Source organism: Euphorbia lathyris, chromosome 10 (assembly GCF_963576675.1).
Source record: "Euphorbia lathyris chromosome 10, ddEupLath1.1, whole genome shotgun sequence".
NCBI classification, from domain to species: domain Eukaryota; kingdom Viridiplantae; phylum Streptophyta; class Magnoliopsida; order Malpighiales; family Euphorbiaceae; genus Euphorbia; species Euphorbia lathyris.
The window spans coordinates 32,462,490-32,534,578 of NC_088919.1; the positions used below are offsets into that span (position 1 = coordinate 32,462,490).

General features: G+C 35.5%; 4 protein-coding genes across 21 annotated transcripts; 2 read left to right on the top strand and 2 right to left on the bottom strand.

Annotated features, from left to right (window-relative positions):
* Nucleotides 1–4,910: 4,910 nt before the first annotated feature.
* On the top strand, nucleotides 4,911–6,622 carry LOC136209711 (large ribosomal subunit protein eL21z/eL21y). Its single transcript, XM_066001282.1, has 2 exons — nucleotides 4,911–5,209; nucleotides 6,173–6,622. Exons 1-2 carry the CDS (start codon nucleotides 4,973–4,975, stop codon nucleotides 6,428–6,430), a joined length of 495 nt encoding a protein of 164 aa, XP_065857354.1. The 5' UTR covers nucleotides 4,911–4,972; the 3' UTR covers nucleotides 6,431–6,622.
* An 18,108-nt stretch (nucleotides 6,623–24,730) lies between these two features.
* On the bottom strand, nucleotides 24,731–29,692 carry LOC136209652 (uncharacterized). 18 transcript variants are annotated; one of them, XM_066001206.1, is made up of 12 exons: nucleotides 29,473–29,692; nucleotides 29,354–29,378; nucleotides 29,022–29,112; nucleotides 28,098–28,232; nucleotides 27,921–27,991; nucleotides 27,790–27,835; nucleotides 27,105–27,190; nucleotides 26,460–26,976; nucleotides 26,168–26,307; nucleotides 25,636–25,680; nucleotides 25,178–25,302; nucleotides 24,731–25,091 (listed from the first exon to the last, which is right to left on the bottom strand). In XM_066001206.1, the coding sequence occupies exons 4-7, from the start codon at nucleotides 28,193–28,195 to the stop codon at nucleotides 27,178–27,180; spliced, it is 228 nt and encodes a 75-aa protein (XP_065857278.1). In that variant the 5' UTR covers nucleotides 28,196–28,232; nucleotides 29,022–29,112; nucleotides 29,354–29,378; nucleotides 29,473–29,692; the 3' UTR covers nucleotides 24,731–25,091; nucleotides 25,178–25,302; nucleotides 25,636–25,680; nucleotides 26,168–26,307; nucleotides 26,460–26,976; nucleotides 27,105–27,177. The 18 variants fall into 18 exon arrangements, 15 of the variants coding, with proteins under 15 accessions (XP_065857278.1, XP_065857275.1, XP_065857274.1 ...); XM_066001203.1 differs by having other exon boundaries at nucleotides 26,460–26,919; nucleotides 27,790–27,847; XM_066001202.1 differs by having other exon boundaries at nucleotides 27,790–27,847.
* Nucleotides 29,693–41,885: 12,193 nt separating this feature from the next.
* LOC136208050 (cysteine proteinase inhibitor 5) lies at nucleotides 41,886–42,493 on the bottom strand. The gene has a single exon (XM_065998889.1). It carries the CDS (start codon nucleotides 42,440–42,442, stop codon nucleotides 42,092–42,094), a length of 351 nt encoding a protein of 116 aa, XP_065854961.1. The 5' UTR covers nucleotides 42,443–42,493; the 3' UTR covers nucleotides 41,886–42,091.
* A 12,945-nt stretch (nucleotides 42,494–55,438) lies between these two features.
* LOC136210019 (mediator of RNA polymerase II transcription subunit 7a-like) lies at nucleotides 55,439–58,401 on the top strand. The gene is made up of 5 exons (XM_066001679.1): nucleotides 55,439–55,732; nucleotides 55,859–55,928; nucleotides 56,245–56,411; nucleotides 56,500–56,573; nucleotides 58,143–58,401. The coding sequence occupies exons 1-5, from the start codon at nucleotides 55,598–55,600 to the stop codon at nucleotides 58,201–58,203; spliced, it is 507 nt and encodes a 168-aa protein (XP_065857751.1). The 5' UTR covers nucleotides 55,439–55,597; the 3' UTR covers nucleotides 58,204–58,401.
* The last annotated feature ends 13,688 nt before the right edge of the window (nucleotides 58,402–72,089 follow it).

Below are 72,089 nucleotides of genomic sequence, written 5' to 3' on the forward strand. Positions count from 1 at the left end.
CAAAATCATCCATGATTAAGAGGCAATTAAATTTAAATGCTTTGATTTAATTGTACTAATGTGTTTGTTCAATATTGAGTGCAAAAATATATATAAGGTAAAGACAGGACAAAAGTCAGTACAAGCTGAGTAGAACGGAACTCAGCATGACAGAATGTAAGCGGAGTGGAGTAGAACTTAGAAGCAAAACGAAGCTGACTAAAGTTAAAGATTTCTTCAGAAGCGGTTACACAGAGCGGAGCTGACCAAGAATGAACTCAACTTAGAAGTTGAACATCCGAAGATTACGAAGAAAACTGAATGACTGTCAGGACAGCATGAAGGATCCGTTCACTAAAGGACAAAGTCTGCAAATCTTCTGCACCAATAATTAGAACCTCGAAGACACATAAAAGACTAATTCCAAGAGTCATGGGTCATTGGATTATTGGTAAAAGACAACTGGCACAAACAGACAAGCCAGACGCAAGAAGACAAATCTGACGCCTGAAGAAAACAGAGAAAGGGAATGGCGGAGCAGTCTGAAGCTGGCCAGAAATTGTTCCCCAAAAGAGCCGTTTTGGTGTAAACGGTAACAACAACTCAAAGGATCCAAATCTGCGATTTCCTTCTATAAAAGGACAATGAAGAACCTTGGATAACAAGACACTGAAGTATCAAGAGAAAATTACAAAGAAAGAAAATCTTGAAAGCACTCAAATACAAACAGATCTTACACCCACTTTTCTATTCTCTGTGTAAATGCTAGATTGATTGTTGTATAATCATCTAAAGTGTTCTTTAGCATAAAAAGAACAAGTCTGTGATCAATAGGAATATTGAGAGTGTTAAGCTGAGTGTTTGGTTATAAGCATTCAGTGGTAGAGAAATCTAGGTGCTGGGTTGTAGCACTTAGTAGGAGTTGAGTAGACGAATAGAGGAAGGTACTCATGCATATTCAACTGCCTTGTAATTGGTTTGTGCTCTACCGTTAAAGAGCTCAGTATTGGATTCAAAAAGCCCAGAGGACTCTGGGGACTGGACGTAGGCAGAGAGGCCGAACCAGGATAAGTGATACTGAGTAATCTCTGAACTCTCTCTTATATTGTATGTGTTGTTTGCTATATTTACTCAGCATATAAATTATCTAAGCTGACCTTGAGTAAATAAGTGGTGCTGAGTTAGAAGCTGACCTCCAAGAGTGTCAATTCTTAACTCAAGAGAAAACAACTTTAGTCAACATCTGACTAAAGCTGTCTTGAAACATATCTCACCAAGCTGACCAAAAGCTGAGTTAATAAACTCTCAAAATAACTTCCAGTCAGCCAAATTAAAACACGAAAAATTTATATTAGTTCCTAACCCCCCCTTGGAACTAATTACCAGGGACCAACAAATACAAATTCAATCTAGCTTTTACACAGAAATAGAAATTTGGTGTAAGATCTTCTTTTCTTGTTTGAATGTGTTTTGTATGTATGCTGTTTTCTTTTTGTCCTTCGGCAAAGGATCCAAGTGAAGCACTTGTCCTTTTATAATGAATTCCTGATGCGGCAATCATTTGAATCTGGAAGTATCCGTTGAATTCAAACGGCTCCTTGCATCATTCACTGGTCAGCATACAGATATAGCAGGCCAATCCTATCGTCTGAAATTAGCAGGCGTCAGGCTTGTCTTCTTCCACCAGGTTCATCTTCTAGCGCCAGTTTCATCTTTTAGCCAATGGCCAGTTGACCCATCTGTCTCGAAACTGTCTCCGTGCATAATTCCAAAGCTTCTGTATTGGTGCAAACAGTTGTCGGATCTTGTCTTTCTGTAAACGGATCATTCGCGCTATCCTGACGAGCACTCAGCATGACTTTATTGACGTTGCCTTTGTTCTTTGTCTCTGGCGAGACTGAGTCATATTCTACTCAGCTTCCATAGTCAGCTTCGTCTGCAAGCTTTAGTTTAGAGGAAGACTTCTCTTCTTTGAAGCTGAGTTGTGTTCCACTCAGCTTCTTTGGTCAGCTTCATCTTCAAGCGTTTGTTCTGAAGGTGACTTTTCTTCTATTAAGCTGAGTTCTTTTCTACTCAACTTCTGTGCCTCATGCTGACTTCATTCTGTCGTACTTTTTATTTCTGTTCACTTATAATTATACTCAACATTGAGCAAACACATTAGTACAATTAAATCAAAGCACTTAAATTTAATTGCCTCTTAATCATGGATTAACTTAAGTAATCTTGTCAAATCAAAATCATATGGAAAGGTGTTTCAACAGATAGTACTTCAAAAGGTATTTCCTTCTATCCCTCTTTATATGAAATAACGATTAACGGATGTTGGTTTAAAGGAAATAGGTTAAAAAAATTATATTTCCACTGCCAAACGTTTCCCTATTTTCCTTCACGTTGCTCCCTCCATATCCCACTGACTGGTTCTCCTTACCTACACCACTTCTGTCCATAATACTAAACCCCTCTCCAGTAATCCGACCTCCTATAGCCATACCTCATACCTTCCCCCTGGCTCACACAACCACTCCATGTTAATCCCCTCCCCTAATCTCATCACCGGAGCCTTCAACCAATCACCCCATCCCCTTTTAATTTCCTCAGGTTTAAAAGTGAAGTGTTCTTCACAGTACTTATCGGTATGCCTAAGTAAGCCGCATATGTAATAGAAGTTTCCCAACCGCCCATATTTAAAGGAAATATAAGCCGGGTTCTCCTTCCCCTTTCTAATCTTCTTTACCCTCTTCAACGGTTTCCTCACATTAATTGAAACCCCCAATCTCATAAAGGATCTTCTCATTCCCACATTATTATTAATGTCATAATCAACATATCTACCAATGAAATCCCCAATCTGCCTTCCCACCCCTTCAGACATAGAACTTATGGGGAGATCATAAAATTGGACCCAAAAATCTACTTCATCCAATTGGACCATTTCCGGTGAAGGTTCATCCTTCCAATGAGCTAGGACTAACAAATGGTTATCAAAGGACCACGGGCCTTCAGCCACCACACGGGCTCTATCAATCTCATGGAAGAATTAAAAAACATACATGTTAGCTGTTAAGTCAGAAATTGCCACACCTCTGCTCGACATCCACAAAGAAGCCATCCTAGCCTTCATAGCACCACCATTAACACTTGGGCTGTTAGGAATCGGCCGATCAACGAGAGCCTAACGTTCTTGGAAATAGGATTGGAGGACGGTCCGTTGAGATGGTTGGAAAAAGTTGTTGAAAGAAGTCACTAAATTTTGTCAAACACGAAATATACAGGTACCTATTATGGAACATATCATTCCAAGTCGTGCTAGACAACTTATTGATGGAATGCAAAAGACTTATCTCCACCGTTTTTGTATAGATATCTTTCTCGAGGTATTTGATTTTTTATGCTATCTAATTATATATTAATTAAATGACATTAATCTTCATTTGGGTCTTCCATACATGGATAGTGGGGTATGAGAGGAGTTATCCAATGTTGTGGAAAAGGAGTACCAATGATTCACTATAAAAAAAATAAGGAGTGTGGAAAGGTATTTGATAACCTACCATTCCATCGAACACTCTCTTATCTAGGAAACATTGGATAAGAACCTCCTAAGATTCCCTAGTAGAAGCTTTTACAACATCATCACGAGGAGTAATGTGATATATGATTTCATTGCATTTTCTACTGTGACAATCTTGTTTATGATGCTAGGTGTCACTGGTGGCACTGTAAACATGAGTTTTTAGACTTATCTTTTATTCCCATTTTATCATGCTCTGAAGGAGGTCGTATATATTTGATTAAATAATCCCATAACTATTGACTTTCCTATTGTAATTGTAGCTGAGTTTTAACCATTTTAGCTTGAGTCTATTGCAACTTCTATAACGTGGCAAGAAGCACCACATTAACATCTAAGGTGAAATTTCAAGTTGCATCTGTTTGCCAGTTGCATTGTTCTCAAGGTTTCAGGCTTTGACTTCGTGCTCGTCATGATGTGGGATTCTCTATTCCCTTCCTATATGGGAATTAGGATTTTCTTTCGAGTCCTCTATGTCCTTTTCAACTTTAGACATTTTCCATTCATGTTGCGGAAAAAAATATTTTGACCTAGAAATCCAAAATCTAAAGGTTGTAGAGTAGGATCCATGCTCACCACACCAAAGGTTTAATATGATTCGAACTGTCTATTGACCTGTGATGAAGTGGGCCATTACAGGTACACTCCGTTGATAAAGTTTGTATCTAATCCGAGTGAGAGAATAATGATATGTCATAATGAAGAGAGAGAAAGTAAAACTTACCTACTTAGAAACTCATGCTTGTGTGAAAATACCCCTTTACCCCTAGCTTTGATGGTGGGGCGGTTTAATTACAGTTTAAATAAATTTTTTAAATATTAATTGCATTTATTGTAAACTTTTATAATGGAATTGTAGATAGCCTTTAAACTTAAACACTGGTGTAGATTTCATAAAAATAAAATAGGATCAAATACATGAATATCATAATTAAGTATAACATTACAATTAAGTCGTATTACCAAACTTAATTCTTAATATGTCATTATTCTCTATATATTATAATTTTATACCATAATTTAAAAAATCTAGACTTCAATTCATTAATTATAAACTTTAGAAAATATATTATAGATTTCCATTTATAAATTCTAATCCTTATAATATATTAAAAGTACTGATTTTATTAGTTTGATATAATCTAAAATTATAACCTGATATAATTGTAAATGGTTTTTAAAATATGAATTTCTGTGTAATTTTCCCAATAAAATAAAGTTGGCGTATATTTCCCAATTTAATTGTATAAAAAGCCCAAAAATCATTGGATTGGAAGAAGGGCCAACGGCCCAAATTAAACATAGTACTACAACAACCCTAATTTCAATATCACAAAGCCTTATAAGGGTTAGGGTTTTGCATTCCTCCCGTCTTCATCTTCTTGTTAGCCACAGAGAGTAAGCAGAGAGTAATTGAAAATGCCGGCAGGACACGGTCTGCGCTCTCGTACCAGAGATCTCTTCGCTAGAGCTTTCAGGAAGAAGGGTTATATCCCTTTGACCACCTATCTCAGAACATACAAGATCGGCGACTATGTTGATGTCAAAGTTAACGGCGCCATCCACAAGGGTATGCCTCATAAGTTCTACCATGGCCGCACTGGTCGTGTCTGGAATGTCACCAAGCGAGCCGTCGGTGTCGAAATTAACAAAGCGGTAAAAAATAATATGAACATTCTTCATTTTGTTTTATGCTTATGTTGCTTTTCTTTTTCCCTGATGAGGACTTGAAACTGATTGTTTTGTGTTTCTTGATATCTGGAATTGATGACGTGTATTGATAAGTCCTTGTATTGTCTATGCTTATGAATCTATTTGATTTGTTTTGGATTGAAGTATCCTTATTGGTTATTTTCTTATTGTTTGTTGTTTGTTTGATGATTGTCGGTGAGGTTATTATCCGGTTTGATTTAATATGGTTGAAATAATAGTAGAAAACATGTTATGGCAATGATTTGGGGTGTTAAACTGTGTTGAGGCGTGTCTTGCAGTTTTGTTATGTGATTTATCTACATTGAATATATACAATATTTGTGTCTAAAGTCGAATTGTCCCTATGAATCTGTAAATTGTGTTGTCGTGGAAGAAATTCACAGCCCTTGCAATGACCCTGAAGTTTCTCTTATTTTCTAATTTTTGAGGCAGTTTATGTATTTGATGGGAAACCCGGTTTTCATTGAAGCACTTTGTTATAGCTTGTGATATTTCGTTGTTGAATTAATTAGCCACTGATCTGATTTCCTGTTCCACATGTCTGATGTATTTCTTTTGTTTTGCTATGTTGCCTTGCCTGGATACTCCTCTTTAGCAGCGTTTGTGTTTGTATCCATTTCCATTTGAAGGCTATGTTGTAGAAGTTACGTTTCCCAATGATCGTTTCCTTACATACGTGTTTTGTCATTGGCTTGCATAGCCAACAGCACTAAGTTAATTGCCATTGTTAATATTTGTTGTTACAGATCAAGTCAATTGATTTACATGTGGAATTGTAGCATCCATCTTAATCATATGAATTGTATTAGTTACTCTTTGTTGCTTAAGAGATGCTCTGTTTTACCTTAATTATTATGTATGCTAGTTGTTGCTTATCTGTAATTAGCCATGTATTTCCATTTACAGGTTCGTAATAAGGTGCTTAAGAAGAGGATTCATGTGCGGATAGAGCATTTGCAGCCTTCTAGGTGCTCGGAGGAATTCCGTTTGAGGAAGAAGAAGAATGATGAGCTGAAGGCCGAGGCAAAAGCCAAGGGTGAAGTGATCAGCACCAAGAGGAAGCCAGAAGGTCCTAAACCCGGTTTCATGGTGGAGGGTGCGACTTTGGAAACTGTTACTCCCATTCCATATGATGTTGTTAATGATCTCAAAGGCGGTTATTAGGCTTATAGAATTTAGATATGTTCATGTTCTATTTGTGTTTCAAACTTTTTGTCACATTTGTTAGCTTATTCATATGTTACACTCTCGTTGAGAACTTTGAAGTTTTGAAGAGCTAATTTTGAGAATTCTGGATGTTAGGATGTTTCTCTATTAAGATATTTATATTTGTAGGGAATTTCAAGTTTTCTATTACATGAATGACTTGGTTTAAGTGAATCTATGATTTGTTATCATAGAGTGTGGCTCGTATCAGTGTATCCTCAGGCTGTCGGAACCACCTCTCACTCCACCGGGTGGTTGAGAGGTAGTTCTGTTTCTATTCACTCCACTGGGTGGTTAAGAGGTAGTTCTGTCTCTATTCACTTCTCTATCGAAATCACTTCTTATAGGAACAGCGTCTCCATCTATTTATGTTTAGCGAAAATCACTTGTTAATGGTTAAGAGGTAGTTCTGTCCTTGACATCTCACCATCTACATCTGAGAGTGCATGCTTAGAGGTGTCAATCTTAGTTTGTTAATTTGAATAATGCCTGAAGCTTTTGGAGGTGGCAAATCTTGGATAGCAGTCTAACGGACAACCATGTAGCAGTGGTTAAATTTGTGTTTAGATGAAAACCAACACGACAAAGGAAAAAATTCCGAAAGAAAGAAAAGAATATATGCTCAACAGAAGCGACTTGAGGATCAAAGGTACAATTTATTCTTTTGTTCATGCATGCAGGTTGAAGATGAAGACACCCGTCTCTGCTCTCTTCTCCTTGTTTCAGGTTCTCTTCTCTCTCTCCATAGCTACTATATTATGAAGCACGGACACTTTCCCGGGGTCGCCGTGGCCGAGTCGGACTCGCTGGACTTGGCGACACGGTTGGGACACGGCGAATTTTTACTTACTGCTAATACGCGATCTGCGATGCGATTTAGGTCTTCTTCTCTCCTGCGATTGTCGATTTGCTTTGTCTTCATCATCTGCAATTGCGATTCCTTTTGAAATCGATTCCTTCTCCCTCCAGTTTCTTTTGAAATCGATTCCTTCTACTCCTCCAGTTTCTTTTGATTCTGATTTCTTCTCTTGTTTCTTTTGCTTCCGACAGCTTCATAGAGAAAGGAGTCTCAATTTGGATCATCTACAGTGGCCGCATCTGCTCTAAGAGATTGAAGCTTCCCTAAGCCAAGCCCTACAGTTCCTTTCTTTTCTTTTGTTTTCTTTCAATGCAATGGTTGAAATGTCGGCTCTCTTGCTTTCTCTTCACCTGGTATGAACCTAATTAGTAGCCCTACCGATAACAAGGGATTCGGTAGCTGCGGTTATTGAAAAGAAAAGAGCTCCAGTATAAAGATCCTCATTAGTACGTAACCCAATTGTATTCTTCTCTTTCAATTTCTTTTTTAGGATACCGATTTCTTTTTTTTATGGATTAGAGAATGACTTATTTGTGATTTAGTAAGTTTTATATATATATATATATATATATATATATATATATATATATATATATATATATAAAATTTGTCGTGTCTCCGCCGCACCCGTGTCTCATATTTTCTAAAAATGTCGTTTGTCGTATCCGCACCCGTGTCCATGCTTCATAGCTACTATATGACTTGTTTGGTAATAATGTTGCCTATATTTAATACGTAAGGTGGTAGAGATAAATACTTGTGTGAGTTAATGAAATGAAGAATGTGGTAAAAAGCAGAAACACTATGTGTTATGTTTCTACACAACCTCCACAATAATGGATGAGATAATTAAAACTCTATGAAGCACCGACTCTTCCGGGCAGTTGGAGTGGCAGTGTCGGACTCGCCGGACATGGTGACACGCTGGGGACATGAATGGATTCGCACCTGACATGGCAAAACCGTGTCCCCAGAGTTTCACGCAAGGACACAGCTGGACACTGCATGAGCACAAACCTAATTTCCTCTTTGTCTGAATCGCGAATCCTCTTCTTCCTCTGTGCGGTTCCTTCATCTTCTTGCTCTGTGCGCAGTCTCTTCCTCCTGGTTTGATTTCTTCTCTTCTCTTCCTCTGTGCAATTCGCAGTCTCTTCCTCCTGCTCTTCATATCTGGTGCGATTCCTCCTAGTTGCAATCCGTAGTAATCTCTCTCCTATTTTCTTCCCAATTATCCTCTAGTGCAATTCTTCCTTGGGCCATGCTTAGTGGGTTTTGAAGAAATAATTGGGTTATGTAGAAATAATTGCGTAATTATGTAGATTATACTTATGTAGAAATAATTGTAATATAAATTTAAATGTTATATATATATATATATATAGAAATTTGTTGTCCCGCGGTATCTCATATTTTTTTGAAAATGTCGTTTGTTGTATCCATATCCGTGTCTGCATCCGAACGGGTGTTTCATAGTTAAAACTACTCTCACCAAGTATACAAAACATGATTATGTCTTGTCCTATTGCTTCATATTATTGGCCATGCAATCTATTGAAAATGCATTCTTTTTATTGCTTTTGCCACTAATAAATTGCGTGTAGATTCTGAGAAATTCTACAATTGATGTCACTTAGCACATATTTAATTTTCGACTCCAATCATCTGTTATAGTAATACGCATTTTATGGCTGGGTGAATGTATTACTGTATAAGGTCCCGTTTGTTTGGGGGAAAATATTGTGTTCTGGAAAATTTTATGCAAAGAAAATATTGTGCAGGAAAATAAAATATTTTCCTATGTTTGGCAACAACACTAGAAAATATTTTTCAACCACTAAAAACGTGAAACAACACAAAAAAACGTGAAAATTTGTTAAAAACACAAAAAGTGAAAAAATGCGAAAATCACGAAAAGTAAAAAAATATTAAAAACATGTAAACATGGAAAAACACGAAAATGTGAAAAAAATTAATGTTAAAAATACGAAAAACGTTTTTTTTTCACATTTTTGGCATTTTTTGTATGTTTTCTCGTGTTATTAACGTTATTGTGTTTTTTTTTTTTGCATTTTTTCACGTTTGGTTTTTCGGTTTTTCCATTTTTCACGTTTTTTTTTGCGTTTTGTTACTTTTTCGTGTTATTTACGTTTTTTTCATGTTTTTCGTATTTTTCACGTTTTCGTGTTTTGTTTGCATTTTTTCTCTTTTCATATTTATTGTGTTTTTCACTTATTGTCACGTTTTTGTGTTCTAGCATTTTTTTCGTTTTCGCATTTTTCGTATTTTTTCATATTTTTGTATAATATGTGTTTTCTCACTTTTTCGTGTTGTTCATGTTTTGTGCTTTTTCAAGTGTTTACTTTTTTTTCGTTTTTGTGTTTTTCACGTTTGTTCACTTTTTCATATTTTTTGTGTTTCATATTTTTGTATTTTTATATTTTTTAACGTTTTCTCCATTTTTCTCTAAACGCGTATGTTTTGGGGAAAATGTTTTACCCTTTTGAAAATGGTAAAACATTTTCCCTTGTTTCTTCCTTCATTTTCCATTGACTTACCACTTATTTTCTTTTGACTTATTTTTCTACCCAAACAAATACCGGAAAATTAGAAAAATATTTTTCTGCTGAATATTTTCTCCCAAACAAACAGGAAGTATGTAGAAAATTTTCCTAGATTTTGGCTGACATTTTCCTCATGCATTCGACATCCATCAAGCCAATAAAAAAGTGATTGGAAGAAGGTATAAATGATTCAAACGAATTCTAGGAAAAAGATCGTTTAGATCTCTTTCCTCCTCTTTTATTTTACTACTCCTTTATATTGTTATAAACCCTTTTTCTATTTATGTGTATATTAGTATATTATCTTGAACAAGATATAGAATCCCTTAGACTAAGATGAAAAAGGCTATTTCAAAACAAAATTAGTTAATGATGCCTCTCCATGGATTCATCTATATAGCAACTAAAGTTGCAAAATAAGAGTTTGAATACCACTTGTAAATAATCCAAGGAACATAACAGGTATAGGAACAACAACTACTAATTCATCCACTAATATTTCTGAAAAGTCGAAAGTAAGTGATAAAGGTTTTGTAAAATCTTCCAAAATGTTAATGGGTAAAAGAATTGGACTTGGTTGAATGTATTCACTGAAATAACCTAATCATTTTTTGGAAAAGGCCTGCATAAAAATAGGCTATTGACGTAAGTAAAGTTAAAGCAATAATAGTATTTATATTATTCATAGGTGCAACTAGCTCCCCATCAGGTAACTTTGTGATCTTCCAAGGTAAAAACAAAAATAAATAGAAACATAGTTCTAATAAACGGGACTTACGGGCCATATTCCTTTCCAATGAGTTCGGCTCACATCTCGAATGAATTCAAAACATATTCGAAGAAATTATGATCACCAGTTCGAATGGTTCTACGGTTCTAATGGCTGAACCTAATAAGATAGCAATTACAATCCAAAAAATACAGTAAAACATCTATAAATGAATATCCTTCAGACTTGAAAAAATATTATCTTATATGTGGTTATTAATTTATTGATAAATGAATATTTATTAATTTATAGATTAATTTTTATTTTGTACTTTATATTTTTTCGGTAACTAAAAAAAAAGAAAATAAATAAACAATTAATTAATGATGGTGCATTGTATCTAAGTTTATTGATCTTGGGTTTGCGTGATTCAAAATAGAATACATGTCCATGTACACTAGAATATGAAGTGTTGTGAATTGTTTCAAGTACACAACATAGAGTTCAGGGTTAATTACATATAGATGTCATGTGGTTTCGCCGATTTGAAGATGGGTACTTGTGATATTTTTTTTACAAACACAACCATGTTGTTTGCAAAATTTTACATTTGGGTTCACTTTGTCAAAATTTGACCAATAACGACCTCGAAATGAAAATTTTCAGGAGTTAAATAATATTTTAAGAACTTTTAATTCTTCAACTTTTTAGGTTTGAGCTTATTTAGGTGTTGTTTTTTTATAAGAAAGAAAGTTAATGTTTAGAGAGAGAAAACTCCAAAAATGATGATTTTGAAAAATTTAAAATATGGTTCCATAATAAATATAATACTAAACAATTTTAATTCTTGAAAATTTTCATTTTGAGATCGTTATTGGCCAAATTTGGCAAAGTTAAAAACATGCAAAATTTTGCAACCATAAGGTTGTATTTGCAAAAAACAATACCACATGTACCTATCTACAAATCGGCGATACCACATGATATGTATATGTAATTAACCCTAGAGTTTATGAATAGACATATGTACTTTAACTTCATATACCAAAAAGTTAAAGATGAAATTAGATGAGTTCGCATGAAAATGAGAAACAATTGACTATAGATACATAGAAAAATATAAAATTTGAAATAAAAATTATTTAGGAAATGTTTTATTTTATGAATTATATATGTAATTACATACGTATTTAATGAATTATTATTTTATATTTTCAGTAGGTCTATAGGATTTTTATTTTTAAATTATTATCTTATACATTTAGCGAAGTTGTTATTTTATCATATTGACTCAAGTTAGTACTATAAAAAATTATTATTTAATTGAGGTTTCACTGTAACAAGTATAAGATTGATTATTAATATTCGCAGCATCTAGAAAAAAATTTACATCTTCTATAAGTTTTACTTCGCTCCATTTTCATATCTTCCTAGAAATGCTGCAAAATGGAGGGCTGGCAATTTAGTAATCAAAGTGGATACATGATTAATGTAAAACAAATACTAATGTACAATGTAAACAATAAAACAAAAAATAAGAGAATTCAAGGTCAGTACTTTATCCCACTTGGACCTTTAAGGGCACCTTTGACATCCTTTGATATTAGTGTAATGCATCATGCAAACTTGGTATAGGAAACTCATTTCATAATGCAAATAAAGAGCATTTATATTTATTTAAGCTTTCATGCACAACAAAATACCACTAGATTTCATTAATAGTCATTTTGCTATGTGTTTCTACAATTAGTTCACCAAATTCTTTTGGGCAGTGTCATAAATCAATTGTGTGAATCTAATAAGCAATTACTATCCATGGACTAGTTATCAATCCAAGAACTATTGCACTGGGAAACTTTTCTAAGAGCTAAACCAACAGATTGAAACAACAACAACACTGAAATTACTAACCATATAGATAGAAGTAAAAAACTCAAAGCAATAAACAATTAAAGACATCACCACTGACACCTATTTCTTCGTTTTACGCCGTTCTAGAGAAGAAATTATTGTCGCTCTTCGTTGTTCCTCACCCTTGCTCAACATGATCCCTAGTGTAGTGAATTTTAATAAGAAAAAGGGAAAGAAATTGGTTGGAATCTGAGATGTGTTCTAATTTTAGGGTTTTTTTTCATTTTATATTCCTATGCCATGTGTTATAATTTTTATTAGGGTTTAAAATTAATTTTAATGATGTGTAATTTGTTAATTGGTGTTGTATTACTTATGTGATGACTAGACTAATGATGTTATGTCAAATAAGCATATCGTTTAGATTAGAGTATTTTTGCTGTAAATTGAAACGTTTTAGGATACATTTGTATGTTTATTTGATATAGGAGCAAATTTATTTCAATGTGAAAACACATGGGCAAATATTGTTGGAGTTTAGTGTCCTAAAGACAATTGTTTTAGGATATTAATATTAATGAATAAATTGTTTATTTGATCATTTGATTAATCAGATATATAGCATTAAAATGAGACTATATATAAAGGCAAGAATTTTTCATAAAGAAAGTAACCCTAAGTTTATTTAAGTAGTTATAAAGTGTTCATACAAGCATGAAGTGAGACTGTACTTTATAATAGACCAATAAACTTAAAGTAAACCCAAGTCAAGTGATATGTTATAGGGGTTGGCATATTACTGTTGAGACTTGCATGTAACAGTGTTTTCTGTCGAGACAGAAAGCTGATCTCACAAGCTTTAGATATTCGGATATCTAGACAGTTACATGGATTCGGTGAAGGAGTTCATTAGGATTGGGACCCGACTTGAGATAACAGAATGGATTGATTTATCTAATGTGTCAACTGTTCATCTCATTGGTATTAGTAGGTATAACTAATCCTCAGACTCAAACATTCGTTAATTAGTGATTCTGGATTATGGAGTTTGATACTTTGATTCTGTGCGAGCACGATCCAATAGGTGAGAGCCTAGGGTATGTGAGAGCAGGGTTGGGTATCACACAAAGTAATTGTAGAACAGTTAATGTCAGATTGAGCATTCGTCAATCCGGGTTAGGGATGGCAACGGGTAGTGTACCCGCGGGTACCCAGCACTATCCGACCCTAATGGGACTACCCGTACCCTGTATAAAAGGGTATGGGACGGGTATAAGATCAAAATCATTACCCGTTAGGGTAATGGGACGGGTATGGGAATACCCCCTAGGGTACCCGGTACCCGTCATAAAAAAAATTTTTATTAATAAATATCATTGTTTTTTTAGATATAAGACATGAAATTTAAACCCCAACCATTTATTTTTCAACAATTGAGTGATACCACTAAACTCTTTTATTCTTATTAAGTAAGGTTCAATTTATTCAATTTTTAGATTGATGATTTATTAAATTTATAGTTTGTTAAATTTGTAATATTTATTTTTTTTATTGATTCTTAACGGGTAAGGGTACCCGCGGGTACCCGCGAATTAAATGGGAAGGGTATGAGATGCAAAAAGTATACCCGTTAGGGTAATGGGACGGGTACAGGTAATTAAAAAATAAAAGGGTAAGGGTTTGGGAATGGCATTACCCGCGGGTACCCTACCCGTTGCCATCCCTAATCCGGGTAAGTGGGAGATATATCCAAATGGCCGCTTGTGGTGAATTGACTGAAATCCTTGCAAGGTGATACAGTTAAGAGTAGAAATGAACATTTCACTTAACTTATCTTTTCAGAGTGAATTCAACATGTACAAATGAAACCGGACTCTTCGTTATATGTAACCTTGACACATTCCATGGTTATAAAGAATTGACCGACAGGATATAGTTGATGAAGGATCGTATTATATCTGTACCTAATACAGAAAGGTTAACGTCAGTTATCAACCTGACTTCTTAATTGCTCTGGGGGAATATCATAGGTTCTGCTAGTAACAGCTCGCGACGGTATTCCGTTATATATATGTTGGAATTAATCGTGATGAATAATTTCAAAGGAAATATACGGCTAGTGGAAATAAAGAACCTAATGGGTCGCATATGGGACTTGGAATCGGAGGACGAAAACGTAATTAGCGGGACATAGACACATGGGCCGAAATTTACATATTAGTTAGGGATATTAATTTAGTTTAATAATTATAATTAGATTATGATTATGAATTAAACTAAAGAATTATCTGATAATATTAATTGGATGTTTTATGCAATTAAAACTCTAATTAATTATCCCTAATATTAATTAATTATTAATTTGATTAATAATAATTATCTAAATATAATTAGTTATTGTTTAGATAATATTAAAGTGTTTATTTAATTATCTAATTAGGAATCCTATTTAGAATAAGATTCCAATTAATTAAATTCCTAGCACAACTGGGATTAGGGTTTCGGAAGTCTATAAATAGACCCCTAGCCTCAGTATTTCGGCCAACATAAGAAACAAGAGGAGAAGGAATTGTTCCGTTGTCGTCTCGGCTAATTTACTTTATTTCTTACTTTCTCTTTGATCTCGTATCGATTTCTGTTAGAGGCAATCATTGCGATTGCTATTTATTAAAGGTTAATTACTGATTAGTTTAGTTTTTGTGTTGAATCAAACGTTCGTGGTTCACGAGTTGATAATAACAAGTTGTGGGCACTTCGTTTGCAACAGTAGATAGTTCTTCGATAAAGGTATTACTTTCTATCCCTCTTTATATGAAATAACAATTAACAGATCTTGGAAAAGGGAAATAGATAAAATAGATAAAATTTTATTATTCCGCTATGCCTAGCCTTGTCTATTTTGCTACATTGGTATCAGAGCCTATGTTAATCTGTTATTTCATATATGTAAATAAAAGGGTTATTCAATCAGATTGAATAGATTTATTGTTAGGACAAATTAATTAATCGGTTAGTTCAATTAATCTAACGATAAATAAGTTTTGATTACTTGTTAATTAAAACTGATTATGCATAGTTCCTGATTATTTCGGTTGATAATCGTTTAAACAAAACCTAAAGGTTTTATAGTTAGATAATTAAAACGTTATGTTTTATTAAATCTAAAAGATAAAACTGTTTTAATATTCTGAAAATTATTTTGAAACTGTTTTAGAACAATTATATATATATATATATATATATATATATATATAATAATAATAATAATAAATATCAATAGCTGTTCGGGGTCGCTGCCGCGAGGCGGCGACCCCGACTGCTATTGCGACTGGTTGCTGCCTTGCGGCAGCAACCAGTAACGGCGGACGCTGCTGCCGCTGAGGCAGCAGCGCATGGCTGCTAGCTGCTGCCCTACGGCAGCAGCTATACCATAGGGTCAGGCCGATTAAATCGGTCTGGCCCAATCGATGGTACCGTTTTTTAAAAAGGTGTTTTAAAAGACCGGTTTTAAATATATATACATATATGTTTCAGAATATAATAATTTGTTTTGATTATCAAAATCAATTTATTTAAAAGTTTGTTTTACCTAAATATTTGATATAAGCAATTCAAAGCATTAAATGAATTATACGAATTAATTAGGATATGCATAATTAAAATTGGATGAAAATTAATTTAAGTTGTTAATTTGATTAACTCAAATATTACATAAATAGTTTATGTAATCAACCAATTAAATTTAGTTTAATTGAGTCTGTGCATGTTTGGCGTTATGGACATATTAGACCCTCTATAATTGTTATTTAGTCTTTTGGTATTTAAATAGGACCTGCGTGTCCTGCCTTCTCTTACTCTCTATTGTATTTCTCCTCTCATCCAAACCCCTTCAACTAAATTGAAGTTTCTTAGAAATAAAATATTGTTGTAATTCAAGGCGCCAAGGAGAAGACGGAGGACCCAAAGAGAAATATGTAATAGTTAGTATTTCCCTAGGGTGACCCTTTATTCCGTTTCTGGCTCAACGGAATAAACTTAGAGATATGTCCATAATTGTCAATGTTGAATGTATGAATGTTTGATATGTGCTAAAGCAAATCAAGACTAGGTTAGATTATGAGACTTAAATAAAATTCCTTACTAATCAAAAGTTAAGTCAATAAGCAAGTTATTAAAATTGGTTGCCCCTCCCTAATATTATAATTCAGCCGGCAGTACTGGGGGCCTTTGGGTTGTTGAGTAAACTCAAGCTCGCGGTCTTATGGTAACACCTGAATTATCGAAAAATTATTTTTCACGAATATGGGGTAATGCTTAAATTAGGATAGAATAATTGGATGAGTAAACTCATGTTGTTCTAACCTAATGGGCAATATGGTTGGGATTTATAGACGACACATATCAGTTACTAATGTGGTTAGTAACCCAACAACCTAGAAATCACATGTTTTGATGTGATTGATTACATGAATCTACCTAATGAATGAAACTAGCTTGTTGAGTAAACTCAAGGTGAAATTTCAGGAGTTAGGATTCTAGCTAACTAAAGGAATTGTGAATATCCTTCGAATTAATGTAGAGGGTTATTAATTTGGTAAAATAGTGGGAGCAATTTAAAACATAAAAGTCCAACGTATTTAAATTGTAAGTGAATTAAACAAATGAATAACATATGTCACCTTTTCTCACTCTCAGGTTAATTTTATCAAATCGTACTCTAAAATAATCATGTCTAAAACCAATCTGCAAAACATTTTTACCGATAACAAGTTGAATGGTTCAAACTTCACTGACTGGTATCGCAACCTCAAAATCGTTTTGAAGTTCGATAAGATAGGGTATTTACTTGATACACCGATACCCTCTACCCCGACTTTTAATGCACCCATCGAAAAGATCAAAGCTTACTTGAAGCATAAGGCTGATGATGATCACGCGGGATGCATCATACTTACATCTATGCCACTGGAATTGAAAAGGCAACATGAGGAGATGGATGCCTATTCCATGGTCGCGCACCTGAAAGAATTGTTTGGGAATCAAATTCGGTGCGAGCGCTACGAGATAACGAAGCAGCTATATAGATGCAGGAGGGCAAGTCTGTTATGACACACTATGTCAAGATGATTGGCCTTATTACCAAGTTTTCTAGTATTGGAGATGTGATGGATCATGAACTAAGTGTAGACTTACTTCTTCAATCCCTCCCCGAGAATTATTCACAGTTCATCATGAACTACCTATTGAAACACCTTTCCACAAGATTTGGATTTGACAAAATCATTTAAGTTTAATCCATGATTAAGAGACAATTAAATTTAAGTGCCTTGATTTAATTGTACTAATCCGTTTGTTCAATATTGAGTATAAACATAAATGCAAGAGGAAATAAAAATTAAGACAAGACAAAGTCAGCATGAGAACACAACACAAGCTGAGTGAAGAGCAACTCAGCACAAAAGAAGATAAGTCATCTTCAAAACAACAGCTTAAGAATGAAGCTGATCAAAGAAGCTGAGTGGAACGAAACTCAGAATAAAAGAAGTATGCTTCAGAACTAGATCCTGCAGAACGAAGCTGACCATGGAAGCTGAGTGAAAAAGAACTCAGTATGAGAATTGGTGACAATCAAAGACAATGACTAGCGAAGTGAAGCTGAGTGATATTCAGGACAGCATGAATGATCCATTAGCTAAAAGACAAATCCGACAACTGTCTACACCAATAATTGAAGCCTTGGAATTACGCAAAAGCCAAATTCCGAGATGCATGGGTCAACTGTTCGTTGCTATAAGACAAACTGCCACAAGAAGACAAAGCCTATAGGAAGAAGACAAGCCTGACATCTGAAGAAATCAGAAAATAAGATTGGCCTGCACATCTGAAGCTGACCAGAAGGTTGTCCCCCAAAAGAGCCGTTTTGGATTCAACGGACAAATCAAATTCAAATCATTTGATCCTTAAAATGCAGCTATAAAAGGACAAGCAATCCTCTTGGATCATCGCGGGATTACAGAATATACAAGAGAGAAAAATACAAGCTCAAAGCACTCAAAAACAAGAAAGAAATCTTACACCAACTTTCTATTCCTGTGTAAATACTAGATTGATTGTTTTGTAATCATCTAAAGTGTTCTTTATCTGAAAAAGAGCAAATTGTATCAATCGTGAATTGAGAGTGTTGTGCTGAGTATTTGGTTGTAAATACTCAGTGGTAGAGAAATCTAGGTGCTGGGTTGTAGCACTTAGTAGGAGTTGAGTAGACGAATAGAGGAAGGTACTCTTGCATATTCAACTGCCTTGTAACCGGTTTGTGCTCTACCCTTAAAGAGCTCAGTATTGGATTCTAAAATCCCAGAGGAGTCTGGGGACTGGACGTAGGCGAAGAGGCCGAACCAGGATAAGTCATGCTGAGTAACTTCTAACTCTCTCAATATATATATATATATATGCATGTGTTGTTTGTTACATTTACTCTGCACATAAACTGTTTAAAGCTGACACTGAGTAAATTAGAGTGCTGAGTTGGAAGCTGACCACAAAAGTGTCAATTCCCAACTCGCAAGTGAAACAGTCTTAGTCAACATCTGACTAAAGTTGTCTTACACTAAGATCAGCCAAGCTGACCAAAGCTGAGTTAATAAACTCACTAAAATTATTAAGTCAGCAAGATTAATTAGCGAAAAAGTTACATTATTTCCTAACCCCCCCCCCCCCTTGGAACTAATCACACGGGACCAACACTAGCAAGTGAATGGCTTGCAAACCTCTCTTGAAGAGCTTGCGAATATGCTCGAGACGGTCGAGCCCAATATAAAAGAAAACAAGGAAATACTGGCCCTTGCTACTGAGTTATCAAAGAAGAGGAAAGGGAATCCTCCCAATCCTAACTATCTTAAAAATGGCAAGGGGGCCACGCCCACCGAAACGAAGGGGATGCAAGTCAAGAAGCCCAAAGGGGAATGCCACTTATGTGGTAAAGATGGGCATAGGAGGAGAAATTGCAAGGAGTACCTAGCTTCTCTCAAGAAGGGAAAGGACGGTGCTTCAACTTCTAGTATGTTCTATATTGAAATTAACTCAATTTCGTAGTCTGAATCTTGGGTATTAGATACCGGGTGTGGATCTCATATTTGTATGAATATGCAGGAACTAAAGCAGACTAGGGAATTAAAGAAAGGAGACATAAACTTGCGAGTAGGAAATGGAGCAAGAGTTGCTGCCCTCGCAATTGGAGATTATGTTTTGAGTTTGCCCTCTGGGCTTGTAATAGAATTAAGGAATTGTTTGTATGTTCCAGAGATGTCTCGTAACATTATTTCTATTAGCTGTCTAGTTGATGGTGGCTTTCATGTTTCAATTAAGAACAATGGTTGTGAATTTTATAGAAATAATATTTTCTATTTTTCAGGAATATCATTAAATGGGATTTATATTTTGAATGATAAAGTTTCTTCCTTCACAATTGATACCAAAAGACTTAGATTAGATAATTCAACTTACTTGTGGCATTATCGTTTAGGCCATATAAACCAGAGATGCATGCTTAAGCTACATCAAGATGGGCTTATAGACTCAATTGATTTTGAATCAATGGGTGTTGGGGTTTAGTGTCCTATAGACAATTATTCTAGGATACAAACTTAATGTAAATGAAGTGTTCTTTATATCATTTGTTTTAATGAGATATATGTTTTCATAACTATATAAAGGCAATCCCTTTTAAGAACTAAATAAAGTCTAATAAAAGAAAATCCATAAGTTTGTTTAAAGTGATTATAAAGTGTTCATACAAGCATGAAGTGAGACGAAACTTTATAATAAACTAATAAACTAAAACCACCCCAACTCAAGTAATATGTTTAGGATTGACATATCACTGCTGAGACTTGCATGTAACAATGTCTTCTATCGAGACAGAAAGCTGATCTCACAAGCTTCATATATACAGATATCTGGACAGTTACATGGATCCAATTAGGATTGGGGACCCGACTTAGATAACATGATGGGTAGATTCATCCTTGTCACCTGTTCATCTCATTGGTATTAATAGGTATAAGTAATCCTCAGACTCAAAGGAATGTTAATTAGTAATTCTGGATTACGGAATGTGACGCTTTGATCCTGTTGTAACACGATCCATAACAGAGATGACTCTGGGGTGTGAACGGCAGACGTTGGGTATCACAGGAAGTAATTGCAGGATAGTTATACATTGGATTGAGCATTTATCACTCCAGATAAATGGGAGATACATCCATGGATCACTTGTGGAAGACTTGACTCTAAATCCTTGCAAGGTGATAGCTTAAGACTTGAAATACAGATTTCACTTAACCTATCTAATTGGAGTTGACTCGGCCTGTACAAGTAAAACGAACGTCTCGCTATATGTGACTTGACATTATCCATAGTCATAAGATTCAGTTCAAGGATGTACTTGATAAAGGATCGAATTATACTGTAAGTAATACGGAAAGGTCAACAACAGAATCAACCTGTCTTCTTATAGCTCTGGGGGAATGTTTCGGATTTGCCAATCACATTTTGCGTACTCATTCCGTTATGCAAAGATTAAATATAATTCTGTGAAAATTAATTTAATAGTTGCATACGGCTAGAAGCAATAAGAACCTAATGGGTCACACATAAGACTTGGAACCCAAAAGAGAAACGGATGTTAATTAATTGATGGAAGCCCAACTGAGCCTGCTAAGGCCCAGTACATGGGGTGGGGCGATTTTCATGTATGAAAATACATGAATAATTTTTTTTTTGGTAGAAACAGGAAAGGAAAACAAACAAACAAAAACAACTATCCTGGGATCAGCCTAGGAAAGCTAACCCCAATCCTATCCTCTAAAAGAAGAGAAGAGAGAAAGATAGGGGGATCAGAAAGGGTAGTAACACCTAACATCCCCTCATGGCCAGCCGCAGCCAAGCGATCCGCAACACGGTTCTGCTCTCTGAAAATGTGACTGAACTTTAAGAAATCAAAAGAAGAGCAAAGCCTTTTAATAGCTTTAATAAGGTTGCGGCTATTAAGACAAAAAGCATGATTATCAGAAATCATTTCGATGGCCTCCCTGTTATCAGACTCCACAGATAACCTCTTCACACCCAGGCTTTTAGCAAGCTTGATACCGGAGAGAATACCCCAAAGCTCTGCAGAAAAGGAAGAGCCCAACCCCAGATTCTGGGTGAACCCAGAAAGCCAGGCGCCCCCCGCATCCCTAAGAACACCTCCGACAACAATCTTACCATTGATAAGGCAGGAGCCATCCGTATTCAATTTCACAACCCCATCTCTCGGCCTGCTCCATCCCACGAGATGGACCTCTCTTTTCTGGGTAGACCTGGCAAGGGAATCCCCTTTGAAGCTCTCAATAATAATAGAGAGCTTTTTTTAGAAGAACTCAGCTAAGTTAGGAATAAAAACGGTTTTATTACCAAAAATCTCCTCGTTTCTCCACTTCCAAATTTGGTGACAAATGATAGCAAAGAAAATGTCACCATGCTCCATGTTAGTCAGTAATTTCCCACTAATACCATCAGAGAACCAGTCATTCTCAGAGTGGGCCAGGAAGGAAGAGAGAATGTGGTGTGGGATAATTTTCTTCCAAACCTCTTTACTCTTAGAGCAATCCCTAAGAGCATGGCACAAAGTTTCATCATGGCCTCTGCATCTACTGCAAGCTCCTGAGTTCGCCAAATGCCGTCTGTGCCTATCTGAATTAGTAAGCAACCTGTCCTTAACTCCCAGCCACACGAAACTCCTAATATGGTAAGGGATTTGGAGGGCCCAAATGGATTTCCAAGTATCCGAGGGAGGAACGGACTTGTCGAGGGTAAAAGCTTCAAAGGCAGTTTTGCACGAATAAACTCCATTATTAGTCAGGGCCCAGCAATGCCTATCCATGTCTTCCTCTTGATTACTAACCTTCACTCCCCGAATTCTAAGGAGAGTCTCCAGGCTAAAGAAGGTATCAAACTTAGACCAAATCCAGTCCCCCTCAGAGTCCACCACATCGGCAATCCTCCAGTTAAGGATATCACAAGGTGGGGGGGAGCTACACACATCTAATAACGGTTTATCACCGATCCAGGTATCATACCAGAAACTGATGGATTTACCATTACCCACCTCCAGACCAACCCCCAAGCAGAACTCTGCAAACACGGCGCTAAGCCCTTTCCAGATGAAGGAACAATTGACAACTCTCTCCTTAGGGCCCCCAAAGATTTTGTCTTTCCGATACTTACCACAGAGAAGACGCACCCAAAGAGAGGAGGGGCATTGCCACATTCTCCAGAGAAGCTTCATTAATAAGACTTTGTTATTGTCCTTCGCTTGTCTTATGCCAAGGCCCCCCTGCTTTTCGGCTGGCAGACCTCCTTCCACGGGACAAGGTGAATCTTCTTCCCCTCTCCAGACTCTCCCCAAAGGAAGCGCCGGTTAATTTTGTCAAGCTCATTGAGAACTGGCTCAGGCAGCCTGTAGGCTTGCATGATATGATTAGGAGCTGCGCAATTGACAAACTGGATTAAAGTTAGGCGGCCTGCCAGGGAAAGAGAATTGGATTTCCACTTACTAGTCCAGAATCTAAAGCATGGCTTGAAGCCATGAATTCTGAAATGGACTCCATGTATACTAACCAAGTGTGGACTTTGGTTGATCCACCCGAAGGGATAAAACCCATTGGGTGCAGGTGAGATTTGGCAAATGGATGTGAAAACAGCTTTTCTAAATGGAAACCTACTTGAGGATGTATACATGATGCAACCTGAAGGTTTCACATCGAAGAATGCAACCAAGGTTTGCAAACTTCAAAGGTCCATTTATGGACGTAAGCAAGCATCTAGAAGCTGGAACAAATGTTTTGATGAAACCATAAAACAATTTGGTTTCGAACAAAACTCAGAAGAGGCTTGTGTTTACAAGAAGACAAGTGGGAGCTCAGTCATTTTCTTAGTACTATATCTTGATGATATACTACTTATGGGAAACGATGTTGCAATGTTGCAAACAGTAAAAGTTTGGTTATCGAGTAATTTCTCCATGAAAGACTTGGGAGAAGCAGCCTATATCTTAGGGATTAAGATCTATCGGGATAGATCAAAGAGACTGCTCGGACTATCCCAGTCTACATATATTGACAAAGTCCTAAATCGTTTTGACATGCATGAATCGAAAAGAGGTAACTTACCAATGGTCCATGGTGTCAAGTTATCAAATAGTCAATGTCCTAAAACAGACAGTGACAAGAATCGCATGGCTGTAATTCCTTACTCTAGCACGGTTGGTTCGATCATGTATGCTATACTTTACACTAGACTTGATGTGGCATTCGCATTGAGTATGACGAGCCGATATCAAGGGAATCCGGGATTTGATCACTGGATTGATGTCAAGAACATTCTTAAGTATCTTAGAAGAACTAAAGACATGTTCCTCGTATATGGACAAGGAGAATTGAAAATTGAAGGATATTTAGATGCTAGTAATCTGACTGATGAAAATGATTATAGATCCCAATCAGGATACAAGTTTATCCTGAATGGAGGTTCAGTTAGTTGGAAGAGTTCCAAGCAAGGAAGTGTTGCTTTCTCGTCAACTGAATCAGAGTACATCGCAACTGCAGAAGCAGCAAAAGAGCACTACAAGAAAAAAACAGCTTACTTACGACGTAATGTCGTCGGTAATAACAAGATTTTCGTAGGTAATATCGGTTACCGATGACATACAAACGAAACTTATGTCGTAGTCAGATTGCTTGTTAGGAAAATGGTTACCGACGACAAAATCATTGTCGTTTGAATTAGCGACGACATTGTCATTGGTAAGTTGTAAGTGACCAACCAAAAGAATTAACGGGTGTCATTATTGGACACGACGTATGTCGTCGTTAAGTCGTCGCTAATATACATGTCGTCAGCATACCGTCGCTAATCTTCACGTGAATTTGGCACCAAATTAATTGGCGCAAAAAATAGAGACAACTTTGTCGTCGATGGATAGTCGGTAAATAATATTTGACGCCAATTTAGAAATATATGTATCGTTTGTAAGTTGTCGGTAATTCAGGTGTTGCTATGTCGTTGCTAACATGTGTTGTCGGAAAATTGTTTGTATGTGGTTTATAAATTCAATAATATAAAAGTCGTTCGTAATATTGTCATTGGCAATAATAAATCATCAAATTTATATAATTTTTAAATAATTTTAAACTAATAAATAATATCTCATACACCAAAATAATAAAAAATATTAATCAAGTCATCAAACTAATAAGATAATATATCCAAAATAATCACACGATATATCCAAAATTACTTTAATATTCTAGTTTTTGAGCTTTAAGGGCTAGAGATTTGAAAGTGGTATGAACTATTCAAAAATCATAATCCTAATGTAGCAAAAAGATAGGACAATCAAGCTACCAAGAAAAAATATTCCAAAATTACAATCATAGATCAATAACCATATAAGGACCCTTATAAAGTACTTTCCTTGATTTATGCAGCATTTCACCCCTTTCTCACTCACTCGTGATATTGCTCAACGACCACAGCTGACGAGGACCTGCAACTACACCACTCCTGAAGGAAGACGAAAAACAAGTAGCCCTAAATACACTGCAAAACCAGAAAGAAAATCATAATCAATTTCCATGCATCTATCTTGTACTTGGGTAAAAGAAAGAGGTTCAAATAATAAGTACCTCTTAATGTAATAATAACAAAAGTCTGCTAAGGTGAAAGTCTGGACAATTTCAGAGATAAGAACCATAGAAGGCCATAATCCATACCCCAATGCTACCAGCAAGTGTCCACGACTATCTAAAACCTGTTCAATCACAAAGCAACTTTGCTATTTCAAGTGTCCACGACTATCTAAAACTTGTTCAATGACAAAGCAACTTTGCTATTTCAGAATGGTAATCCAAATAGAACGATAACAGAGAAAAAATTAACTTCCAATATGAGTGGAGTCCCTGTAATAACACAAATTCATTACAAAATCATGCCCAATTTCCCCCCAAAAAGATCTAGAGTTACGTCAACTCCAAGAACAATTTATATGAATCCCACTCGTATACATGAAACCATAATGCATTTACTATATTCAAGACAATAGAAGCTTGGTACAAGATTGTATGGAAAATATTGTTGTACTTACAGCAAGAGATAATGATCTCCACTTCTGACCCCCAGCTTTTCCAACCTTCATTTACAGAATCACACTAATGGTTAATCTCTTAATATAGAGCTTGCATCATAATATGGAATTGAAATAAAATCAGATATGACAAAGACCACTGCTCTAAGTGTTTAGAGTTGAAATTGATCTTCTAAAAATGTAATATAAAGATAGGAAATGAGTAACGTTGCTGCAAGTTAATTATCAGGATGGAAAAACAAAAAAAGGAAGGACAGTCTTGCAATCAGATTCCACCAAAATAAATCTTTTAACATACCAGTAGGAAGATTCTATTAAGAAACTGAAGAAACAAACATAAGAGAGAAAAACACATAGATTATGTCATGGTTTTGCATAATCAATATCAAAATCAAGTGAAATAACTACTAAATCCAAATCTCATCAAATCAATCAAAATCCTAGTGAATTTGTTAGCTTCTCTACAAGATTCATTTAACACATGGAATGAAATTCCTAAGAGGCAATGAAATATAACAAGAAGAATGCAAACCAGATAATATCTTCGACAACTTGAAATTAGACCGTAGAACGTCATTTAACTTCTTCGTTGAGAGCTGAAACCTCATTATTTTTTCACGATGGGCTTCAAATCGATTGGTTTGAGACTGTCTGTCGACATTGAAATCAAATCTGAGAGAGTCGAAATCGAAGAGTAGAAGGGAGGGTTAGAGGGACTCATGAGTAAGCAGAATAAACTTAGGAGCTACACATTACAAGAGAAAGTAGGAAGTAAATGCTAGCATGTTGAATAATGTAATAAGATATAAACAGTAAATTCTGACCTTGGTGTCAGCATCGTCAATGGTACATAAGACAGCCTGCTCGAATTCCCGGTATGCTTCCCATATTTTATTGCCCTCGGCAAGATGCAAACCAGCAGCAATGATAGCATGCTCAAAAATACTTCTTGCTTTTGAAACGCCATCAGCATGCCACTTATATTAGACCAAAGCACCAACTATGACATTCAATTAACCAGAGCAAGTATTAACGTTTTTCAAAAGCAGAAATTTGTACTAGCAACAGAGGCAGAGTAGAACTGCTGGTGGGATCAGAAACAGGAAGGGCAGAGTAGAAAGTCACAGACGGAACCTCCAATGGAAAAAGTGGCAGAGAATAGCAGTGGAACATAGGAACTACTGGCAGAGGCCAATGGCAGAATGAAGGATGGTGGCGGTCCACAAACAAATGGCGGTGGCAGCAGCAAGAAGCTTATGGCATGAATACAAAAAAGAGAGAAACCTGATATGAAGAAGTCACCAAAATGTCAGCATCAACATCCAAATATTCCAAATGTACCTACAAAATGAAATTATAAATAATCAAAATTCAGGGATTGATAGAAAATGTTAAACAGAAATGAAAGAACATGAGAACTTTTAGAAATCTTCTGCTTATGCAAGTAAATTTTAGATCAGATAACATGCCTTTGACTTTAGTTCAGCAGATATCCTGATTGCTTCTGGCTGTCTAAGTTCAGATTTTATGCTTACATGACAGTTAGTGCAACAACCTACAAGTATAGAACTTTTCATCAACGAAAACTTCAACCATAAACTAGTAAAAGCATGATAAGTAACAAGTAAAAATAGGAGAAATTTTGAACAAGTAAAATAATGTAGAACACTGAGAGCAACAAAACGGATTAGGAAGCATGTTAACCATTTTTGGACTGGTATACCAGTCCAAAACAGGTTATCAGTTCTATCCTGCTCTGTAAACAGGACTGCTCTTGTTCTGTTACACAACTGGTCTTATTCTATTACACAACTGGTCCAGTTCTGTGAAATGTTCTGTTACATAATTGCTATAGTGTGCAAATTTATATTATTACAGTGGACTCCAAGAGAATGATTAAATGTCAATATCATCAAGTCTTCGACGAGCAAAAAAGAGGGGCAAATGCTAGGAGTTTACAAATAGTTTTTAATGCATTAAAAGCTCATGGATTTTAGACACTTGAGATACATCCATTTTCTCTGTCCATGATAAAATGAACAAAAGAAAGGAAAAGATATCTGGATACTATTAGTGGAAACAAAGATGTCACTTCATTTTCTCCACTTCCAATTCTATTCATTTATCCACTCAACATACTCCATCTCAACGTACTCCAATTTCCTCCTTTCTGATAGTAAAGATGTAACACCAACAGTATCTGCAACAGGCCCTGCATAAGGTTTCAAAACAGAAGATTCACATGCAATTGAAAAAAAAGGATATACTATGGGGCTCTATATTACCTTGAATGGAACAAAGAGATTGAGAGAGAGAGATCGAGCCAGTCACAAAGCTGCAGTTAAGATTAAGGAACCTAACAAATTAACATATTGAAGTTCATATTAACCAGTAACAGATCAACATTAGTAGACACCAACATGGATAATCATCTGCAGAAGCAAAATACACAAAAGGCTAACCTCAAAACCTGCTGCCGCATTTCTTCAACAGATAACAAACCAAGCATGTCACATTCCCTACAATCTTCACCAAGCTCAGCCTCTGAAAGAGACTCCATACCCTCTTCTTGAATTAACTTATCATCATTCTTGATACTGAAAGCAAAATAGCATGATGAATAATAGGCAAATTACATAATTTCTCCCCACAAAAAATAGAGATTAGGAATTCCGGACTATAAGCCTCAATTCTGATGTCTGTTGTGGTCAAATTATTTAACAAAATAGAAAGATACCAGATTAGTGGGGAAAATAAAAAGGAAACAATCGTAGACAATAAGGTAAAATTCTGTTGTGGTCACTGGTATTAATTGCTTGATCGCCAATTCCTCAAGCCTTTGAATTTGAACAGATAACTGTGTAATGATCACAAATTCCTTATTTGTGAAACATGCTTGTAAGAATTTGGAACATTAAAAAGTACTCAATGACCTCCCCATAAGCCCTTCACTAAAACTAGACAATACTATTTGACTAATTGAAGTTTTAAACGTGATTAACTTCTTTATTGTTTACTCTATTTGTGAAATCAAAGTTAGCATTTCGTAAGCTATGTCGCAACATCTACAAGCTACACATGAAGATTTGGTGATAACTAATCAGTAAGATTTTAGCCACATTATTGTATGATCTCTAACTTTATAGCAAAGATATAGACTCAAAAACTTAAATTAGGTGATTTGGCTTACTAGTATTAGTTTGTGTGTATTATAACTATGGTAAATTGAGATTTTCAGGTAGCGCCAAATGGATGTAATCAATCCAAAACAGAAATATCTAAGCATCAAACTACTGAGATAATGACAAACACAACATTGGATAAACAATTTTAACTCTTAACAACAAACCAATAAGTACTGAAAAGCTAGTGAAAATTTAACACACCAAACAAGCTAGAAATGAGATGGTCCTAAGAATGAACTCTTCGAGTACTCATGTTGAATGGCCAGAACGTCTCCTTCATATTCTTTAAAATCTGCACAATAATGTCAATCATGTAAGAGCAAAATAAATGGGATAAAGGTCGAATTTTCAGACACAGAAATCAATTCAATCACTCCCCATCTAGTGATACTTTTCAGACTCAAACTAAACTACCTTTTTTTCTTTAACAACCATGTGCCTTACATTTACATCCTTATAAACCACAAATGGCATAAATTAGATAATTAAAATTAGGGGGGTGGATAAACAGAAAAGCAAGTAAAGAGAATTACCAATTGCCATCGACGAGCTTCAACCCTGAAATTGGTCGAATAGATTTCAGTTTAACAAAAAAAAAACCTCCAGATCAACAAGCTATACTATAGGCGATTTAGATGAGAAAGAACAATACCTAATAGGGCAAGCAAGGATGAGAGCGGGAGAGAGGAAAGCGAAACTTCTGATTCTGAGGTGGATTCAGAGATTGGGAGGGTTCTTGTTGAAAGGTATGGTAAGCCAAGATTTAGGTCACGAATGGAGAGGGATGAAGATGGGTTGGATTCTAGGTCAGGGGGCTGAAGAGAATGACACTAAACGCATAGAGAGAGAGAGAGTGTGTGTGTGAAAATCAGGAAAATAGTGGGAAAGAGGAAAATTTTGGAGAAATAAGCGGGAATTTTTGGTGAAATTTAGAGGTAAAAGAGGAAAATTTTTAGTTAATTAAAAATATTCAATATATTAATTTTATCTATAAGGTTGGGTCGATTTCACAAATTAATGTAAAACACAGATTTTTTGTTCATGATTCTACCGTAATTGAATATCAGTTAATTCTAAAAAATATTGATTTCACATTTTGTGAGTTAATAATAGAATTAGAGATTAATATTTTCAAATTTGATGAAATATTTGAATTTTTTTCCAATTCGTACAAAATACAGTATAATTTTTTAATTTTTTTACATCTATTTATATGTTTATAATATATGCAGATGACAAGATTCATTACTAAGAAAGCAGTTTGTTGAATTATTTTTCAAATTAACCCAATTTGTCAATGTTATGGGTGAATTTCTTCGTTGCTCCCAATTTTAGAGATAAAATTGCATCATTTTAGACATTAAGAGTAAAATTGCTCTTAGTTATCAACGTTAAAAAAATTCTTTTGCATATTATCCTTATATATATATTCATGGATAAGTTGTTTGTAGTTTTTAATAATATTTTAAAATGTTTTGTAATAAATATTTTTTTATACATTTTTGTTTACAAGGTATTTCGTTGGTATGTCGTTCCTAATTCCGACGACATGGCGATGGCACGTATAGTCGTTACAATTACCAACGACATAAGTCGTTGGTAACTTCTGTCCTTGGTAAGTTGTTTGCATTTTCTTGGTATTTTGGTTTATAAAGTTGGTTGAATAATTTCGTAGGCATATCATCGCTAATAACTACAACATATGTGTCATCGGTAAAATGTCGTTGGTAAACTGTTATTTTCTTGTAGTGGAGGCTGTTTGGATTAGGAAGTTCATAACAGAACTAGGAGTGGTACCTGACATTGTGAATCCCATTACTCTATACTGTGATAACAATGGAGCCATTGCACAAGCAAAGGAACCACGGTCTCATAATGCATCCAAACATTATCTCAAGCGATATCATCTCATTAGGGAGATAATAACTAGGGGAGATGTGAGAATAGAAAAGGTGCCCACTGAGGACAACGTTGCAGAGCCGTTGACCAAGCCATTACCACAAAGAGCTCACGATAGACATCTTAGTTCTTCTGGTATTAGTTTCAGGAACAATTGGCTTTAGTCCAAGTGGGAGAATGTTGGAGTTTAGTGTCCTAAAGACAATTGTTTTAGGATATTAATATTAATGAATAAATTGTTTATTTGATCATTTGATTAATCAGATATATAGCATTAAAATGGAACTATATATAAAGGCAAGAATCTTTCATAAAGAAAGTAACCCTAAGTTTATTTAAGTAGTTATAAAGTGTTCATACAAGCATGAAGTGAGACTGTACTTTATAATAGACCAATAGACTTAAAGTAAACCCAAGTCAAGTGATATGTTATAGGGGTTGGCATATTACTGTTGAGACTTGCATGTAACAGTGTTTTCTGTCGAGAAAGAAAGCTGGTCTCACAAGCTTTAGATATTCGGATATCTAGACAGTTACATGGATTCGGTGAAGGAGTTCATTAGGATTGGGACCCGACTTGAGATAACAGAATGGATTGATTTATCTAATGTGTCAATTGTTCATCTCATTGGTATTAGTAGGTATAACTAACCCTCAGACTCAAACATTCGTTAATTAGTGATTCTGGATTATGGAGTCTGATACTTTGATTCTGTGCAAGCACGATCCAATAGGTGAGAGCCTAGGGTGTGTGAGAGCAGGGTTGGGTATCACACAAAGTAATTGCAGAATAGTTAATGTCAGATTGAGCATTCGTCACTCCCGGTAAGTGGGAGATATATTCAAATGGCCGCTTGTGGTGAATTGACTGAAATCCTTGCAAGGTGATACAGTTAAGAGTAGAAATAAACATTTCACTTAACTTATCTTTTCAGAGTGAATTCAACCTGTACAAGTAAAACCGGACTCTTCGTTATATGTAACGTTGACACATTCCATGGTTATAAGGAATTGACCGACAGGATATAGTTCATGAAGGATCGTATTATATCTGTACCTAATACAGAAAGGTTAACGTCAGTTATCAACCTGACTTCTTAATTGCTCTGGGGGAATATCATAGGTTCTGCTAGTAACAACTCGCGATGGTATTCCGTTATATATATGTTGGAATTAATCGTGATGAATAATTTCAAAGGATATATACGGCTAGTGGAAATAAAGAACCTAATGGGTCGCATATGGGACTTGGAATCGGAGGACGAAAACGTAATTAGCGGGACACAGACACATGGGCCGAAATTTACATATTAGTTAGGGATATTAATTTAGTTTAATAATTATAATTAGATTATGATTATGAATTAAACTAAAGAATTATCTGATAATATTAATTGGATGTTTTATACAATTAAAACTCTAATTAATTATCCCTAACATTAATTAATTATTAATTTGATTAATAATAATTATCTAAATATAATTATTTATTGTTTAGATAATATTAAAGTGTTTATTTAATTATCTAATTAGGAATCCTATTCAGAATAAGATTCCAATTAATTAAATTCCTAGCACAACTGGGATTAGGGTTTCAGAAGTCTATAAATAGACCTCTAGCCTCAGTATTTCGGCCAACATAAGAAACAAGAGGAGAAGGAATTGTTCCGTCGTCGTCTCGGCTAATTTACTTTATTTCTTACTCCCTCTTTGATCTCGTATCGATTTCTGTTAGATGCAATCATTGCGATTGCTATTTATTAAAGGTTGATTACTGATTAGTTTTGTTTTGTGTTGAATCAAACGTGCGCGGTTCACAAGTTGATAATAACAAGTTGTGGGCACTTCGTTTGCAACGGTAGATAGTTCTTCGATAAAGGTATTACTTTCTATCCCTCTTTATATGAAATAACAATTAACAGATCTTGGAAAATGGAAATAGATAAAATAGATAAAATTTTATTATTCCGCTATGCCTAGGCTTGTCTATTTTGCTACAAATATATGTACTAACCCAAGTCATAAAGATATGCAAGTTCGTAGTTATAAAAAAATTCCATAGTGGAAGCAACTGTTGTGGAATTTCAATTGACTGATATAAATTTCCTCCGCAGTTGCGTAAACTGTGGAAGAAATTCATGACAGTGACACATTCAATCACGCAAATACATGCAATGCATATAAATACTAATAAACATAACTCTAACCCTAACAACGCCTTAAATCATATGAAAAACTATGTCCTAAATCTTAAACTTGTAATACCTAACAAATTCCAAAAATCATACAAAACTCTATTTCATATTATTATATACAAGGAAAATAAAACTTACATTTTTTCCACCATTTACCATTGAGTTTGATGCAAAAATCCGTCGAAAATCCCAGCCAAAATCGCCCTAATATCCTCCGTAGTTGCTTCACAACTCTCCTTGTACACAGTGACTTGATGATTTTTTTCTAAATAAGAGTATTTTGAAAATGTAGACAATGAAAATGTCTAGTTTTTAATATATATTATAATGAGTCTAAAATGATAGTGAAGTATCATTTTGTCTAGAAAATGACTTCGCAATTAAGAGTTTTCTTCGTGGTTTTCGCCAACTACGAAGCAAAATCATCGCATTTGGGGCAAAACCGAAAAGGAAACTTATAATTGCAAAGTATTATTTTCCTTCACGGTTGAGGCAACTACGAATCTAGGAGTGAACTGCGACTTTGCAGTCTTACTACTACTTCGCAGTTTGATCAACCGCGAAGGAAAATACACATGATTTACTTCGTGGTTGTGATCAATCGCGAAGTAACCAAGTAAACTATGAAGGTGTTTTACTTCATTATTTGCCTAAAATGAGCTACATTTTGTTGAAGGTTGATTCATCTAAGAATGATTCAAAGAAGAGGAAGAGGGTATAGTTGATGGCGGTGTGAAAAACATCAATTTCAAGTATCCTTATAGCTTGAATACAAAGACATCAATTACAATGACAGGTGATTGGGATATGATGAAGAAAGTGAAGACCAAATTAACTAACGAGCAAATAGAGGTGTTTAAGACTTGTTTTGTGCATTTGGTGGATATGGATGTGTGTACTTTATCAACTCCTCTATATCATGGGTCATTATGAGAGAGATTGTTCCACCAAATCCAAAACATAAAGAGATGTAGTTCAACGTCAAATGAGTTGAACTCAAATTCGGCGATCCGACACCTATTGTGAAGCGGTTGAGTAAGTTGAAAAAGGCAAACAGATTAAGAAATTTGTACTTCCAAGGTAGCCGAATCTTAACACACAAACAAATATAGGATACCTTCGAAAGCACGGATTAGAGCCTCGAAGAAGATGGTGATGCGGTCTTCATGGCTATGTTGTATGTCATACACATGCTTCTATTCACCACCGATCCTCATCATTCGGTTGATCCTAATAACATCGACCTCACTGATTTTGTGAAGCTGTTTGATGAGTTTCCATGGGGTATGTTTACTTGGGAAGAGACGTATAAGACGATGCAAAGGGTCATATCTGGTTCGAGTAGAAAGGAGAAATTTGAGGCGTTCAGCAAGGGCAAGATCAATAAGGTCGTTCCATATCAGCCACTTGGTTTAGCACAAGAATTTTAGGTATGCTTCATATATTTATTTGATATAATTGATGTTAGATTTCAGTTGTATTTGAATTGGATTGAAATGTTTTATAGGTTTGGATACTTGAGGTATGGAGTGCGCCTCAAAAATTCTATATGATGAAAGACAAAAGCGTACTCCCTCCTTTAAGTAGATGGATAACTTCCAAAGATCCAACTTTTAAAAAACATCAGACGTTTTTAATGTAAGTAATACGTATCCGATATTTATGCCCTTTCGATTGGTTTTACGGTTTTGTGTTTCTCGATTTTGTGTTTTTGGTTTTGTGTTTTTCAGTCATCCAATGGGCCAGAAGCTGCACTTATGGATGAGGTGATTGAAGAAGCGTATTGATGGTATAAGTCACTCAAGGATTATATAGAGGGGCATAATATAGACCTTGAGGTACTATTCGAGAAGTATAAGGAGAATGAGGAGGAAAAGGGGGATGGGGAGAGGGGAAGGGGGAGGAGGAAGAGGATGAGGGGGAGATGAAGGAGAAGAAGTCGACGGGTATGATATGGAGGATGAGGATGAGAGGAGTAGAAGTGAGAAGAGGAGTAGAAAGATTAAAGATGTTAGATGGGATGTAGAAGCAATTACTGAAGAAGAGAAAATAGGAAGGACGTGGAGTCATTTTATGAAGGTTAAGGCGGAAGTAATGACGGAGTTGATAGGAAAGATCACGGAGATGAATGAGGAGCATAGGAGAGAGATGGAGGGGTTGAAGGAGGAGCATAAGAGATGGATGAGGTTGTTGAGAGAGGAGGATAGGAGAGAGATGGCGGAAATAATGGAAAATATGATATTAGAGTGGAAGGAAGGGCAAAAAGAAGAGTGGAAGGGAGAGAATGTAGAAGAGGACCGGAAGGAAGAAAAGAATGAAGGAGATCGAGGGAAGAAAATGTAGAAGAGAAGATTGAAGAGGTGTATCAAGTCGGTGATGATACCGAAACACAACAAATGACTCTCATCGAGTTATATAACTCAAAATGTTTACTAATATTTACTTGAAAAATATATGACTTAATATTATTTTCGTTTATATTTTGACAGAATGAAGTTATGAATATGAGTGATGATACAGAAGACATCGTACTTGTGCTTTCTGGTATTGGTAATGAGGCCATAGTTGAGCAGGTAGCAAGCCATAATTGTGATTTTATGTATTTTTTGTTTTGTTCATTGCTTAAAATGTAGTTTTTGTATTGTCTATTGGCATTTAGGATGAGATTGAAAAGTAAGGGGACGATGTGGAAAGTTGATGCGCCCTCACCTAAGTTAGAGATGAGAACTCACTAAGGGATAAGTGTACCCCGTCGTTATCAAGTAATAAATTTCTGGTTAAGTCCAGGTTATCGTCCACAGGATTTATTTCTGCAAGTATCGAACTACTCAGTTTCAGGTGTTATCTAGGCTTAGGGGGTTTTGAGTTGGTTTTGCTAAATTAATCTACTCCTAGGTTGAATTATACTATTCCTAGCTAAGTTATCTGATTCTAACTAAGTTATTCCACGCCTAATTAAGTTACTCTACCCCTAATTAAGTTAAACTACTCCTAAGTGATCTTTTACCAATGCAATTATCCGAAGGAACATGAAGGGATACGATGATAATGAAAATAGATTGTTTAAGCAATTGAATTAAAACCTAAGTCACTTGTGTCCGAGGCGATTAACCCGACCTATCCTCCTAAAGTCCCTAATTCGTGATTCCCTTGTAAGGCCGAAACTAGCTCTAAGGCTCAGTAATTTGGGCTTAATCTTCTATAGGGTCGTCAATCCTATAGGCACTAACTAGGTCAGATTCAGCTCGCAATATGTGCCAACTTAATTTTGGGATTATCGAATGAGTTAAACCAATCAGACAAAGCGTAAGACAAAGATTAAAGCATTAAAACAATTGAATGAACAAGAACTATAATATATATCAAAGATGGAAAATATTGTCATGAAGTTACAATAAGCCTAGAATTCATAACATGTATCAGAGACTAGACAGAATGTAAAAGAAGAAAAATCCCTTTCAGGGAACCTGTCTACCAATGCAGGCGTCTTTCTAGGACTTAAGGATGGAGCTTGAGCAATCCTCGGTGAACGGAGCTTCGGAGGTGTCTTCAATGGAGGTTTGAAGGATATGGAGGAGGTGGAGAGGATTTCTCAAGAGGAAAAACTAAGAAAATTACAAAGATAAAAGATGTCTAATTTACATTGGAAAAACTCTATTTATAGGCGTGGCTCGGCCCTCTTTTTGACCTATTTTCGTGTCCTTATTGGTGTAGGAAGTCGTGGGGTCCATCGTGGCTTCGTGGGGGCGGAATTAGTCTTTTTGACCAATTCCCGCAGGTCTGCTAGCCGAGCAGGGCGAGCTGCTCGGCGAGTAGGGCTACTCGCGACGAGCAGCGCCCTGCTCGGCGAGCAGGCATCCTGCTCACCCGAGCAGGCCTCTGGTGGCCTGCTCGGCGAGCAGGCACAGCCTGCTCGGCGAGCAGGCATCCTGCTCACCCGAGCAGGCCTCTGGTGGCTTGCTCGGTGAGCAGGCACAGTGCCTGGGCGGTGCCTGGGCTGCTCGCCGAGCAGCGCCCGGGCTGCGCGCCGATGCTCTATTCGCCGAGCGACTGCCGGGGGTCCCCGAGACTCGATTTTTGCCTGAAATTGATCATGTTTTAACCTGCACACGCACATAAACTCCAAACAACATTAGTCCAAGGGCTAAATTGACCCGCCAATTGCTTATTTGAGCAAACGCTTCGTTTGGTGCGACTTTTGACGGATCAATTAGCTTCAAAAGATAACGGAATTATAACATGCATGCCATTTTGGCCGTATTTGCCTAAATTGATCATAAAACGAGCCTAAACAACGAAAAGTAAATAAAACGTTTCCAATTTCTAACTAACTCACACAAAAGCATTTAAATGCGAGAATTGCTCGCTTATTAACTAAATAACGCTAAAACCCGTCCTAAAACCGTACCCAAAGATAGGGGTTTTTGACCCCTATCAAAAGTCACATAAAGAGGTGCGTGAAAAGAGACCTTCATAGTTCGTGAAAACACCTTTCACAACTCAAGGTAAGAAAAATGGTAAGTGTGAGAGGAAGGTAAAGCAGGGCACGATTAACATTATAAACAACAAACCCGAAGTATAGATTGATTCGCTTTTTTATGAGGATATCGTGCTTTATGAGACTTGAAAGAGTGTAGCCGATAAAAAATCGACAAAATTATTGGAAGGGACATACTTTCTACAAACAGACATGTTGTGGTTTGTACGACTTGAGAAGTTTGTTGCCCACTGAGATGGGGAAGTAAGGATAATTTCAAATTATATCTCTTATATTGTCTTATTTTTTATGAAGAGTATGTATATTTTATGGGTTTTCTTTCTTGAATTAGCACATCGATGCATTCCTTTGGCTATTGAGGCGTCAGTCGGTGGAATCTATATTAGTTGCAGATTGGACTACTTGTGATAGCCAATTCACTGGATCCCGATATCATCTACTTTTTAATGGTGATCAATGGAAACGAGGATGAGTATATAAGACCTTGCAATGAGGTAAAGCTGCCATTCTTTCCCATCAATGTCAAAGGAAATCACTGGATATTAGGAGCCCTTGATACGATGACTATGCATCTACATATGCAATATAGTTATATTCCTAATGATAGTGATGAGAAACTTAACGAAGATTTATCCAAGCCCCACTCTGTCCTTGCTAGGGCCATTACTAAAACCGGATTTTGGGCAACAAATGAAGAATTTAGACCCACCAGTTAGACTAGGCTAGAGGATACTCCACAACAGTTGACGGGCTCGAACGACTGTGGATTATTCGTATGCTTTTTCACTCAATTTTTATCTTCTAGAAGACCATTGACAAAATTGAGTCCAAAGGATGGAGTTTTTTTAAGGTATCGAGTTGTTCTCGAGGTTTTTCATAAAAAACTATATCCACTGTAAATTTTGGTATTGGATTGTATATACGAATACTTGGATTGTATATATGGATTGTAAATTTTGGCATTAGATTGTATATATTGATACTTCCATTATATGTATATTTTTTATATAGGTTTTGGAAACTCACAAAGATCAAATAGACATCTTCGCAGATGGTTATGCCACTTCGCAGTTTATATAACCGCGAAGTAAGTTATACTCTACGATTCATGTAACTGCAAAGGGAGATAATGGACTGCGAAGTATTATACTTCGCAGTTCATTATCTGTTTCCAAGTTTTCATTAAATGCGAACTCGCATTTAATGAATCCGCGAAGTATTATGAGAATTTGTGAAGTAGTTCAAAATTATTACAATAAGTTCTACATTCTTACAAAACTATACAATAATTTTGTATAATAAGTTCTAAATTCAATGAGTTTTAAATTATGACAAAATTATACAATAAGTTCAAGATTATTATAAAATTATTACAATAAGTTCAATATTTTTACAAGATTATACAATAAGTTCTAGATTATTACAATAAGTTCAATATTTTTACAAATTATACAATAAGTTCGATTTTCTTACAAAATTATACAATAAGTTCTAAATTCAATGAGTTCTAAATTCTTACAAAATCATGTCCTAGAACTTATAGAACTTGCCACTGTACTTGGAGGATGACTTGTATTTGGTAGCAGTTGATGACAAGTCAACCTAGTGTGGCCAGTATTCCCACATCGGCTACATATTCTTAGAACTAGATCTGCACCTTATGATGGTCTTCTGTTCTGACTTATTGATCGACCGACAGGTGCAGAGCCTTTTACAGGGGGTAGAACTTTTATTGGAGGATCATAGTTTGTCCATTCTGACTAGGATTCGACTGGGTATATAGACTCAACATAGGATAATTAAACTGCATCGTTAGTGTAGTAACTATTCACCTATTAGTATGCAATACTCAATCGATACTCACACGCAACTTTGCATGCATGTTTACAAGAAAATGAGAAAGTTGACATTTCCTACACATGCAAGTTCTTGCATTTAAGTCAACAACTCCCCCTTTTGTTCGATCTCTAATCTAAAATGTGTGTGCATTTATTCCAAAAAACATACATGTGATAGCCTTTTCAACATGACTCATAATCTTCTTTTCAGCCCACTACGACAGATGTGTTTATCGTGATCCTGAAAGTCAAAGTTGTTATGTTAATATATTTATATAACATCCAAACTTCAAAAATACCATATATGAAATGTATATTGGCCAAATTGTTGTCTCTCATAAAATCATCGTTGCAGAGTGGCTCTAATGTACTCTACCAATATTATGATAGGTAAAACATCTTCCTACCACCATAACCGCGTTCCATGATTCTGTTATATTTGTAGTCATGATGTTATATCGACGGGTATGAAAGTATGCACATGACCATTTCTAGATACTGACTTACTCTAGATATCATATTGTGGGGCCATGTAGTTGCCGAAGTCGAGAAAATGCCTCGTTAAAATCAGAAACTCTATAAGATTTAGCAGCTCACTAGTACACTTCATCTATCGGTCTAATTTTCTGGAATTTAACTTTCACATTCATTCTCAGATGTTAACAACAACATCCATATATCGCATTTGGAAACACTATATTCATGGCATAATCAATTCCCTTGTGCCTATCCGAGATTATGGAAAAATTCTCTACATCCCTAATACATTCTTTAAGCTTGGTCATAAACCAAGTCCATGCCTCACTAGTCTCGTTTGGTCCAACCCCAAAAGCAATAGGATAAATCTGGTTATTACCATCTTTTCCAACTGCAATGTACAATTGGTCGGGATATTTACCTTTTAAAAACGCTCCATTAACACAAAGAACATGTTGAATGTGTTCTTTAAACGCTCTAAGTGAAGGACCCATCGTTATAAAGAAGTACTTGAATTGATCATCACCGTCTATTTGAATATGTGTCACCGTACCTGGATTGCATTTTTTCAAGGTCTCACAGTAGTCCGGTAACAACATAAATGACTCTTCCAGTGAACACCCCACATCTTCTAACACCCAACATCTTACTCTCCAAAGCTTGCATGGTCGATGAGTTTTGATTTCAACGGTTGTGTCCACTTCAGCGGTGGCATCATAACTTGATTGAATAACATTCTCTATCTTCATAGCTCGCGGTAGTTGTGCATCTATTGTTCGTGATTCAAAATTAACATATAGTGAGATAACATCGCTTGGATTCATCTAGTAATACTCTATAAAGCACTCAACATCACTTGAATCTACAATTGGAACTACTATCTCATGAACTTTGTTTGGATCATATGTAATTTTCATAGTCATGGGTACATCAAATGATGTTGAATCAACATGTGCAGAAGTGTATTCTCCCTTGAAGCATTTCGAAGTTGATTCTTGTTGAAAGCCGAAGCAGCTTCGATTCACCCCCTCGTATGTCATGATTTTTCCCATGGTTTTCCATCGAGCATTCCACATGATCACATATATGTAATGGTCGGTTGACATACTGCTACTGTTAAAAAACAAGAAAAACAAAGATAGTGTCAAACAATGTACTAAAGAAAATAAGAAAATGTGCATCACGGTTAACTAAACGCGAAGCAATTTACTTAACTGCGAAGTCGCAACTCTTTGCAGTTCGTGGAACCGCGAAGTATATTTATATTTTGGCTTCGCGATGCTACATTATCTGTGAAGCCCTTAAGCTTTGCAGTTTGCGATTCTGCGAAGCAAAATCGCTAACCGCGAAGATATCAAGTAAAATTAAAATTCCAAATTTCATAAGTTATAGGTTCAAACTAATTTCAAATACATAAAACTAATGAGCCTAGAGAAATTCATATATGTAAAATGAATATAATATTTACATTAAGAGATTTGAGTTGGATTGATATATAAAACCGAAGGATTTTCAATGAATATAATAAGAAAGAATAGAAAATAGAAAGAAAAAACAGTAAAAAAATGTTAATTTGTTTTATATATATAAAGTTTATTTTGTTAAAAACAAAGTAAGTATAGCTTCTACTATATATATATATATATAAAAGATTTCATAAGTAATTTTTAAATCAAATAATTTAGATATATAATGTGTTATGTAATGAATTTATATATATATATATATATATAAATAAAAGATTTCATGAGTAATTTTTAAATGAAATAATTTAGATATATAATATGTTATGTAATGAATTTAAATATGATATAAATAATATGATTATATTAATTTAATTGGTAAATAATATGATTATATTAATATTTTCTTGCTAAAAAAACAGCTTAATAACCGGTAACAGGTCAAACGGTGCTCAACATTGAATGTGCGTTTATATGAAGCATATTTATATATCACATCAATAATATCAACAGCTTTACCACTTTCTTATTTTTACAGTATCTTCTATGGCAAATCCCTTTTTTATTTTTTTTACTATTCTCAATAATAATTTCTTTTTTCCAAATTAGAAAAGAATAGAAACGACAATGAAAACCCCTGGTTTTATCGACATAGATTAAAATGTCATAAAGTTCTATGACAGGGCAATTCAAAAGATGTCAACATTTTCCTTTACTTTTTTCAATTATAGGTCTACAACATAGTCAATTCCTTCCTTCAGCCACAATATAAAAGAAAAGAAAATCAACACTAATAATTCATTTTCTTAACAGTAATGCAACTATTATTATAAATTCCTCAAGTACATTTTGGGCATAAAATCGAAACCCTCTCACATTGTTTTACACATCATCTAACCTTTCAAGGTTTTACAGGCTTAAACGACGTCAGATTCCTCATATGTGCCCATGGCTTCTCCCACACGATGGCCTCATACTTCTTGATACCACCTCCTGTTACAGCCAACACAAGACGGTAATTCGCACCGGAAACCACCTGCGTTTCGCCTTTCACCACGCTCTGCAGCTTCAAATTGGTCTTCGATCGGTTATTATACTCGCTCACTGCAAACTGCGCGATCTCCGCAACATGAGGATCCTTCAAATCCTTTATCGGAGTCCACCCGCCGGGCATAGAACCAGAGCCTCTCATGCTACCGGCGGCGAAGGCGACAAAGAAGAAAAAGCATAGGAGAACAGATTGCCGTTTCATTGTAACCGTTGATCTTTTCCGGATTATTTTTGGGTGTAGATGGTAGAAGCATGCGGGGAAATGGAGATATTTATAGGGGTACGGAGAAGAACAATGCCCTCGGATTTTAAACATATTACAGCTTTGACCATACGCGTCTATAGATCAGATGTTTGTTGTCCCACAGAAATAAAATGACAATATTGGGAATAGATATACCTGTGGTGTGGATAAGACAAGATCTAGTGGATTTTGCTTAACTTGTTTTTTACTTATTATTAATATTAAATGGTATAATTTTCCTTTTTTCTTTTTTCGAACAAAAATGGTATAACTTTTTTCGCTTCAAAAAAAAAAAAAATGGTATAACTTTTTCTTATTTCCTAACATTTTAAACGAATATGAAATTGTTTAAATTTAATGTAGTATGATGAATTTTATTATCAAAAATTAGAAAAAAATTTATTTAACTGTTATTTTAAACTTTTTAAATATTAATTATGTCTAAAATATATTGTGTATTACTAACAAAAATTTTTTTGCTAAAATGTTAAAAACTAAATCTTACAATATAAATTCATTATAAATTTTTTTATCAAACTGTCTAAAATATTTGTTGTTATTAATATAGTTACAAAAAAACCAACAAAAAATATACGAAACTGTTTCAATTTATCGACAAACTTGTATGAAAATTTCCGATGTGACATTTAAATAACAATCAAGTCAGTCTTTTCAAACTTTCGATAGTGCATGACTAAAATTGATCTTGCTTACAAACGTTATAATTAAATTTACATCATTTCATACGTTAGAGTTGCATTCTCTATGATATATGGTACGGTGGTAATCTATTAGTATAGTCTAAATCTGTAAATAGATTTGACATGTGTCACGTTTTCATTTTGTTTGCTAATGTGTCATATCAGAATCTATCAAATTTTCTAAGAATTTTTAATTAAAAATATTAAACAATAGTAAATGAGTTTTCCTTTATCTTCACGTTCTTTCACAGTTTCCACATCTAACTGTTCCTTTCTATTTGAGACGGTTGCCATCTCCCTTTTCTGTAGATCAATTCTCTTTTCCTCTCGAGATGGTGTCATTCCCATGTATTTTCTTTCTGATTGATTTCTCACCAGTGAGTTTGTTTCTTATCTATCCTTGCTATCTCTCTTCTTCTATTTTCCATTGAGAATTCTTATTGTTTGTCTAGGATTCAATTTCATCTCTCCTCCAACACAAAGGACTTCCGGAGCAGTTCCTCATTGAAACTGAAAAAATATACCACTAAGCCTTTCAGCATTTCCTAAAATTGAAGATATGATTTTCACATAGGTAATAAATGCATAGTCGTAAACTAAAGTTTTTAAGCTTCTCAATTAACATAACACATCTCAACTAATTTTGACTTCACAATATTTTTGACAATTTGGTACTTAATATATAGGAAAAACCAAGAAATCATCTGGATATAAAAAAAATCGCTTAAATTCTAAAGGTCAGTGTGAAGGAAAGGTAATTGATTTGAAATATTGCTTCAATATATCCTTTCAGTTTCAGTGAAAAAAAATGATAGGATATTGTGTTGTTTAAAATAAGTAATATGGTTTCAGCGCCCGATGAATTTTGAAAAACTGTATATGGTTTAGCCTATGAAGCACGGAAATGTTGATCACGTAGTGTTTCTACATTTCCACAAAATGCGGAAAACGAACCGTTTCCGGGTACGTTTCTGTAAATAAAGAAAATTTGATAAGCGTTTCCAAAATTCGAAAGAGATTCACGGTCTAAAACCTATTGGGATTCTGAGAAAAATGAAATTGATATTGATTCATATTCATTCACTAAAACGTTTACTGATTTCAAAAGACACATATCTAATTCTATATAAACACTCACCACACTTAATTTCTCCAATCTAAATCTTGAGACTGAAATCGATCTCCATACTTCAAAAAATGCAGGTATCTTCATGATTTCTTCTTCTTCTTCTGCGTTTTGCGATTTTTTCTTCTTTTAATGTGGTATGGGTTTTCTTCTTTTTCAAGTGGCAATTGCTTCTTCTTCGAATGGTTTTTGGTATTTTGGTATTTGTTCTTCAATTGGTTTTGGTGATTGCTTCACAATACCAGTTTGATATGAAGTTTTTCGTAGTTAGTATTTGTTCTCTGTTTTTTTCTGTGCCTTCTTGAATGGTGTGATGGAGAGGCTTATGGAATGTTTGGGTTGGTGGACCTTTTATATTGTTTATTAAATATGAATTTAAAATTTCTTTAGATAATATGTATTAAGTAGTGCTATTTTTTTTACTGTTCAGCTAAAGAATTTAATTTTAGACTATTTTAATTACAATTATGAAATTATGGATTCTACATTTGTATGTTTTATCAATAATTAGTTTAATTTATGATTATTTTTATGTTTATTACTCCCTCCGTCCTATTATATAAATCATTTTAGAAAGTGATTTTTTTTCAAAATATAAGTCGTTTTGATTTTCCAAGAACTTTTAGTTTGGTTTTTTGGTCCAAACATTAAATATTTTATTTTGATCTATGTGTTTTTTAACATTCCAATGTTTATTGTCCAATAGTTATATGAGAGAGGGTTTTTTTTAGGTTAACCAATGTAAATTTATTAATTTGACATAACATTAATTGTATTTCTTAATTTGTGTGAAAATCTCTAGAATGACTTATATTATGGGACGGAGGTAGTATATTTTTTAATATTTATAAATATGCCCCTATATTTTTAATATTTACATGTTTTTCCCATGTTTCAGTTCGCGTTTTCCGTTTCTGTTTCCTTGCATCATAGGGATGTAGAACTTTCATATGTGTTTCTGCTTTAGACTGCCAGAGTTTGTTGTATTGCTTGTATACTATATGTTGAATTTGGCTTCCTTGTTGCTCTTTTCAGCATTAATAAATTAATTGTACTCATAAAAACAAAATGAGATTTCAGACATTTGGCACTTGTGGCTAATGGCAATACAAAGGGTTTCAACTTTTATGTAATTATGTTTTGTATTTCTTGCCATGGACTGTGGCTAGCAACACCAAAGCTCGTGGTAACCTAGCAACATGTGGGTTATGGCTAGCAACATCGAAACATCAAGCTCGTAGCAACATATGGTATTACCTTTATATTATTCATTTGCTTATGAACATGTAACCTAGCAAATTGAAATATCAAATTTGAATCATACGTTTTTGTTTGAGATCATTTCAAGGCAATTCGTTAAAACGGTTCCACAATATCAACTTCAAATAGTATTATGAGCATCTCAGGGAAGTGTTTCGATTTGTCAATAGCTTCAATATTAGCAACATCTTGATAGGAAAGTGTTTGGCTAAAATAAATGCGAGCAATGGTGGTCCAAAGGGTGGGGGAAGCAGTAGCAGTGGGTCAAAATAGAGTTAGTCATATATGAGAAGTACAGTAACGAAGGTCTTGGAAGACATTACAACCTTGAAAAATTTGTAGCACACTGATTTCATTAACAATTAGTTTCTGTTATTCTCCTCAGTTTTCAATTTTTAACTCTGATTTGGATTAGTTGTGAGTTTCTTTTATCTTTGTTTTTAGGTTTTCTTTTGATATTGTTGTTAAGATCTTTACATTCTAAAATAAGATTGAATTGAGTTTATACAATTAAGTTGTGCATTTACTAATTTTTTTAGTTTTATCAATTGATATAGTGGAGAAATGTAGTTTTTTAATATTATCTTTTAATTAGGTTATATTAAGTTGATTTTGTTTTTATATTTGAAATATACAGTTAACTGTTAGTTTTTGTTAACCATTCAGAAAAATTGATAAATGATTAAAAACCGTTAACCGAATTCGGTTAACCATTGATATAGTTAACCGATATTAATGGACCGGTTTCAGTTTTAATGTGTTAAAAACCGATAGGTTTGGTTAATAATATATCCCAATGATTAACCGAACTGTGTCCACCCTAACTTTTGTCATTCGATATCAAAATTGCAAATTCTTTATTTTTTATAAATAGCGAAAAAATCGGGGTTGCACCAGTTGTAGGAAAATAGACAAGCCTAGGCGCAGCGGAATAATAAAATTTTATCTATTTTATCTCTTTCCCCTTTTCAAGATCTGTTAATTGTTATTTCATATAAAGATGGATAGAACGAAATACCTTTATGACGTTCTATCTACCGTTGCAAATGAAGTGCCCACAACTTCAAAAAGAATAGAATTTGTCAACGAAACTGCCCCTACCCGAACAGACCTTTCAGAACTCCAAATGAAACTCCCAACGGTGAAAACAAGGAAGAATATGTCTGGAAGCTCCTGTCCAAAAATCATGACGATCCGACGGTTCAATCTCCGGGAATCCGCGAAAATGTGAACTGACCTGATGTAGGAGGAGCAAAATGAATTTCTCCTTTTATTTGTCTTTTCTTCTTTCATGAGAACAACAAAACAAACAACACATAAAAGAATAACTAATCAGTAATCAACCTTAATAATAGCAATCGCAATGATTGCCTCTAACAGAAATCGATACGAGATCAAAGAGAGAGTAAGAAAGATTATAATTAGCCGAGACGGTTTCGGAACGGTTCCTCTTGCCTCCTCATTGTGTTGATAGAATTTATGGGGTTAGAGAATCTATTTATAGACTTCTCTAAACCCTAATCTCGGTTGTGTTAGGTAATTAAATAATTGGAATCTTATTCGGAATAAGATTCCTAATTAGATAATTAAATAAACACTTTACTATTATCTAAATAATAACTAATTATATCTAGATAATTATTATTAATTAAATTAATAATTAATTAATGTTAGGGATAATTAATTAGAGTTTCAATCACATAAAAACTTCTAATTAAATATTATCAGATAATATTTTAATTTAATTCATAATCATAATCAAATTATAATTATTAATCAAATTAATTTATCCCTAATTAATATGTAAATTTCGGCCCATATATAGTGTCTCACTAATTACATTTTCGTCCTCCGATTCCAAGTCTCATATGCGACCCATTAGGTTCTTTATTGCCACTAGCCGTATATATCCTTTGAAATTATTCATCACGATTAATTCCAACATATATATAACGGAATACCGTCGCGAGCCGTTACTAGCAGAACCTATGATATTCCCCCAGAGCAATTAAGAAGTCAGGTTGATAACTGACGTTAACCTTTCCGTATTAGGTACAGTATAATACGATCCTTCATCAACTATATCCTGTCGGTCAATTCCTTATAACCATGGAACATGTCAAGGTTACATATAACGAATAGTCCGGTTTTACTTGTACAGGTTGAATTCACTCTGAAAGATAAGTTAAGTGAAATGTTCATTTCTACTCTTAACTCTATCACCTTGCAAGGATTTCAGTCAATTCACCACAAACGACCATTTGGATATATCTCCCACTTATCGGGAGTGACAAATGCTCAATCTGACATTAACTATTCTGCAATTGCTTTGTGTGATACTCAACCCTGCTCTCACACACCCCAGGCTCTCACCTGTTGGATCGTGCTCGCACAGAATCAAAGTATCAGACTCCATAATCCAGAATCACTAATTAACGAATGTTTGAGTCTGGGGATTAGTTATACCTACTAATACCAATGAGATGAACAGTTGACACATTAGATAAATCAATCCATTCTGTTATCTCAAGTCGGGTCCCAATCCTAATGAACTCCTTCACCGAATCCATGTAACTGTCTAGATATCTGAATATCTAAAGCTTGTGAGATCAGCTTTCTGTCTCGACAGAAAACACTGTTACATGCAAGTCTCAACAGTAATATGCCAACCCCTATAACATATTACTTGACTTGGGTTTACTTTAAGTCTATTGGTCTATTATAAAGTACAGTCTCACTTCATGCTTGTATGAACACTTTATAACTACTTAAATAAACTTAGGGTTACTTTCTTTATGAAAGATTTGTGTCTTTATATATAGTTACAGTTTAATGCTATATATCTGATTAAACAAATGATTAAATAAACAATTTATTCATTAATATTTATATCCTAAAACAATTGTCTACAGGACATAAACCCCGACATTCTCCCACTTGGACTAAAGCCAATTGTTTCTAAAAACATTTTTATAAGTGTTCGTATGACGATCATGAACCTTTTAGGGTAAGGCATTCTTTTAAATGGATCTATAAGATTGTGCCTTGGTGGGCACTCTTTTAATTCTCACATCTACTCTTATTGTTATCTCTCGGAAGAGATGGTAATGACTGAGGTAGTGTTTGGACGTATTATGAGACTGCGGGCCCTTAGCAAGAGCAACAGCCCTATTGTTAATCTCATTAACAATGTCAGGTACCACACCTAGTTCATTAATAAACTTGCATTCCAAACTTCCTTTTAGCTGCTTCTGAAGCTGCTACACATATATATATATATACTCTGATTTAATTTACTGGCTCGGACACGATTTCCTGCTCGGAACTATTCCAGCTAATCGTACCTCTTTCAAAATAAACTTGTATTCCGTAAGATCATCTTTATCTGTTTGATGACTTATATCTGAAAGTCTCCAACTTTCAAATTTCATCTCCATATACCCGGAACATATCTTCGGTCATTTTAAGTACTTAAGAATGTTCTTGACAACAATCCAGTGACCATCACTCGGATTGACCTATAATCGACTTTGTCATGCTTAAAGCAAAAGTGATGTTAGGTCTAGTGCAAAACGCTTTGAGCACTTTGTCAACATGTTTAGACTAGGAGGGGTCAAGCAGTCTTCTCAATCTATCTTCATAGATCTTAATCCTTAAGATGTAAGCTGCTGCTCCTAAGTCTTTTATGGAGAAGTTTATCCGATAACCAAAATTTTCACCGATTGCAGTATAGCTACGTCGTTCCCATTAGTAGAATATCATCGACATATAATACTAAGTAAACGACCAAGCTCCCACTAGTTTACATGTAAAGGCTCATACGAGCTCCCACTAGTTTACATGTATAGGTTTACAAGAGCCTTCACATAAGTCGTAGGTTCATCGTCTAACACGTGAACCTCTTCGTCGTCTCCCACTAGAAATCCAAATCTCTTTGGGATTTCATCGGCTCCCACTAGAAATCCAAATCTCTTTGGGATTTGATGAACTCGACCAGACCTATGAATTAGCAGTGTCACCAGTGTCTCATCTTATGAGACAGATTCGGGTTCCACTATTGCTTCCGCTATTTCAGCCAATCCTTCTTCTTGAACTTCTTCAAGTTCAATCACGCTTTCTACTTGTGTTTCTAGAAGAAACTCTTTCTCTAGAAATAATGCGTGTTTGGATACTATTACTTTTGATCATCCAAATGATAGAAGTAATATCCTACTGTTTCTTTCGAAATTCCAATGAAGAAATATTTATCAGATTTAGGATCTAACTTAATCTAATGCTATGTATTTAACATGTGCTGAATACCCCTAAATTCTCATGAAAGAGAAACTGGGTTTCTCTTCCAAATGAACAATTCAAATGGAATAGAACTTTGCGGTTTTGTGGATACTCGGTTCAAGGTAAATAAGGCGGTTTCTAGGGCGTAGCCTTTAGAACATCTTTGGAAGAGAGGTTGTGCTCATCATGGATTGTACTATATCCAATAGAGTACAATTTCTCCTTTCAGATACATCGGGGTGTATACGGAGGAGTCCATTATGAGCGAATCCTATATTCAATTTAGATAATTCAGAAAAATCATTAGAAAGATATTCTCCACGACGATCTAATCGAAGCACTATAATATTCTTTCTTGTTTGTTTTTCTTACTTCATTCTTGAAGCATTTGAACTTTCTCAAAAGCTTCTGACTCATGCTTCATCAAGTAGATGAATCAATATCGGGTATGATCATCTTATGAAGCTAATGAAGTGATTGAACCTTTCTCTTGCTTGTGTTTGACGTATGACTACATACATCTGAATGTACTAATCTTAGAGTGTCTAATACACATTCTCCTTTATTGTTAAAGGGTGTCTTTGTCATATTTCTTTTAAACAAGACTTATATGTGCCCATTGATTCAAAATCAACCGAGTCTATAAACACATCTTGATGAAGCTTAGACATGTGTTTCTTATTTACATGGCCTAGGTGACTATCACAAGTAAGTTGAATTATCTATCCTTTAGTTCTAAAAGTAAAAGCACCATCATGACCCTTCTTAGAGAGAGTCTAAGTACTTCTTATAGTTCCTCTTCCAATTCCCTTCTTTACCATATTGGTGGCATTCCCTTCTTGCTTTTATTGACTTGGGTTTAATGCATTTGTTTTTCTTGGAATCTTTAGAATTGGGAAACTTCATTTTCTCTCGTGAGATCCCTCAATAACAAGTGCTGACATCACTTTCTTAAGATTTGGGCTCAACTGACTTGAGCATATTCAAGAGCTCTTCTAGAGAGGTCTATGAGTTTATTCATCTGACAGTTCGAGATGAACTTATGAATAAATCTCTAGGAGGGATTGTAGAACTAAGTCAACACTTAATTCATTATCCATCATAAATCTAATACTAGAAAGCTTTGGTGATGTAGTCAATCATCTTGACACAAAGTGCCACAACAGAAGAACCTTCTTGCATCTTGGAGCGAACATTCATCGCTATCTCATAGCGTCCGCATTTGAGTATGTTTCTCAAAACACCTCTTCCAATTGTATAACCATGGAATACGTATCCATGTTCTCATGTTGCTTTTGTAGCTCTAATGCCATAACTGCAAGTATGATACATCATGTACGTTTGTCATCTGATTGGTGCTTCCGGTAAACATCAATCTTCTTGACATGAGCATCATTAACAAGGACATTGGGTATCGACGTATCTTAATACATACCCAGTCTTTTCAAACTTCAAAACAATTTTGATGATGAGTATTAGTGTATCTTAGTACATACCCAATCATTTCGAATCCTCAAAATAATTTTGAGTTTGCCAAAATAGTTGGTGAATTTTGAACTATTCAATTTGTTATCGGTTAAAATATTATGTAGATCCATTTTAGATATGATGATTCAGAGTATTTACTTTAACTTGAGAGTGAGATAGAGTGACGAATGTTATTCATTTGTTTAATTCACTTACAATTTAAATACGTTGGACTTTTATGTTTTAAATTGCTCCCACTATTTTACCAACTTAATAACCCTATATATTAATTCGAAGGATATTCACAATTCCTTTAGTGAGCTAGAATCCTAACTCCTGAAATTTCACCTTGAGTTTACTCAACAAGCTAGTTTCATTCATTAGGTAGATTCATATAATCAATCACATCAAAACATGTGATTTCTAGGTTGTTGGGTTACTAACCACATTAGTAACTGATATGTGTCGTCTATCAATCCCAACCATATTGCCCATTAGGTTAGAACAACATGAGTTTACTCATCCAATTATTCTATCATAATTTAAGCATTACCCCATATTCGTGAAAAACAATTGTTTTCGATAATTCAGGTGTTACCATAAGACCCTGAGCTTGAGTTTACTCAACAACCAAAAGGCCCCCAGTACTGCCGGCTGAATTATAATATTGGGAAGGGGCAACCGACTTTAATAACTTGCTTATTTACTTAACTTTTGATTAGTGAGGGATTTTATTTAAGTCTCATAATCTAACCTAGTCTTGATTTGCTTTAGCACATATCAAACATTCATACATTCAACATTGACAATTATGGACATATCTCTAAGTTTATTCCGTTGAGCCAGAAACGGAATAAAGGGTCACCCTAGGAAAATACTAACTATTACATATTTCACTTTGGCTCCTCCGTCTTCTCCTTGGCGCCTTGAATTACAATAATATTCTATTTCTAAGAAACTTCAATTTAGTTGAAGGGATTTGGATGAGAGGAGAAATACAATAGAGAGTAAGAGAAGGCAGGACACGCAGGTCCTATTTAAATACCAAAAGACTAAATAACGATTATAGAGGGTCTAATATGTCCATAACGCCAAACATGCATAGACTCAATTAAATTAAATTTAATTGGTTGATTACATAAACTATTTATGTAATATTTGAGTTAATCAAATTAACAACTTAAATTAATTTACATCCAATTTTAATTATGCATATCCTAATTAATTCGTATAATTCATTTAATGCTTTGAATTACTTATATCAAATATTTAGGTAAAACAAACTTTTAAATAAATTGATTTTGATAATCAAAACAAATTATTATATTCTGAAACATATACATATATATATATATATATTTAAAACCCGGGCCTGTTTTAAAACAATTTTAAAACCCGTATCAGTGATTGGGCCGGGCCGATTTAATCGTCCCGACCCAAACGTTAAGGTCGTTGCCCTAGGGCAACAGCCGGCACTGCGGCGGTGCCGCTGGTTGCTGCCAGCAACAGTGGCGCGGGGTGGCTGCCTCGCGGCAGCGACCCCGACGTTACTGTTTTATATTTTATTATTATTATTATTTAAAATTATATATATACATATAATTGTTTCAAAACGATTTCAAAACAATTTTCAGAATATCAGTTTTTATCTTTGAGATTTAATAAAACAAAACGTTTTAATTATCCAACCATAAAACCTTTAATATTTTGTTTAAACGATTATCAACCGAAACAATTGGGAACTATGCATAATCAGTTTTAATTATCAAGTAATCAAAACTTATTTATCTTTAGATTAATTAAACTAACCGATTAATTAATTAACCTAACAATAAATCTATTCAATCTGATTGAAAAACCATTCTATTTACATATATGAAATAACAGATTAACATATGCTCTGATACCAAAGTAGGAAAATAGACAAGCCTACACGCAGCGGAATAATAAAATTTTATCTATTTTATTTATTTCCCTTTTTCAAGACCTATTAATTGTTATTTCATATAAAGAGGGATAGAGCGAAATACCTTTATGACGATCTATCTACCGTTGCAAACGAAGTGCCCACAACTTCAAAAAGAATAGAATCTGTCAACGAATCTGCCCCCTACCCGAACAGACCTTCCAGAACTCCGAATGAAAATCCCAACGGTGAAAACAAGGAAGAATATGTCTGGAAGCTCTTGTCCAAAAATCGTGACGATCCGACGGTTCAATCTCCGGGAATCCGCGAAAATGTGAACTGACCTGATGTAGGAGGAGCAAAACGAATTTCTCCTTTTGTTTGTCTTTTATTCTTTCATGAGAACAACAAAACAAACAACACAGAAAAGAATAACTAATCAGTAATCAACCTTAATAATAGCAATCGCAATGATTGCCTCTACATAAATCGATACGAGATCAAAGAGAGAGTAAGAAAGATTGTAATTAGCCGAGACGGTTTCGGAACGGTTCTTCTTGCCTCCCCATTGTGTTGACAGAATTTATGGGGTTAGGGAGTCTATTTATAGACTTCTCTAAACCCTAATCCCAGTTGTGTTAGGTAATTAAATAATTGGAATCGTATTCGGAATATGATTCCTAATTAGATAATTAAATAAATACTTTACTATTATCTAAATAATAACTAATTATATCTAGATAATTATTATTAATCAAATTAATAATTAATTAATGTTAGAGATAATTAATTAGAGTTTCAATCGCATAAAAACTTCTAATTAATATTATCAGATAATATTTTAATTTAATTCATAATCATAATCAAATTATAATTATTAATCAAATTAATTTATCCCTAATTAATATGTAAATTTCAGCCCATATATAGTGTCTCACTAATTACATTTTCGTCCTCCGATTCCAAGTCCCATATGCGACCCATTAGGTTCTTTATTGCCACTAGTCGTATATATCCTTTGAAATTATTCATCGCGATTAATTCCAACATATATAATGGAATACTGTCGCGAGCTGTTACTAGCAGAACCTATGATATTCCCCCAGATCAATTAAGAAGTCAGGTTGATAATTGACGTTAACCTTTCCGTATTAGGTACAGTATAATACGATCCTTCATCAACTATATCCTGTCGGTCAATTCCTTATAACCATGGAACGTGTCAAGGTTACATATAACGAAGAGTCCGGTTTTACTTGTACAGGTTGAATTCACTCTGAAAGATAAGTTAAGTGAAATGTTCATTTCTACTCTTAACTCTATCACCTTGCAAGGATTTCAGTCAATTCACCACAAACGGCCATTTGGATATATCTCCCACTTATCGGGCGTGACGAATGCTCAATCTGACATTAACTATTCTGCAATTACTTTGTGTGATACCCAACCCTGCTCTCACACACCCCAGGCTATCACCTGTTGGATCGTGCTCGCACAGAATCAAAGTATCAGACTCCATAATCCAGAATCACTAATTAACGAATGTTTGAGTCTGAGGATTAGTTATACCTACTAATACCAATGAGATGAACAGTTGACACATTAGATAAATCCATCCATTCTGTTATCTCAAGTCGGGTCTCAATCCTAATGAACTCCTTCACCGGATCCATGTAACTGTCTAGATACCTGAATATCTAAAGCTTGTGAGATCAGCTTTCTGTCTCGACAGAAAACACTGTTACATGCAAGTCTCAACAGTAATATGACAACCCCTATAACATATTACTTGACTTGGGTCACCTTAAGTCTATTGGTCTATTATAAAGTACAGGCTCACTTCATGCTTGTATGAACACTTTATAACTACTTAAATAAACTTAGGGTTACTTTCTTTATGAAAGATTTGTGCCTTTATATATATAGTTACAGTTTAATGCTATATATCTGATTAAACAAATGATTAAATAAACAATTTATTCATTAATATTTATATTCTAAAACAATTGTCTATAGGACATAAACCCCAACACCAGTTCCCGGATTCAATTCAGGCTAGTCCGACTTGTTGAAGATTCAACAAATTTATTGTTCATTTTTTTACTGAATTTCTTTATAATTTTCCTCCTAATGAATAATCGAGATAGCCAAAACAATTTGATGAATTTCAACGCTTTATTCGTAATTGGGCCTGGGTTGAAGCCTAATAGTCCACTTCAATGTAAGTAACACAGTATCACAATACAACCGGACGCTCGAACGCCGTTGGAGCATTCCCCAAATCTTCAAGCGCCGATGTACTAATCAGTCTGGTCATCTCTGCTTTCGTCGGATTCCAAACATACGACTGTTATTTCAGCGAAATAAGGAGAATTTCCATGGCTACGGCTACGTATCCACCGCCGCCGCCATATTACAGACTGTATAAAGATTATTTGACAAACCCTAAATCCGCTCCTGAGCCTCCTCCTCCTATTGACGGGAATTACTCATGTTTTGGCGCCACTTACACTGTAAGATATATCTCTCAGTTTTTTCCATTCAAGAGAATGGAAATGGAAATGAAAATGGGAGTAGAGCAGACCAGAGTTTTAGATTTCTTAAATTTTTGTTTTGATTGGTTCTATGTATTTTTGTAGACTGATTACGTGCTTCCTAGCTTGGAAGAACAAGGAGTGCGTCAGCTCTACCCTCAAGGGCCCAATGTTGGTATGTTTTAAATCTGCTGCCATTTGAAATGTTGATTAATGGTGTGGATGCGAAATTTTTGCACAGCAATGCTTTTGATTTCCCCTGAATTTCCATTGATGAAGCTTTTCGTATTTTCTTAGGTTGTAAATTAAATGCGTTGATGTTAAATCATTTAATTTCTGGTCATATGGTTATTAAGAGGAGATTATGCAAGGATTAGCAACAAAACCTTGTGATATATTTCATTCTGTTTAGTGGTTTCTTTCTGTTCGTTCACTTTTGAGTCCTTAGTTGTACAAATCTGCTTCCGAATACCTGGTTTTTTCGTTTTTAGATTTCAAGAAAGAACTGAGAGCGCTGAATAGAGAGTTACAGCTGCATATTTTGGAGCTTGCTGATGTGCTTGTTGAGAGACCATCACAATATGCTAGGAGAGTTGAAGACATTTCTCTTATATTTAAGAACTTGCATCATCTTCTCAACTCATTGCGCCCTCATCAGGTAAAGCATTTTCAAGTTGCCTGAGTGTGTTCTGTGTCTGGTTCATGCTTGAGGAACAAAAAAATATTGAAGTGGTTTTTCTCTCCAGGCTAGAGCCACTTTAATTCATATTCTAGAGCTTCAGATCCAACGTCGAAAACAAGCTGTGGAGGATATTAAAAGGTACTTTTTTCAAATCTTACTGAAATGGTTCAAAATCTGACTGATGCAATAATTGGATAATAGTATCCTTTGTTTCTGAAGCACTTTCGCTCATCTATTGTTCTTCAAGTTGTTTTTTTCCAAGCAATGCCTTTTGAAAATTATTTCTATTAATAATATCACAATTGCTCTGCAATTTGTCTGGAGAAGAGATTCATTTCATTGTTGTATCTCACCATCAATTCTGTGATTGTTGTGGTGTGACTGTTTGTTGCTTGCTAAATTTACATATTATGCCATATAAATCGTAACCTAAAGTATTAAGAGTTTGTGACCATCATTTACAGCTGTTTTCATCTTCTGTAAGCTTATTTGTAGATTCATGTAGGATTCCATTAAAATCAAATTTATGAGACTATTACCACCATTTCCAGTCTTTATCTTTTTTATTCATGCCCTTTTTATCCTGACTATTTCTTCGGCATGATGTCACTGTTACTTCGGTTGAATGTTTACAAATCACCCAAAGAGTCAGTAATAGCCTCATCTTTAGGCTTGTAAGGAATTATCAGATAATAAGCAGCAATGCTGTTAAGAATAGGCCTGTTTATGTGAATGCCAGTGTCACCAATTTCCCGGCAAATAAAGGTCCAAATTTACAAAAAAAAAAACAGGGGCATATTAGGCATAGCAGCAGCAGTAAAATTTGAGAATAATAAAAGAAGTAGGTTAATTCAGAATAAAAGTCTCATTAAGAAAGAATAGAAATAATTAGAATGCTATTTGGATTAGGATTTTCTTTGCTTAGTTCAGGTGTTTAATTTATTTTTTCTGCTTTGCAAGTCTATAGCTATAAATAGGAGGCAGAACATCAATACAATCATCAAAAGTTAAAACCTTACATTTTGTGTTAAGAGCAAAGGACCCTCTCAAACAAGTTTTAATTTGTGTTTCGAGGTGAGGACTCTCTCTACTGAGTCCTAAATGCTTTTCCTACAAAATAGGTAGAGGCAAGAAGTCTCCTGGGATACCAAGGATTTTAGGGTGCAAGGACCCATAACATGATCCCAATCCTGTGTTTGTAACAGCAAATGGCTTGAACTCCGACTGGTTTCTTGATGTCATTGAGTCGGCTGGCCAGCCATGTGCATAGTGCCTCCTTGATTGTCTATTACAGAATGAATTTGATAAGAGGAAAACAATAGTAGTACATTAATGGCAAGCTAATCTTTGTTCCTAGCATAATATTTCAGTCAGGCAGGCAGGCAGACCTTGAATTAGGGCTGTCAATTTCTGATATGGCAACACAATTTACTAAGACAACCCGTTTTGATACTATTATCATTTTTGTTGCATCTATATTATATATAATCATGTGGTACTGAGATATCATACACGACAACCCATTTTGACACCCCTCTTGAAGTATCTTCACATCATTTACGACATCAATAAGTGTCTTGTATGACGAGTAGCGCCTTCGTTGTAAATATGATATCTATGCTAATGATGATCAACATTCTAATGTATTAATTCTCGTAATGTAGTCATGTTCATTTTGAATATTTTATTTTCCATTCTCTGATACAGGAGGAGAGAAGAAGCACAAGAACTTCTAAAAGAAGCTCTTGGAACACTAGATGCACAATAGTGCAATAATTATACCTTCCGGACACTGTTAGACCTCACGGCTTTGTGTTGTGTTTACTGTTTCATTTAGCACTTAATACATGGGCATTTTCTAGTGGTATATAGTTATTATATGCAATGAACAACTCCACTGTTGTGAAATCGTAAATTATTTTCCCCCATTGTGAGCATATCCACAATTGCTATCTTGAGATGCTCTTTCTGTGCTGTTGTAAATTATTCTACAAAAAAAAAAAAAAAAAAAAGGTAAAGCTTTCATGATGTATAATACAGATCTTTGTCTAGTTTCATTTTAATATTATTTTCTTATTACTTCCCCGTAGCATGCAAATACACTGCGTAAAATGTACCCATGTTCCCGAATTGTAGTGGTATTAACAGTATGGTCCCGGCAGAGTTGGACAACTTTAATCACATTGACTCAGATGAATTATGGTTCGAATACTTATTCTATCTTTATGTCTTCTTTCTTTTTTTTCCCTCTCGACTGGACTCTTTTTTAATATACGAGTAAAATAAGTATATAACCGTATTCTTCTTCTAAAAAAGTATATAACCGTAATTTATGGTGACATGCACAACAAAAAAAAGGGAAAGTACAAAAATAATTTCTGTGGTTTAGTCGATTGTAAAAACAATGTACGTGTTTTTTTTTTTTGAAGAAAAATAAGTTTCATTAAACGGAATTTAACATACAAGGAATGTAAAATAAAATCCAGAGGGATAGCACCTCACTCTACAAGTTCTGACAAGGAATGAGAAGACCTAATTAAAGTATGAGTCACTCCATTCGTAGAACAATTTATAAATCTGACAGAAATGTCATTGATACTAAAAATAAGACTTTTATAATCGTCTATAATTGAACCATAAGAAGAACGAAAGTATGCTTGATGAATATGCTTCATAGTGTATCTAATCCGACCTCCATATCACCCAAACCCTTGAGTTTGATCCACCTAAGAGTCCCTTGAATACTAATAGCTTCACATTCCTTAACCGAAAAGTTTCCAGCAATACGAGAACGAAAAATAATAAATGGCTTGTAATTTTGGACAAGATTCATTAAAACGCCAATACTCTATGACAGTTCCAGGCTAAATAGACTCATGATGATGGGTGGATCTGTCCAGTAGAGCCCACTTGAAACCTGTTTTTTGGATTCACAATTAGACTATTATTTGAAACTGTCTCTTCCCCTTCATTTAAAACATCTCCTTTCCTTCTATGTTTTATTTCTATAACCACAATATCTTCTTCAAACTCATGTTCTGACCCATAATTTATGTCTCCTTCATAAACAATTGTCATATTAATTATTCCATTATTGTCGCCATTAGTCCCACGATTAATGCCACTAAATATAGGAGTTTGTTCAACCGTTTTTGTCTTTTTCCTAGTAACTGACCCATGAATTACGCTTCCTTCATAATTAACTGCCCTATTAATTGTTCCATTAATTTTGCCATTAGTCTCACGGTTAATGCCACTAAATATGGGAGTTTGTTCAATATTTTCTATAGTAACTGGTCCATGATTTACTCCTCCTTCATAATCAAATGTCATATTAATTATTCTACTAATATCGTCATTAGTCCCATCATTAATGCAATTAAATATGGGAGTTTTCTTTTGGATCTTACCACCACGTTCCACCACCACTCCCTGATCCCCGCCGCTGATGTCTGACCGGACCTCAATAACCAGTCATTTTGCACCTTTGTTGGATTGCTTCCTTCCAGTCTGAACAAGCATATTTTCAACTTCTCCACCAATCGAATCATAAACTTTTGGACATGAGAAATCTGTATGGTCTAAAAAACCACACACAAAACAAATTTTTTTATTCTTTCGTAGCAAAATTCTACCAAGAACCCATCTCTAGTTGGTCGTCTTATTCTCCTCGTAAGCGGTTTTTGGACATCTATAGAGATATGAACTCTCATATACTCTCTCCAAATACCTTGAAAGTTATTCATGTAGTTTTAAAGTTTGTAATTAGGGGTTTATGCTTTGCAGTTTATAAACTCAATCATTTCTTCAAAAATTGTTGTCATGACTATTTTTACGGGTAAACTACACCAATGGTACCTGAACTTTACATAGTTTACACTTTGGTACCTAGATTACATTTTGTCTCAAAAATATACCTGAAGTAACGATGACCGGACAATTTAGTATATTTTTACCGTTATGATCGGTCAACGCGAGTTTCATGAGTTAATTACATTAATGGTACCCGAACTTTACCATAATTCACACTTTGGTACCTGGATTTTATTTTATCCTAAAAACATAACACAAATAAAGGTGACTGAAATGTTTAGTTCATTTGATCGGTTAGTAACCAGGTAACATGAACTAAACATTGGGACTCACCATACACTCAATTAACATAAAATTATAATATTGTCATTTATGAGCTAAATGACAGTATTATAATTTTATGTTAATTGAGTTTATGATTGGTCTCAATTTTTAATTTAAAATGGTGAAACTCGGGTTGATCAATCACTGATCGGTCAAATATACTAAAATATTGAGTCATCTTTACTTGAAGTGTATTTTTTGGACAAAATGAAATCTATGTATCAAAATGTGAATTCAGGTAAAGTTCAGGTACCATCAGTGTAATTTACTCGTCAAAATCGCATTGACCGTCCATTAACCGGTAAAATATACTTAATTGTCCGGTCATCGTTACTTCGGGTATATTTTTGAGACAAAATATAATTTAGGTACCAAAGTGTGAATTAGGGTAAAGTTCAGGTACCATTGGTGTAATTTACTCCTATTTTTACCTCAAAAAAAGTAATTTGGAACAATTAAAATGATTGATTTTGTCAATTATCCAAAATTCAAAGTTTAACTCTGCAAATTAACTAAACCACAAGTATTGTTTATCCGAAAACTTGACTTACAAATTATTTAACTATAAAATTCACAAAGCACAGATTGGGATTTGCTCCAAGATATGGCTTTTTATGAGGATAATTCCTCTTAAAGAACTCGGTTAAACAAATTTCCATATATGGGTCTCGTTTAACCGGGTTTGAAATTGGTAGAGAACTTACCGGTTTCAAATTGCACCGTAGTAGAGTATGTGTCAGCCAGCGGTTGACACATTTTCGAATATATTCGAAAATCAGAGAGACCGGTAGCAAAGCTATCAGTCTCTCTGTTTTATTCTTTAAGAAAGCAGTGACTACATCCCGTGAATGTGTATAACTTCTGGTTCTAATGTATAAGAACCAGAAGGATTTTGGTTCCATATTAACCTCCCCGTTATTCCCATCTTAAACCTAATATTTTTCTACTCCCATTTTTTCTGCTTCTTATAATCTTCCTCTTATTTTTTCTACTCCTATTAAACCCACTTATACACAAAAACTTCTAACATATTCTTTTCTTCAATTTTCATCACCTTTATTCCGGACAAAAACCTCTCTATCCCTCATCCCACTTCTATTATTTTTCTTCAAAACCCCTTTAACTTCTCAATATCACTTCTATGGCATATTAACTATAATTAAGATTTGGTGTCTTTGTCCTCTAATTTCTCATCTTATCTCCCAAAAAGATTAAAGTATGTATAAAAATGTGTATAATTAAGTAGTAATTTTTATATTTTAGAACAATGTAAATGTGTATGATTAAGTAGTTATTTTTATATATTACAACAATGTAAATGTGTATGATTAAGTAGTTTTTTTTATATTTTAAAACAATGTAAATGTGTATGATTAAGTAGTTATTTTTATATTTTAGGACATTGAAATTTTTATGCGTATGATTGAGTAGTTATTTGTAGAAGTAGTAATTATGAACTAAAATAGATTTTGTATGTAGAAGTAGTAATTATGAATTTAAATAAGAACTTTGTTTGTAGAAATAGTAATTATGAACTTAAATAAGATTTTTGCATATAGAAGTAGAGGCGGAGGCAGCCCGGCGCCCGTGGGGGCTCCAGCCCCCACGGCGTCGGCGTTGCCATGGAGGATTAGGGAGGGCTAAATATTAGCCCCCCAGCCAGCCGCCGCCCGCCATATCCCTGAGTTAGGGATCGCTGCTACATCTCCTTCTCTGTGGAGAAGGAGATGTAGCGAAGAAGATTCAGCCCAGCCCACTTGGACTGGGCTGTTTTTTTTTTTTTAATAATTTGGCCCCCTAAAACGACGTCGTTTTGGATTGGGGCCAAATTAAAAAAGAATAGAAGAGATCGGGAGGTCCCCGGTCTTCTATTTTTTTAATTTGGCCCCAACCCAAAACGACGTCGTTTTGGGGGGCCAAATTATTAAAAAAAAAAAAAACAGGGATTGGGGGGAATCCCCAATCCCTGCGCAAATTCCAGCAAGAAGAAGTTGCTCTCCTCCTTCCCAAATTTCTTATTTCATCACCCCCTTCCCTTTTCTTTTCATTTTCCTCCAATTCCTTCTTCTAATTACTCCGGCCAGCCTCCAAATTTCCTAAGGTGTGTAATTTCTTTCATAAAATTAGATTTATTTTCATTTAGGATTTTTAATTTAAGGCTTTTAATTTATAATTTGTTGAATTAATTTAGGGTTTTGATAGTTTATGGAATTTATAGGGTTTTGATAGTTTAATTTATAATTTGTTGAATTAATTTAGGGTTTTGATTTAGGAATTTTAGTTTAGGGTTTTTATAGTTTATGGAATTTATTTTAGATTCTCTTTAAATTAGAGGTTATGATTTTGGGTTTTCAATTTAGGTTACTTAAAACAAGTACTTTTAGCATTTATTTATCAATACAATTAAAATTTTGTATAATTTGATTTTATTTTTTTATATATGCACGATTTTTTTTTAACCTTGGGCTAAAATTAGCCCCCCCCCCCCGATTCTGAAATCCTGGATCCGCCACTGTATAGAAGTAGTAATTATGAATTTAAATAAGAATTTTTTATATAAAAGTAGTAATTATGAACTTAAATAAGAATTTTGTTTGTAGAAGTAGTAACTATGAACTAAAATAAGAATTTTGTTTGTATAAGTAGTAATTGTGAACTAAAATAAGATTTTTGTTTATAGAAGTAGTAATTATGAACTAAAATAAATCTTGTTTGTAGAAGTAGTAATTTTGATAGGAAAATTATTAAATAATTTTTATATGTAGATAATATATAATGGCAGGATATATTAATTATATCGTAAGTTGTGGCGGGAATATGAACTTTAGTGGTTGTGGTTTTATATATGATTGATCTACCACATCCGCAAAGAGTAAACGACTAACGTTTAGAAATAAACCATCATTTGCCGAACTTGTATCTAATCTCGAAAGAGCGATTGAGTTAGACAGTAGTAAGAAGTTAACACGAATCGTATACAAATTTCCTATATACGGGGACAATTCACTGTCATTCTCTGACATGATTATATGTAATGATGATGATATTGACTTCATTTACGATAACTTGAGCAACATACCAACATATCATACGGTAGAGTTATATCTTCAAGTTGAAACAGTAACAAACAATGCAACGACATCAAATATGCTCCCAAAGTGGCGGGTCCGATTTTGGCACTTATTCTATACGGCCTTGTCCAAGTAACTCCAAGTTTGCCTTTTCCCTATGTGGATTGGATCTTATTGGCTTTCCTCAGTACCAGATCCCCTTGATTTAGCTCTACTAGCTTGGCATTCCTATCATGATACACAGCAATCCGCTATTTATAAGATGCGATCCGGATATACGCCCTTTCTCTTCTTTCTTCCAAGCGATCAAGGCTTTCTCGAAGTCTCTTCTCATTCTGTTCTTCACAATAGAACGAAACTCTGTCACTTGGGATTTGAATTTCTACTAGAATGACAGCTTCCACTCCGTAAGTAAGAGCAAATGGCGTTTCGCTCGTGGCGGTCTGAGGAGTGGTTCTGTACGCCTATAGGACATTCATCAGTTGATCCGCCCATTTCTTATCATGTTTGCCTAACCTCTTCTTTATACCTTTCACTATGGTTCTATTGGTGACTTCAGTCATTCCATTTGACTACGTACACTGAGGCGAACTTGTTCTGGATACCCCGATCTTTGCAAAAGGATTTGAATTCCTCACAATTAAATTATGTTCCATTATCCGTGGTGATTGTATAGGGGACCCCAAATCTTCCAACAATGTTATCTCTTACGAACTCCACCATCCGTTCGGCACTGATCGTCGAGACAACCTCTGCCTCTACCCATTTTGTAAAGTGATCCACGGCTACCACCACGTACTTTCTTTGTTTCCTTGTTGACAGAAAAGGACCGACTATGTCGATGCCCCTTGTGGAAAATGGCCAACCCTCGATGATGGGTTTTTACAGAGATTTGGCTATGTGACTCTCATTCGCATGGACCTAGCAGTTATGGCAGGATTCTACAAGTTTCTGAGCATCTGATTCCGCGGTAGGCCAATAGAATCCCGATAGCCTGGATTTCTTGAAGATAGCGGCGGATGCTTCATGGGCTCCATATGCGCCCTCATGCAACTCTTTTAGAATCTCTTGACCTTCTTCTGATGTGATACATTTTAGCCAGGGCTGACTAAAAGATTTGCGGTATAAGTGATCATTGATTAGTGAAAATACGCTGCTTTCCTCACCATCCTCCTAGCTTCTTCCTTAACTTGAGGCAAGGATCCATCAATAAGGTATTGACAAATCGGTATCCGCCAATCGCTAGGAGCAAGCGTCACGATCGTAATAAATTCTGGGGCGAATGCAGGTTTAGATTTTACTTCAAAGGGACACTCAAGATCTGTCCACTGGTCTCTACTTGAGGCTAATTTAACCAAGTGATCTGCTTCCATATTGGATCCTCTAAGTACATGGATCATCTCCCACTTCACCTTCTTGCTTTCTAGGTGATTCAGTATCCGTTTAGCTTCCTCTACATATTTGACCAGAGTTTCATCTTTAACACTAAAATTTTTGATCATCTAGTTGACCATCAACTTTGAGTCACTATAAATTACCACTCATTCTGGTACAATTTCTTTCAACAGGCGTAGCCCAAGGATCAGAGCTTCATACTCAGCGGTGTTGTTAGTTGCTGGGAAATCTAGTTTAGCCACGTAGTGTATCTTGATATACTGCGGACCCTTGATCATGACACTTGTCCCAGCGCCCTCGGCGGATGATGCCCAGTCAGTGTACATTGTCCATTCTTCCTGTTTTGCCTTGGGGGGATTGATGTCTTCGTCGGTGAATTCGTTTATAAAATCCGCCAATACTTGACTTTTTAGAGTGGATCTACCTTCATATCGAACATCGAACTTGCCACGGTGAATGGACCACTCCATCAATCTGTCGGAAGTTTCGAGCTTCTGTAATACCTTTCTCATGGGTATGTTGGTTCTGACAACGACCGTATGTGCTTGGAATTAGGGTTTGAGGCGGATAAATGTGGTAACAACCGCCAATGCCATTTTATCCAATCTTGAGTACCGAGTTTCGGCATCCTTCAAAACTTTACTAACATAGTAGATTGGATATTGTTGGCCTCCTTCCTCTCCGATCATCACTGTATATATAGCTTTGTCAGTAACCGAAATATACATATACAAATCTTCCCCTTTAAGGGGTCTACTCATCAGAGGTGGTTCCGCAAGGGAACGCTTGATGCCTTCGAAGGCCAGCTTGCAATCTTCGTTCCACTCAAATACTGTTTGCTTTTTTATCACATCATGGAACGGTAGGCATCTTCAGGCAGAGCATGAAATAAATCTTCCGAGGGCTATGATCCGTCCGTTGAGGCATTGTACTTATCTGATGTTCTGGGGAGCCTTCATGTCTAGCACAGCTTTGATCTTATCCGGATTAGCACCTACTCCCTTCTGACTGATCATATATCTAAGAAATTTACCATATGTTGCTCCAAAGGTACATTTTTCTAGATTCGGCTTGATGGTATGCTTGCTGAGGACTTCAAGGACCTCTTTTATATCTCTCGCATGCTTCTCCATTGTTGTGCTTTTGATGATCATGTCATCAACATAAATTGAGAAATTACTACCGTCTTTACCCTTGAAGATCTTATTCATCATACGCTCGTAAGTGGCTCCAGCATTTTTAAGCCCAAAAGGCATGAGTTTAAAACAGTATGTTGCTTGATGCGTCACAAAGGAAGCTTTGATTCGGTCTGATGGCTCCATCAGGATTTGATGATAGCTTGACTTGACATCTGTAAATGAATATACCACATACCCAGTAGTTTCGTCTACAAGAATATCGATACAAGGTAAAGGATAGTTATCTTTAGGACATGCCTTGTTAAGATCCGTAAAATCTATGCACATTCTGTAGGATCCGCCAACTTTCTTAACCAGCACCACATTCGCCAGCCACTGGGTATAGATAACTTCCTCGATTGCATCCGCCTTTTTCAATTTGGCTATTTTCTCCTCAATTGCCTTTTGTCTCTCTGGGCCATGGTTTCTTCTTTTCTGAGCCACGGGGACCGCACCCTCAGCGATGTTTAACTTATGAGTGATTACATCTGGGCTTGCTCTTGTGAGGATCTCATTTTCCCATGCCAACATGCCCTCACACTCCATGAGAACCTTCATAACATCCTCTTTGATTTCTGGTTTCAACCCTTTGGCAATTCGTACCCGCTTTCCATCAGCAATAAGAAACATCTCAGTGTCACCCAAAGCCCTAGTGACAAGTTCGTCTTCTTCCCCTTCGTCATCTTTAGATTGAGGGCGGATCGATAAAGATGCCGAGTAGGTCTCTTGAGCCACCTTTTGATTTCTGCTAATCATCACCCCTCCTTTGCTGGTAGGGATATACATTGTTAAGTGGCGGATAGAAATTAGGGTTGCAACCTCTGAGATAAAAGGCCGTCCAAGAATGATGTTATAAGCTAATTGTCCATCTATAATAGAGAACTCCAGGCCACCAACCCATCCCTGATCATCATCTGGTAGCTTGCATTCTAAAGTCACATGGCCCTTAGTCTGAATAGTGTGACCTGTTACCCCTAAGATGTCAACAATGGTCGTTTCTATCTAGATCGGATCAACTTTAAGCTTGGCGAATGCACATCTAGTTATGACATTACATGGACTGCCTGTATCTACCATTACTCGCTTCATCTCCCATCCTTCTACTACCATAGTAATAACTAGAGAATCCGCATATGGGGGAATCATTGGGCCTATCTCTGCAAATGGTCGATTGAGCGATGACTTGTCGAGGGTGGACATTCTTGATTTTTTAGCCGGTGGCTGATACCCCGGTCTGCCAGCAATGATATTGATAACGCCTTTTGCCTTCTTCTTTGGATCATTCTTCTATTTGTCATCATTTTGCTTCTTGTCATCTTGGACGAATCTATCTAGCTTGCCCTTTTCGATTAACCTTTCGATTTCTTTAGCTAGCTCTCAACATGCGTCTGTGTCATGGCCATTCCTTCTATGGTATCTGCAATAACTTTTGGGGTTCTTTCCAATATTGGTGTACTCCCTTCTCTTTTGGTTTAGGATATGTAATGTGTCGCTTATATTGGTTGTTCTCCAACCACATCAATACCTCGCTCTTAGGGGCGTTCAATGGGGTGTACGCCGGTCTATTCCTCGAACTTCTGCGTCTACCTCTGGCGGATGGTTTAGAAGCTTTTTCTTTCTCTTTTTCTTTATCTTTCCATCTGGACTCATTTTTTCCACGTTTAAGAGGGGATTTAGATTCCCTCTGAATGTCATCAATCTCCATGAATCCCTTGCATTTTTCCATAAGCTCTGTAATGCTCTTGGGTTTGTGCCTCACCAACTTCTCTTGTAAGCTTTTGCATGTGGTATTTTTTATCACTGTCTCAACAGCCGCAAAAACATCCACATCAATCACCTAAATGCACAATTTGTTGAACTTGCTAATGTAATCTCTGAGGGGTTCGCCCTCATTCTGCTTTAGCTCAAAAAGCTTACAAGATGAGATGACTGGGGGAATGTTGCCTACAAACTCGGCACAAAACTCTCTGATCAATTGATCCCAACTGTCTATTGATCTTGGTGGGAGGGATTGAAACTAATCATACGCTGGTCCCTTTAAAGTGGTCAAGAACATTCGGCATAAGATTGCTTCGCTTGCACCATTAATTGTAAGTAACTTTTTGTATTTTCTTGCATGAGCTTCTGGATTTTCTTCTCCCATATAACTGGGAATATTTGGAATTTTGAATCGTCTATCTGGCGCTACCTCCTGGATACGCCTTGAAAATGGCGATTCCCTATTGGCATGTGGATTGTGCCTTGCGTTTTCTTCGTTCTACCTTTAGAAGGCTGCTCGAATTTATCTATCAATATAATCACGGTCTATCCTTACGCACTCCCTACTATCAGATCTGCTTCGCCGAGATTCGGAGGAGCTTAATGATGATGGATCCGATGGTGATCATCTGCCACCTCTGCTTTGTCCCCTAGGTGGGGGTCGCCCGCCACCTCCTCCTTGCCTTCTAGGTGGGGATGGGGTCCTTCTATGGTGAGACCGTGATCACCTTCTACCGTGGGAATGGGATTTGGACCACCTTCTACCTCGGGATCAGGTTTGCTTTTTGCGCCTAGGATTTGCCTGTTCAGCTCTTTGGTGTCCATGGTTAGCCACAACCTCATGGGTCTGTTCCTGTCTAGCCGGCGCCAGAGGAGGCAGTTGTTGTCCGCCAATGGTGATCCTCGAGTTTAACGCATTTCTGGGTGGTACTTGATTGTTCCTTTGACTCCCTTCTGGCGGATCTTCGAACAATCTTCTATTCAGCGGTAGGTCACTTCCCAATTTTGCGTTTGTAATGACCGCATCCACAAGATCTAGGAGTAAGAATGATGAATCGTTCTTTGCTTCCGGCCTTATAATGATGTTTTGCCAATTCGAGATTTTTGACCTTGGCGGGGGACGACGAACAGGTGGTACAATTCCCGCAGTTGGTCCTCCTATGAGCGGGTTGGCGAAATATGGTCTTAATCATTTCGCCGCTTCTCTGCCATAATTATTTTACACCAAATCCATAATAAGGTAAGTGTAAGTGTCTGGTGACATTTCTCGTGCGTTCTGGACAAGAGGAGGCATGTCATTTCTTTGATTAGCTGGGTTTGTCGGGACATTGCTTACTAACGTCGGAACTGTAAGTGGGGGTGTTGTTATTTCGAACGAAGGGTGCAGCCCTTCATTATTCATCTTATGTTCGTGGTGTAAGCTCTTTTGTGATCAGAGCCCCCACCTTCACCGCACCAATTGATATTACCGGGTTGATTCCTTGTCGGAGCTCCACCTGTGGGGGGCGCCGTTGGGTTCGGTCGGGGGGACTCCGATGCTAAAGTCAGTAACGTATATAAAATAATAAAACAAAAGCACGAAGAATGGTATTGGAATGTGTACCTCAATAGCTTGGGATGCAAGTCTATTTATACTAGCTTAGTTGTAACCCTCGATATGGCCACCAGAAAGTCTCCATTAATACCTCATTAATGGTGGTTACTGAGTTCATTTAAGTATTGGTGTTAGCTCATTAATGGGTTATCACTTGCCTTTAATGAGGTCATTTTCTTATAGAAAGACGACGCAGTCATCTGGCGGGCGTATCGATACCTGATGGCGAATCTTCCAAGAGGCGGTGATTACAATCCTCTTTATGGCGTTTGACCATCTGAGGCATACCAAGGAGCCTTTCGATCCGTCATGTCTACAGCTTGCTCGATACGCCATCCTCATGGCATATCCTATAGTCACTGTCGCTTGGTCAATTCTCCTTTTGGTCCCTGGATAATATCCAGATGTTATCAGTAATTTTTATCTAAATTCTATATTTTGTATTATGTAATTTTTATCTAAATTTTGCAAGATAGTAATGGTAGCTGGTCTTGGGAGCCTGAATTGAAAATTATTATTACATTACCAAGATATTACTATTAAAAATTACATTACCACGACAAAAATTGAAAAGATTACATTAGTCACTATATTCTTCGTACTCGTCAATGTTTCTTGAAGATGCCGCGACTACACCTGACTCTATTGTAAGGTATATCTCTTTCTCCTCTGCAATATTCGTCGCATATTCCACGGGGAAATTTTTCCATGGAGCGTCTCCACTATTTCTTGGCCAAGATCGTCCTGGAAGGTAATCGTTCTTTGAAGCACTGATACTCTATAGTAATCCAACCTCTAATTTATAGCGATCCCAATTTTGCATGATCGAGTAAGGATAAGTGCGATGAACCTCATGAGACATTTCAGACTCCATCCATCTTAAAAAGATGATGGAGTTGAAATTTTTTCTGGGGATAATTCCCCTCTGATTATCACGTAATAGTCTGACGAACAAAGATTTCTATTCATCAATAGGCATAAACCATTTCAGAAATGTTTAAATATATGTAGGAATATTTCCTTCATTCAAACTGTTCAACCATTCCTCTAGAGTGAATTCGAATGGCATGTAATGCATATAGCATAAGAACCATACCATGTGTAGTGAGTATATTGGAAACTCGCCAACAGGCGGAAGCTTGAAGCAAAACATAAATGGAGTTTTAGGATGAAACATTGTTGGACTAACAAATGTCTCTCCATATACACGGATTGCATTGTATTGGTAATCAAGCATCTTCTCCTTGCAATCAGACTTACTCAAAGTTGACACTATGCTTTTCTCGGGAGGAAAATTAGGGAAACCATTGGTAAAATAAGACGAAGCCATTGATAGTTGAGAGTTTAGTTGAAATGAATTTAAAGAGTGAATGTGGATAACTGAAGCAGAAAAATTGTTTAATTTTATAGATGGAAATATAGCCGTTGGAATATAGTCGTTGAAATATAGCCGTTGGAACGAATGATTTTTTTTTCTAATTAAATAAATTAATCAAATAATTAAAATTTATTTTTATTCGAATAATATAGTAAAATTTATTTTTTATTTAATTATTAATGATTATTGAATATATATTGTCAGTATTTTTCATATGGACCCTGATGACCACGTGAATTTGGTCATTTACCGTTAGATGTAGGCTGATTAAATCTAAGCCTTAGGATGCTTTGAATCACCACCTTACTAGCTTTACACCCGTGCATTGCACGAGATATAGACTAATTTTGTAAATATTATTTTATTAAAAAGAAAGAAATTACAATTTTTTAGAAAGAAAGAAATTACAGTATTAATTGATATATATATATATTCTATTTGTGAAATATAATTCAAGAAGCATAAATTCAATACATAATCACAATATTTTATACCTTCAAAAAAATCACAATATTTTATTAAAAAAATTGTATATTACATTTTCAGCACAATTATATGTTTTTTTAGGGAAAAGTACAAAAAAAATGCATGTGGTTTGACTTATTTGCAAACACAGGCTTGTGGTTTAAAACTTTACAAATAAAGGTACGAGGTATTAAGTGTTAACAAATCACAATTTTCTTCCTTTCACCGTTAAGTCTAACTAACAAAGGTAAGGGCATTTTTGTATTATAATAAAATCAACTTTAGAGATGGACTAAACACGCCATCTTCTAAATATTTTTTTGCGACTTCTCAGTTACTTTCTCTTTCAAACCTTGCTTTCCATCCATCTAAATACTCCATTGTTGAAGAATTTGAAGCCTGGACCAGTGAAAGGGAAGGAGGAATTTGCAATCTCAAACAATTTATGAGCACACTGATATCAATATCTCAGCAAGTAGCGTATCCTTAAATGACAAGAAGGGGGAAAAAGGAAGTCTTATAACCAGTTTTCATGGTCGAATCTCTTGAAGCTCAAGGCATGTACAGTAATCTCGAGTTTGTCATTTAAGGTGAAAACCTAATTATGCATCGCTTTTAATACCTTGGAACATTTTGGAATACCCTTTTGGCTCCTTTTAAGATCAAATACCCTTTTTC

What these genes read in the sequence shown, in the direction of transcription:
- LOC136208050 (XM_065998889.1), bottom strand. Translation starts at nt 42,442, where the DNA reads ATGAAACGGCAATCTGTTCTCCTATGCTTTTTCTTCTTTGTCGCCTTC.
- LOC136209652 (XM_066001192.1), bottom strand. Translation starts at nt 28,195, where the DNA reads ATGGAGTCTCTTTCAGAGGCTGAGCTTGGTGAAGATTGTAGGGAATGT. An exon ending in ATGCGGCAGCAGGTTTTGAG is followed by an intron (nt 27,992 to 28,097) that starts GTTAGCCTTTTG and finishes TTAATTTGTTAG; the next exon opens with GTTCCTTAATCTTAACTGCA. An exon ending in ATCTCTTTGTTCCATTCAAG is followed by an intron (nt 27,191 to 27,920) that starts GTAATATAGAGC and finishes CTATACTTGTAG; the next exon opens with GTTGTTGCACTAACTGTCAT.
- LOC136209711 (XM_066001282.1), top strand. Translation starts at nt 4,973, where the DNA reads ATGCCGGCAGGACACGGTCTGCGCTCTCGTACCAGAGATCTCTTCGCT. An exon ending in GTGTCGAAATTAACAAAGCG is followed by an intron (nt 5,210 to 6,172) that starts GTAAAAAATAAT and finishes TTCCATTTACAG; the next exon opens with GTTCGTAATAAGGTGCTTAA.
- LOC136210019 (XM_066001679.1), top strand. Translation starts at nt 55,598, where the DNA reads ATGGCTACGGCTACGTATCCACCGCCGCCGCCATATTACAGACTGTAT. An exon ending in GTTTTGGCGCCACTTACACT is followed by an intron (nt 55,733 to 55,858) that starts GTAAGATATATC and finishes GTATTTTTGTAG; the next exon opens with ACTGATTACGTGCTTCCTAG. An exon ending in ACTCATTGCGCCCTCATCAG is followed by an intron (nt 56,412 to 56,499) that starts GTAAAGCATTTT and finishes TTTTCTCTCCAG; the next exon opens with GCTAGAGCCACTTTAATTCA.